This window comes from Chiloscyllium plagiosum, unplaced genomic scaffold (assembly GCF_037043375.1).
Source record: "Chiloscyllium plagiosum isolate Xiang-an unplaced genomic scaffold, Cpla_swu_hap1 HiC_scaffold_7, whole genome shotgun sequence".
NCBI lineage: Eukaryota > Metazoa > Chordata > Chondrichthyes > Orectolobiformes > Hemiscylliidae > Chiloscyllium > Chiloscyllium plagiosum.
The window spans coordinates 26,804,969-26,865,916 of NW_028270145.1; the positions used below are offsets into that span (position 1 = coordinate 26,804,969).

The 60,948-nt window shown below is 43.6% G+C and overlaps 1 protein-coding gene, 1 non-coding gene and 1 pseudogene across 2 annotated transcripts; all 3 read right to left on the reverse strand.

The window, feature by feature from the left end:
• Window positions 1-35,893: 35,893 nt before the first annotated feature.
• On the reverse strand, window positions 35,894-36,863 carry LOC148149581 (uncharacterized; annotated as a pseudogene).
• Window positions 36,864-46,296: 9,433 nt separating this feature from the next.
• On the reverse strand, window positions 46,297-46,370 carry trnas-acu (transfer RNA serine (anticodon ACU)). The gene has a single exon. It is a non-coding gene; the product is annotated as a tRNA-Ser (tRNA).
• An 8,296-nt stretch (window positions 46,371-54,666) lies between these two features.
• On the reverse strand, window positions 54,667-60,146 carry LOC122551411 (uncharacterized). The gene is made up of 4 exons (XM_043693255.2): window positions 60,031-60,146; window positions 59,795-59,925; window positions 58,956-59,054; window positions 54,667-55,089 (listed from the first exon to the last, which is right to left on the reverse strand). The coding sequence occupies exons 1-4, from the start codon at window positions 60,080-60,082 to the stop codon at window positions 54,790-54,792; spliced, it is 582 nt and encodes a 193-aa protein (XP_043549190.1). The 5' UTR covers window positions 60,083-60,146; the 3' UTR covers window positions 54,667-54,789.
• Between the last annotated feature and the right edge of the window lie 802 nt (window positions 60,147-60,948).

Here is a 60,948-nt window from a genome sequence, read left to right on the forward strand (position 1 = left end):
TCTCCCTGAGCCAAGAAATAGCTTTTAGTAAGAAAGGGACTAGCTTTGTGACAATGTCCCGAAATATATATAGTAATCAGTCTTGATCTCCTTGTAACAATAAACCTAATAATTGCTCAAGGATCATACACATTAATCTCAATTCGTGCTGTAAATTCATTTATTTCATTCTAAATAGTACAGATCTGTAAACACAGGGCCATTAGTTTTGCCTTTTACCAATTTTTTCATTTAACCTTCCTCACTACCTTGACCCTGTCAATCTCATGAATTTGCACTGCAACTACCAGCAATTTGCACATTGGTGCCTCAGCTTGTCACAAAGGAAACACTTAAGCCTTCAGGCATAATTTCCAATCTTTTTGGAGGTCCTGGGTCATTCCCAGCTGTCCCCTCTTGTTCCTGATCATTTTGTATTCCTTTCACTCACTACATTTTATCCTTCACAGATTTCTGTGTGTGTGTGGGAGGCGGGGGATGGTGGTGATGGGAAAAGGGCCTGGATTTGTGCAACACCTTACAGTCGTTGCTCATTTCAACCTGCATTGTTTTTGCAAGTTTCTGGTCTTCCACATGAGCTCGTTCCCCGAGGAATGAATTTTTAAAAATTATTTAAGACTATTCTTGAAGAATTATTCTCCTAAGTGCTTCATGGGTATTCTCCACCTCAAATGCTCACATCTAATGGTTAAAATGATTTTTCTTTAACCACTTAAATTCTATGTAAGTTCAACCAGCTTGATTCTAGATACTCCAACGTTTCTGCCTATAAGCCTCAGAGAACAACTTGTATGCAATTTTTGGATACCACAAAATCAGTTGAAACTTCCTCAGAAAACAAGGCTGAAACCTAATGGAGCTGTTCCTGTCAGCCTGCATTGCATGAACAAAGTTACATTTTATTGTCGCCACCTCATCTGCTTCGCTATCTTTTCTAAGGAATAAAAATAGCAGTCCAGTTCATCAAATCTTTGGAGGGTTTGCACCAAATCAGCAGCATCCCATCGGGACAAAATCCTTCCACATCAGAATATTTCTGGAGTTAAAGGTCTCTTTTATTAAGCCTTCTGTTTTCTCTCAATTATATCACTTCCTTATCTCTTTGAAATCTTGTTGCAGTTTATTAAATGCTCTCTTTTTTTTCCTGTTTATTGTCTTTCAAGTTCAAGTTTCCTCATTTCTATTTTCATTTCTAATTCTTATTTCTATTTTCTCATTTCCTCCTCCATTTCAAGCTGCAAATTTGATTTTCCCCATCTACATGAAGATAAATACAAATAAATACAAATCTCACCTGAACTTTATCAATTAAATCCACGGTAATGCATCTGCGATTACATTCTTATGACCCGCAACATGTACGATTTTTAAATTAAAAGTTTGTAACATAAGACGCCAATGAAATAGTCTCATATTCTTGTCTTTAAAGCATTCTAAGTATGTAACAGGATTGTGATCCTTGTACACAACCGTCTCTGACCCATTATTTGTGACATTCACATTAAAATGTTGTCAGGCCAGTGCCAAACTCAATGGTTCTTTTTCGATCATGGAGTATTTCCTCTGGTGGATGTTGGCTTTCTTTGAAAAGTAACCAGTTCAATCCCATCCTCATCTTCATATAGCAATACAGCTCCAACTCCTATGTCACGAGCATCCATGGTGACTTTAAAAGGTTTTGAAACGTTTGGTGTCGCTAAAACTGGTTTGGTGGTTAATATTACTTTCAAATGGTTGGCTGCTTCCTGGCATTGTTCTATCCACCGAAACGTTGTGTTCTTCTTTAGAAAATTGGTTAACGGTGCCACTGCACTGCTGACATTGGGAACTAACTTCCGATGGAATCCGCTGGGTCCTAAGAATCGAAGTACTGGTCATGGAAATTCCTTAATGGCCTTCGTCTTTGCGTTCCATGTGGTTAACCTTCCATAACCAAGGTGAAAGTGAGGCCTGCAGATGCTGTAGATGAAAGTCAAGTGTGGTGCTGGAAAAGCACAGCAGGTCAGGCAGCATCCAAGGAGCAGGAAAATTGGCATTTCGGGTGAAATCCCCTCAACAGGAAAATGTTATGTCCTAAGAACATCGCCTCTGCTTTCATGAATTTAGTTTTGTTTAAGTTTATTACCGGTTTTGCTTCTCGTAGTTGTTCAAAAAGCTTTGCCAACTGTACCTTGTGATCTGTCCAGGACATGCTAAAGATCACTACATCATCCAAATAGACTGTACAGTCTGTTAACCCAGCCACAACTCTGTCCATGAATCTTTATAATGTGGTGGGTGCGTTCTTCATTCCAAAGGACATCACTTTAAATTGATGGAGCCCATTTGGGGTTACAAACACAAAACGTTTTTTTGCTGTCTCTGATAAAGGTATCAGCCAGTAATCATGCATTAAGTCCATCTTGGTGATGTAACTGGCTTGTCTGACTTTCTCGATACAATCTTCCACTCTAGGAATTTGATATGAGTCTGATTTTGTAACAGCATTGTCCTTCCGATAATTCATGCAGAATCGTTGAGTCCCGTCCAGCTTGGGAAATAAGACGATCAGTGAACTCCAGTCGGCCTGGCTTGGTTCGATGATGTTCTTCTTGAGCATGGCCTCCACCTCTTTCTGGACCTGTCTGGCTTTGAAAGGATTAAGCCAATAGGACTGCTGTTTTATCGGAGCAGTATTCCCTATGAATATTTTATGTACAAAAGCCTTAGCTCTCATATGTCTTTATACTGCAGGAACAAATCTTTCAACTGCATTCAATGCCCCTGAAACAGAGAGCTTACTGACTGGTCCCACTCCTCAAGGACTTCTTCACTTTTTAATATATTTTGAGGCACATCAAAATCCATATCATCTGGATTTGAGTTCTCACTCTGTGGAGCAGTAACAGCTGTTTCTCCAGTTCTTTCTCTCTAGTATAATATGGTTTCAACATGTTCACATTACAGACCCGATACATTCTTTCTTTATCTGGCATCTTTACTAGAAGGGTCACCCAACTCAACTTTTTCTCAATTTGATAGGGACCACTAAACCTGGCTTTGAAGGATCTCCCATCACTGGTAACAGTATTAATACGTCATCCCCTCGGGAAAATGTCCGAGTCTTAGAGCTTTTATCTGCCACCTGCTTCATTCTGTACTGTGCCCTCTTTAGGTGCTCTTTAGCTACTCACCTACTTGATTTATTCTCTCCCTCACCTCCGACTTTGGTACTGTCAATTTTTTTTAAATTAATTTCAAACAGCCTCTCACTTCATGACTGAATATTAACTCAAAGGGAGTGACCTGAGTAGATTCATTTGGGGCATCTCTAATGGCAAACAATACAAATGGGATCCCTTTATCCCAATTATTTGGGTAGTCCTGACTGTATGCTCTCAACATGGTCTGTAAGGTCTGCTGTCACCTTTCTAAAGCTCCTTGGGATTCAGGACAATATACACTGGATTTAAAGTGCTGTATACCTAAGCTATCCATAACCTCCTTAAACAGCTTAGCAGTAAAATTTGACCTTTGGGCTGAGTGAATCTCTCTGGGTAGCCCATCCCATGTGAAGGAAGCTACATTTACCAGCCTGTAGGCCTTGATGCTCCATGATGGAATTGCCTCCAGAAATTTGGTTGACACATCCATTATGGTTCACAAGTATTGGTTCCCACTTTTAATTCTCAGGAGGGGACCTACACAATCAGTTATAACCCACATGAGTATTTCTTCAAATGTGGGAATTGGCAACTAAGGTACTGGTTTTATTACTGCCTGTGCCTTACCTATCATTAATCGCCTTTTTAAATTGACCAGAGAATGAAATGGACATGAGCTCAGGTGATTTCTACATATGAATAAGAGGAGGCGACTTGCCTTTTTCTCGACTTCATGTGCTGCAAGACTTTTCTGGGAACTTTTGTGAGGTACTCCGATGGCTCTTTTGACATAGTTTCCCTATCTCTGTCTCTCTCTCTGCTGAGAGACACGTGGAGATCATCAGGTAGGAATGCTGGGAATGGCATGGGCTGGTAGGTAATCACATTGCTGCAAAAATTAAAGAACAAGATGAGGCTTGAATGAACCAAAGACTAATTTTCTGAACCAAGCTTACTCCTTCAGTGGCTAGCGAAGGCATGAGACAGCTATCAGTCTCTCACTCTTTAACACTCTTTTAGGCTTGACTTCCTCAGCCTCTAGTTAAAGGACCACCCTCTTATTCAAGAATTGAATCACTTGAACCTTCACTGTACTGCCTTCAAGGCATTAAATTTCCTTAAAAGCAGAGCTAAACTGCACACAATATTCCAGCTGTGGTCTCAACAACTTACGGGAAATCTGTAGTAGATCTCTTCAACCTTGCACTTCAATACTCCTAAAATTTAGTTTTTGTGGTCAGCAAACTTAAATATGTTATTGTTGATCTAATTAATCTAATCTAATCTAATCTAATTAAATATGTTATTGTTGATCTAATTAATAGCTTTGAATAGTTAAGGCCCCAGCATTGAGACTTGTGACACTCAACCGGTTCCAGTCTACAGACTTGAAAATGTCCTGTTTATCCCTACACCTCACTACCTGCCCAACGAACAATCCTCTATTCATGCCAATACACCCCAAAATCCACAAGTTCTCATCCTAATTTCTTTTGTGTCACTTTTTGAAATGTCTTAATATTCTATATTTACTAGTTCTCCCTTGTCTGCCATATTGGTTACAACTTCAAAACACTTCCAATGAGTATTTCAAATATTATTTCTCTCTTGGGAAACCATGTTGGGGTTTCTCCAATGGAAGAATGATCATTTTTAACTGCATTGTAAAAATATCCTGAATAATATATTCCTGAATTTTCTGACAACAGAAGCCAGGCTAACTGGTCTATATTTCCTATTAGGCTGACATCAGTCAATGAGAAAGGGTTGGTAAATTAATGGATTAAGGTCCTTGCTGTGCAGAAGGCAATGCCTCCATTCAGCTCAGTTCAGTCAATTCCTGTGGCTGTAATCCTCTTACTGGATAGTGATAGAGATCAGAGACAGGAAGGCATTGAATTTCCTGGCTGAGGAGGAACTAATGGGAGAGGAAAGAGGTGCTGCCTACGTTCCTAAGTCTGATTGTGTACAGGACATGCTATTATTAAAGCAAAATCATTCTTGGCATGCGGGATTAATGCAAGGCTAGCATTTATGGCCCATTCAGAATTGCTCCCTGAAAGCCTGGTAGTGGGCCTTCTTTTTGAATCACTGAGGTCAGTGTGGTGAAGACACTCCCATTGTACTGTTGGATAAGGGATCTCCACGACTTTTACCCAGCAGCCATGAAGGAATAGTAACACATCTCCAAGCTGGGATCATGTGTGTGATGTGGGTGGCGATATTGGAGGTTGACGGGGTGTTCCCATTCGGCTGCTTTTTGTTCCTTCAAGGTAGCAGTGGTGCCAATTTGGGGAAATTGGAGGGAGCCTTATGTAGGACCTGTCAATGTTCCACATCCAGAGTGAATGAACGATGTACATAGTGATTTGTGCTAATGGCCCTCACCTTGAGCAGGACCTGAGATAATTATCAAACCTTTCCAGTTTCCATCGCATTGTCCAATGATAACTGTTTCGAACCATTGAAGATTGACATCTTTCTGTGCAATGTAGCCAGAGAACATTCTACTCACTACACCTGGTCCTTCCTGCTCTCCAAGGGGGGTATCCGGAGGAAGAGGGAGGTCTCCTGGATTTTCTGTTTCTCTTTGTCAAATCTCTTCAGCTGGTGTGAGAGGAAGCAAAATTTTTTAAAAATAGAAGAGGAAAATGTCAAGGACAAGGCTGGCAAAAGATAAATTCCAGAGAGTTGAAAAGGCACATTGCTAGATTAAACATAATACCAAATCGCTGAACAGTCCCAGGGACTAACAACAGGAATTATTTAAACAGGAAACAGAAAGCGTAGAAAGCAAGAATAACATGAAAATATCAGCAAAGAACAGCCTTTGCTATCGATTCTGGGTGAAGTGACCATACCTGATTCGAGTATCCATATCCGAAATAGCCATAGGAAAAGTCTATCGACATATCAAGATTGCAAACATGCTGAAAAGTTTAACAACACATAATTATTCAAGAGCTTCACAGAAAATCATTGTTAAAGCAAGAAATAACATTCATAGCTCACCTTTCACACCCTCAGCAGGTCTCAAAGCAATTCACAGACACTCAAAGTACTTTTGACGTGTGGTCACTGTTGTCTTATTGGGAAATACAGCATTTCATTTGTGCACAGCAAGCTCCCACTTAAAGCAATGACTTAAACCATGAGGTAATTGATATTTGGTGATGTTGGTTGAGAGCTAGGTGTCTGCCAAGAACTAGGAGAGATGTCTGTTCCTCTTTACTACAGTGCCGAGGGATTCTTTACATCGTCCAGTGAGGGTAGATGTGGCCCTGGATTGTTGTGACCCCATCTGCACCTCCCCACCCTCCACCCCCCCCCCCCCAAACTCCGTAAAAAGCATCTCCAGCACTTGCTCATGGAATGTCATCCCCGATCACATACTCAGCTCTCAAAATGGGATGGAAGTGGGTACTGCAGATGCTGGAGATCAGAGTCAGGATTAAAGTGGTGCTGGAAAAGCACAGCAGGTCAAGCAGTATCCGAGGAGCAGGAAAATTGATGTTTCGGGCAAAAGCCCTTCATCAGGAATTCCTGTTGATTTTCCTGCTCCTCGGATGCTGCCTGACCGGCTATGCTTTTCCAGCACCACTCTAATCTTGTCTCAAAACTGGAGTTTGAACCCAGGATTGTCTAACTCCAAGACAGAGATCAATCACTGAGCCAGAGTTAGCCCTTGAAGAAATCATCTAGATGTAAGAGATAAATGGGGTCACATCCTGACAATGCTGTGAGAGAATGAAGAGAGATTTCCAGGCACTGAGGGAGATTTTAAATGGCAGGCTGTCTCAGTGCTTTATCAGCTTTTGTGATATGAAAGAGTCTTCTGGTTTCAACCTCAAAGAACTTGAGATCTGGGACTAAATAACTAAGTTTGCAAAACTGAACAAACTCTTCATCAGATAATTATTTTGTTTCCTTACAGGGAGTCAGACTCTCAGACTGAAACATTCCAACAGAACATTTCAATAAACTCCTGTCACCTCTGGGCCCTCATTCTGAGCCACCAGCACATGATTGCTAGGGTCAGCTTCTCTGCCTTTCTGATTTTTGAGGGTCCTCAGTTACCTGAACCCTCTCTCTATTTCTGGATCCAAATCACAGAGTAGCCAAGGGCTGCCAACTCGGAGAGAACACAGTCCTGGAGGCTTCACCATGTGACTTGCCCCAACCTCCTCTCCTGCCCCCATGTACCTCCCACAGCTCCAGCCTGCTGTTTGGACACTGGTTTCCTACACCAGTCATGACATCTGTGTATCGCAAGATTAGGATGACCCCTACTTATTCTTCAAACAAGTCCCTCCCCACTCCCATTGCCAAGATTTTTGTAATGAATATGTGACAGAGAGTGGAGGGAAAATGCACAAGCTTCTTTTAATTTCCTGATGGAAATTCTCCTGGCTTACACACACTACCGTCCTAGAAGGATACACAGACACACACACAATCTCAGTAACACATACACTCTCTCCCACTCTTTCACATACACACATAAACTTTCTCTCTCACACACAACACCTACATATACTCTCTCTCTCACACACACACACAAATACACACTCACCTACATAATCACACACACATGCACACCCCCACATACACTCACACACACAATACACACTCACCTACACTCACACATGCAACACACATTCACCATACATTCAAATGCACACATACACACTCACCTACATACACACACAACACACATTCACCATACACTCACATGCACACATACACATACAATACACACTCACTTACATCCACTCATCCACTCACACCCTCACCACACATACACACACACATAAACACACGCACGCACACACACACATACACACACATTCTCGCTTACATATTTATACATACACATATGCGTTCACTCATATGGTTCTGCTTGCAATCTGAAGTGAAATCAACCTGAATGTGAAGCATAGTTCCTTCATTTAAACTTCTCCAATATTAGAGTGAGGGAGAGAAACACAATCTGCAATCAATAAATGAATTTATGTCTACATTGCACCTTCAGCCTCCTTTATACTGGCCACCTGGTCTTAGTACTCACCAGATTCTTGATCCCGAGTTCATACATGTCCGAGACAGAAACTTGCTGAAAGACAAACAGACCCAACAATGACTGCTCCTCAAAGAGGTAACTTGCAACTGTTTCGAGCATCTTTAACAGAGAAATAACTGCCACAAATCATTTGGCAGAGGCTGGCATGAGCAAAAGCAAATCAGTTGCTCAGTAAAGTAGGATCGGTGAACAAGCTTGGATCATAGGAGGAGGTTTTAAAAGGTATCTTAACTGTGGAAGTAGAGATAGCAAGGCCAAAATGAGAATTTAAGAGGGGCAATGAGGTGGGTTGGGAGAAGGGGCCAGGCAGGTGAAGGCACAACCATCAATGGTGGGTACCTCCACTCTATTAAGTTGACTTTCCTTTCTGATTACCAATTTCTGAAGTTCAATTTCTCGCTCTTTCTCTCTTTCTTCAGCTAGGGCCTTCCTCTCCTGTTCATTTTCCTCTGGTTTTAGTTGTAATTCAAACTATTTCATTTCCTTTTCTCTTTCTTTTTGTTCTGCCAGGGCTGTTCTCTCTTCTTCTTTTGCCTCTAATTCAAGTTAGTTCATTTGCAATTGAATTTTAGTTATTTCCAAAGATGCTGATGACTGATCCAGCAATGTTAAATGTTGAGTTACTGCTGCAAGTATCTCCCCTTTCCTCACAGAGCCAGGCAATCCCGACTCCAGTCTGTCTGCCAGGTCCAACAGCTTTGCTTGCTCATGTTCTGTAAAACTCCCAAAGTCACTTCCTCCATCCCCAGGAAATTCATAGTAACTGAAAGAGCCATTACGACACAAGGCACACCCTGATTAAACCAACTGAATTCAACTCCCAAACCAAAAGACACTAACTTGCCGACTTTGAATCCAACAATCCGAAGCCCATTTTGGAATTATAGATTTCTATCCCGACAATTTGTTATGGACCAGACCAGACCAGACTGCCTCAAAATGTATTAAAAGGTAGCCCACACCCTAACTTTTCCTTATTTGAAAGGTACACGTGAAGTGCATGTTCCAGACGTAATGTAACTGGTCAAACAACTAGACATTAAGCAAAACACAATTTATTTAAATGCTATAGTTAAAATACAAACCAAAGAAGGAGGAATTTACAATACTGGAAATATTGGAAAACAATATTGGAAAACATAACCAAATAATACATACAGTAACTATTACTAATTAACTGTCCCAATACAGTAACAACTCATAACCACACACCTTGATAAAAAAGTAAATTCAGACACAGATTCTTACATTTGGTTCTCCAAACCAGGTGGGAAAAAAGAAATTCAGAGAAATTCCAGAGAAAGTAGCAGTTAGGAATCATTCATTGAAGCTCCCAACTCTTCTGAGACCTCAAACAGCTTCTGACTACTGAAGCTAAAAAAAAACACTAGAAGGCCTGGTCTGTGAGAGCCAGCTATTCAGGCTGCAAAAAACAGAAGGCCTCCAAAGATGTTTACTTAAGCCATCTTTGGTATTTGGTTCATCAACTCAGCCTTACAATCTTTCTTTCAAAAAAACCAGGACAGCATCATCACAGATGGAACAGTGACAAGGAAGGTAAGAACAGAAGCAGGTCATTTGGCCCATTCTGTATCCTAGAGTTTCCACACGCAGAGGGCTTGATCTCCGTGGAGAAGTTATGTGTCTTGACACACAATAAGAACAACAATTAGAGTTCCTGCTCCCCACTCATCCCCTCCCCTATACCCTTCTAACTAGTCACAAATTGCGAGGACTCTGAGGACTGTCAGTGGTCTAATGGAAGAGGCTATTCTTTGTTCCATTCCTCTTGCCCCTCCCCTGACAGCTCAGTCAGACCAGGCCAATTTGGGAGAGCCGATCAAGGGCAAGACAAGAGAACTATGATGTGCAGTTTTCTTCCTAGCCATCTCCCCTCCTTTGAGTGCACTGTCTCCTTGAAACTTGCTCTGTCGGCCATTATCTGTGTTTGAGTGTTGACAGAAATGTTCTTGTCTGCCCTCCACACACACGTACTTTGGGTAGAATAGTGACTCAGAACAGGAGTTTGGTTCTCACAATTCCACCACCTAACAACCTGCAACCTCACCCCCAACACACGTACGCCCAAACCCCTCACCCCCTGCCACCAGCATACCCCCAATCCCAGGCATTAAGAAACTACCTCCATGACCTTAAGGTCAGTTGGCTAACTTGACGTAGGACAACAAATAGAATGGACTTTCGGCTTTGTGTGGATAAGTTACTCAAGCGTGTGACCTGCTACAGAAACATGATGCCTCATACAACAACATCATGCATTTATGGAGCACTGTTAACAACTTAACACACTGTCCAAAAACCTTATTTGGCTCAATGTACCACGGACTGACTTTGAACAGCTGACCAAAAATGTAGCCAATGAGATAGGAATTCAGGAGAAGAGAAATGAAAGATTGAGGACCTGGGGCTGATGACCTCAACAGCTGAACGTGCCCATCGATAGTAGAGTGAATGAAACTTCTAGAAGCTTCTTCACTGGTTGCCTTTCAGTCTCAGATAAGGTCATTGATGGTTGTTACGTGAAGAGACTTACTTGGACAATATCAATAAGCTGGAGATTTGTTCGCCCGAGGAGTTTTTGGCTGTCACTCATTCGCTCAATCCCCAGTAGCTCAACAATGACCTTGTTCCTTACATCATTCTTCCCTCTAGGAATCTAGCAGAGAGTGAGAGTTAGAATGATAAATCAAAATACTTAGTTGGTTTCCCTCCAAAAGTATCTGCTCATCAATTAGATGGTTTTATACAATACCTGGACACAGAAATATTTGACTTCTTCAAAGGGAATGACCATTTTTGACTTTTTCATTTTCAGGAGTTCCCTCAGGTGGTGTGGCATGGTACACTTCATGACTTCACCCACAGTGATCCGGATAACCAGCAGCATTCTCTTCTTTAGAACCACTGAAAGTTGGATCACTTAAAGAGAACAATTCAGTTTCTGAGAGAGGGTGGGCAGAGGTCAGTTAGTTAATACCCCAAACCAACCTCCACTCGGATGATCAGCCTGAGATTTCCCCCAGGGTACACCCGGCATAATTGGTTCACTCCTCACTCATCTCACCAGCAGGTGGCAGCACGTGGCTCAGTTGTTTGTGGTTTCAACAGCTTCAGATTTACCAACATTTTAAATTGTCCAAGATCCCAATTGCTTTGGTAACTACTATCCTGGAATGTCCTTAACATATCTAAGAGCACAAAACAACCTGATCCCCTACAAGTTACAACTTCAGGAGACTGATCTCCATGGAGAAGGCTTATTTCATCCCAGCTTTCTGAAATATCACCTCCACTTCTCCCCATTGGTCCTCTTAGCCCGAATCTGCATGAATCTAATTTTTGACTTCATCGTTCTTGCTAGTGTTGTTTGCCAACTCCTGAACATAGTGGATTGAAACTAAGGTTTCAAAAGGCAAAAGGACAATGGTATAACTCACCAGGATATTGTCAGAGAGAAAAGCTCTATCAAACATCTGAGAACAGTCAAGCCTTCAGCTGATAAAAAGGATACAAGTATTGGAAAAGTCTTTACAATGTCTTATATGAAACACCACACAACCAACCTGCAATGAAAAATGGAAAGTTATTAAGTTGAAACAACGTTAAAGGTTTAGTCTTGTAGCATATGCTGGTCATATCCTTCCCTCTGGACCCAGTGGTATGGGTTCAAGTCCCAATTCAGGACATGACATGTCCAACAAGATGATTACTGACCCATCATTCCTATGGTGGTCAGTGAATCTCGTGGTTAGTCAGAACCTGCAGAAGGGAATGGCAAAAGCATGCATTTAAAGGGTGTAATAGCCTAATGGCATTATCCATTAGTCCAGAATACTCAGGTAATATTCTGGGGACCTGGGTTCAAATCCCACCATGGTAGAATTTGAATTCAAGTTTTTAAAAATTTGGAATTAGGAGTCTATTGACACTTGTTGGGGAAAAGCCTGTTTTGCCTCACTATCGCCCTTTTGGGAAGAAAATCTGCCAACCTTATCTGGTCCTCTCTATGTGTGTCTCCAGACCAATGGGTCAATGAGGCAAGCAAGCCACTCAATGGGAGAACCAATTTGGTATGAGGAATAAGTGCTGACTGAGCCAGTTACGCCTACAATTGGTAAATGAATGAATGAGTGAAAAAAAAAGCTTTCCAAGTATAATCAAATGTCAATACAGGCAAATCCATGGCCACCAATGTCATCTTGGATGCAGTACCTGAAGAGAAAGCGCAAGGATCTTTTTGTTACTGTGTGAACAATTGACCTGAAAATTCTGAAATCATAAACTATTTACCTTTCGTTAGTGTCTCAGCTGAGAAATAAATTCTTCACGTGAATCCTGGAAAACTAGAAAATGGATGTGCCACTGATAAGAATCAGATGCACACAGAGCTGCTCTCGTCCCCTGCTTAATCCACTGCTACCAGGAAAAAGACACAGTGCTGAATGAGGGGCCATGGTTATGGTCTCATTCCACCGGACAGCCAGTGGAAACCCCACTGTGGCCATATCTAAGGGTCCCGATGGTGTTACACAGTCATCAGGCAGTTACCTACCTGCTGTCAGAGAGAGGGCAGGCACTCTTCAGTCCCAACAGCACCACTGGGAGCAGTGGCCATTGCTGGGACTGCAGGGATTTCTGGAGCTGCAGAAGGAGATGGAGGCCCCTAAAGAAGCTGAATGGGGTGAGCTGGCCCGAGCTGGTCAGCAAAATCCTGGCAAATAAGACTGTAGCTGAGAGCCAAGAGTGGCTCTTCCACAGGGAGACCATCAGTTTATACTGGGCCTTTCCACATGGCACAAAAGGTCACTCCATTCCTGCTGCAATTCTCAACGAGCTGAGGGGCTGAATGACAACCTCAGTCTTCTCCAGATTTAATCAGGGTGAGGAGGGGTGCTCTTACCCCATAACTTCCCACATAGCCATATGGATTACCTCATCTCCCAGCCCAGTCTTTGGGTGAGAGCAAAGGTGGGGGGGGGCGATGGAAAGCATGATATCCTATCCACCTTGTGAGTACAACTTTAATAGTGTGTAGTACAATTCAGGTTGTTTCTGCCTATTCTCTGAGGTTTGTTGAAGCTGGGTAAACTCTTTGTTCAATGGCTGCTTGAAGTTATTTCAATAAAGGAGTTAATAACTTACATTTTTGTGATAATTAACACCCTGCAGTTGAATTTTAATGTTCATTGATTGAGCTCAGCTCATTGGGGTGTCATGGTGGCTCAGTGGCTAGCACTGCTGCTTTACAGTGCTAGGGACCCTAGTTCTATTCCTGCCTCGGACAACTGTCTGTGTGGAGTTTGCACATTCTCCCTGTGTCTGTGTGGGTTCCTTCCCACAGTCCAAAGGTGTCCAGGTTAGGTGAATTGGCCTTGCTAAATTGCCTGTAGTGTTAGGTGGATTTGTTAGGGGAATGGGTCTGGGTGGGTTGCTCTTTGGAGGGTCATGTGGACTTGTTGGGCCGAAGGGCCTGTTTCCACACTGTAGGGAATCTAATATATTAAAAAATCATTAAATTCCTCTTTCAGTGATGTAACCTAGGAAATGCAAGATTCTCCAATCTCATGATGCAGTTGTAGGTTTCCCAAAAGGTGGCAACAACGTTTCTGAGCCAGTCAGTTCCTATATCTTTACCCCAATGTGTTTCCTTCTTTTCTATAATATGGCGCCCACAACTGGACACCATACTCCAGCTGAGGTCTAACAAGTGTCTTGTACAATGTGGTGGTGAATTCAATATTAGCAATTGGGGAAGGGAGAGGCAATGAGAGGAGAAAGAGTTGCTTTGAAACAGATAGAGAGGGTCAGGAGCAGATGAGATGAACAAGAATAGAGGATGATCGGGAAAGAAAGTGGATGGTAAAAGAATGAAAACTTAAGCCAAAATGACTTTTGGAATACTGTATTCAATTCTGTTCTCCCTCCTATAGGAAGGATGTTGTGAAACTTGAAAAGGTTCAGAAAAGCTTTACAAGAATATCGCCAGGAGAGCCTGAATAGGCTGGGGTTGTTTTCTCTGGAGTGTCAGAGGTTTATAAAATCATGAGGTGCATGGATTGGATAAATAGACAAAGTCTTTTTCTGGGATGAGAGAGTCCAAAAGTAGAAGGTTTAAGTGAGAAGGGATGATTTAAAAGGGACTTAAGGGGCAACCTTTTCACGCAGAGGGTGGCCTATGTATGGAATCAGCTGTTAGAGCAAGTAGTGGAGACTGGGACAATTATAACATTTTAAAGGCATCTGGATGGGTATATGAATAGGAAGGGTTTAGAGGGATATGGGCCAAATTCTGACAAATGTGACTAGATTAATTTAGGATATCTGGTTGGCATGAATGAGATGAACTGACGAGTCTGTTGCTATGTTGTACAGCTCTATGACTCTATGATTCAATATGTGTCTTCTTTAAATGAGAAAATGGTATTATGCTGTTATCATATCTTTAAGGATATTTTAGTTGTACAACCAGAATTAGTTTGAGTTCTAATCAGTGTGGCATTGTGGGACTGCTAGTGGACTGGTTACATAGAGGCCCAGGCTAATGTTATGGGGACATGGGCTCAAATCCCGACGTAGCAGATAGTGAATTTTGAATTTAGTAAAATCTAGAATGCAATTCTAGCTTAATAGCAAGCATGATGATTCTTACAAAAACCCATCCATTTCACTAATGTCCATCAGGGAAGGACTCTTAACTGCCCTCTGAAATGGGTTGGTAAAGTCAAGGGTAATTAGGGATCAGCAATGACCACATCCCATACAATAATAAAAGAAAAATAATCCTTTAACATGTGCTCTTTCCTCAAAGAAATATTTTGCAGCTATTTCTGATAAAGTTAAATGACAGTCATTCATTAAATATCATGATTTAAGCTTCTCATCCGAAACATTTTGCATAAATGTAGGAATGTTTACTTTTCCTCTAACAGACTTAGCTGACACTGGTGTCCAATGCTAACTGCTATTTCCTGGGTTTCCCATGTGATTATGCCCCTTGCAGTTTTGGTGAGAGTGTGTGTTGTCCTTCCAAGCTTTTTCACAGTTTCTTTCTTTCGAGCTGTATAAACTCATTGAGATAGGATTGCTCATGTTATTTGTGCTGCTGCTCCATTAATCCCTGGCTGCCTTGTGCCAGAAGCTGACTGGCTCAATATATTATTGAGCTGCTGAATACTTAAAGATACCCTCGCAGATTTTTCGATGCAATTTTTCTTTCCCATACGAGAACAAAAGAGAAATATTCCTTCATGTGTGCTCTTCCCTCAAAAAAAATTGCAACTATTCCTAATAAAGTGAAATCATAGTCATTCATTAAGTATCATGACTTCAGCTTCTCATCCTAGATAAGTGGATAATGGTGAGGTCATGCGTTTTGGTAAAAAAAAATGGGAAGTCAACCTTTTATCTAAATGGGGGAGATACTTTGGGGTGCTCCAGTGCAGAAGGATCTAGGTGTCCTTGTTCAAGAGTCACAGAAAACTTGCATGCAGGTACTGCAGATAATAAAGAAAGCGAAAGGAATGTTGGCTTTCATAGCTAAAGGAATTGAATACAAAGGTAAGGAAGCATTGCTGCAACGATACAAGGTATTGGTGAGACTGCACCTGGAGTATTGTGCACAGTTTTGGTCCCTTATTTAAGGAAAGATGTAGTGGCATCGGAGGCAGTTCAGAGGAGGTTCACTCGATTGATCCCAGCGATGAAGGGTTTGGCATGTGAAGAGAGATTGAACAGTTTAGGCCTATACTCTCTGGAATTTAGAAGAATGAAGGGAGATCAAATTGAGGGATTCAAGATGATAAAAGGTGTGGACAAAATAGACATAGAATGGATGTTTCCTCTTGTGGGGAATTCTAGGACGATAAGTCATAGTCTTAGGATAAGGGGTAGCAAACTTAAAACCGAATTCAGGAGAAGCTACTTCTCCCAAAGGGTTGTGCATCTGTGGAATTCACTACCCCAAAATGTATTGGATGCTGGGACAGTGAGTAAATTTAAGGAGGAGTTAAATGGATTTTTAGTTGGTAATGGGTTGAAGGGTCATGGGGAGGAGGCAGGAAAATGGGGCTAAGGAGCATGTCAGCCAGGATTCATGGGTGGAGCAGACTCGATGGGCCGAATAGCCAAATTCTGCTCCTATATCTTACTAACTTATGAGCTTCCCACATGCACTGCTTTTCAGCAACTCACATGGGACAGTGGGGCCCACCTCTGCAACCATGTTTGGTTCCCAGTGTTGGCAGCCTCTTATGCTCTCGCGATTGTGTTGACTTGAACCACCTAGAATGCTTTGGATTCACTGCTGCCAATCTCCCTTATTGCCATAAGTCATAATTGGGTGCCCAATTTGGGTCCCAATGGGCATAGCTTGTCTCCTGTTTCAGTTAAGCCAGTCAAGTTCTAATGTCTGATACACCGTTGCCCTTTACCCTGGTCCCGGGAAAGCAACACAATCACAAAGTCACAGTCAATTTACCTCCTGTCTATCTACTTTCCAACAAACATTTGGTTGTACTTGTGTACTGCCTCCTCAGCCCTCGCATAGTCACCTGCCTCATGATATGAGGAATATGCTCTAGATGCATTCCCCACGATGTTGTCACTCTCACTGGTATTCAATTACTGGGGCTGGTTTAACAGTGCCATACTCCTGGAGGATTCCTGCCTCCTCCAACTTTGTAGGATCGCCACCTTAAACCTTCCCAACACACGCACCCCCTCCTTCCCCTTTGCCAAAGCAACCTCAAGTAGAGCACACGGCCTGGTGTGTGAAAGATCACCGAGACTGGAGCAAATAACTCACCGGGTCATCCACAGCTATTAGATGAGCTTGGGAAAGAGCCGCCGCATCGACTTCACCTTCTTCTTCTTGAGTCGGAATTCCCATGAAACGCTGTAAGAAGATAATGTGCCGTGTAGTTTTGGAAATGTTTAACCAGTAACTAAAACCCCATTGAAAGGAATGGCTCAGAGATTCTCGGAAAAGATCAGGTTTGCCTCTGAGGGTGATGATGAGCAGAGAGGAGATATTCCATTGGCTCCCTCTTCTTGGCAGCAGTCAAGTTAAAGATCATAAACTATTGTCCATTAAAAAACAAACATTCTGGAAAAGCTCTTTGGAGATTGAAAAAAACCGAAGGTTAATGTTTCAGATCAACCCAAGTGATTGATAGCTTTTCGCTCTAATTCAGAGCCAATATCGATCAGGAATATTTCCCTGATAACTTAAGCCTGCTGAGTTCAAGCCCTTCAATCTCACATAGGCTCAGAATTGGGTCCGTAGATTCCCCATAACTATCCTACAGGGGACGAAATTGCCCATTAATGTTAACTTTCTCCAAATAGACTGTTTAAATTTTAATACGCTTTAGCAATGATATAAATGTCCCAGCTATTTTAAGGGTGTGGAATTTCTCCCTTCAGAATATATACTCCTTACTTAAGGATGAAATAAAGAGTCAATGGTAACAGAAAATAACTTAAATAAGATAATTTAAGAGAGAATATTTTAAGGTGATAAGTAAACTACTATGCCAAAAGTCAAGTTTGATAACTATCGAAGAATATCTAACAATATGCAAGAAGAGAAAACTCATCAACAGTTAAAGTAAAGTTTTATCTCAGGGTCCTGAATAATTTATGGTCTCCTAATGGGAAGAAAGTATCTTTCCAGAAATATTATCTGAGAGTTTCTAATACTTCTGAAATTTCACTGGAAGTGACTTATTTTTACATTGTTCATCACCTCCTGCTTTATGTTAACCCTCTATTTATTTCCTCTCACATTCATCTCGTGCTATATCATTTAACATTGCTCAGTCAAGCTTCCCTTATGAAGTTGTAAGTGTTTATCGAGTCAATTTGCTAGTGGTGTTCAATGACACTTAAAGGGAGACTTCTTTCATTTCTTAAGTATTCTTGACGATTTATGGATTTTTAAAAAGTTCTTAATTTAGTTTATTTCCACATTTCTATCTGTTTTTGTTGCTGGCTCTTGGTTTGTAAAGATTTTCATGGGACAAGGAACTTTGCCTTTTGTTTAGCAGTTGGGTGCTTCCGATATTCCTCCTGTAATTAATACTTGGGGTGGCGCGGTGGCTCAGTGCTTAGCACTGTTGCCTCATAGCACCAGGGACCCAGGTTCAATTCCAGCTTTGGGCAAGTGTCTTTGTGGAGTTTGCACATTCTCCCTGTGTCTGTGTGGGCTTCCTCCCACTATCCAAAGATGTGCAGGTCAGGTGAATTGGCCATGCTAAATTGCCCGTAGTGTTAGGTGCATTAGTCAGAGGGAAATGGGTCTGGGTGGGTTACTCATTGGAGGGTCAGTGTGGACTTGTTGGGCCGAAGTGCCTGCTTCCACACTGTAGGGAATCTAATCTAATACTATATGTTCACACCTAGGTGGGATGAAGCCATGTCTCTTTCCTGGCCAGTCTGAAATTCAAAGTGATCCTTTGAGTTTTATTTTTCCTTTATCTGAAATGAAGTCTTTAATGATTAACTTCTTGTTCTACATGAATCGCTATCTTTAAATGTTTGTTACTACCTATGCATGTGATTGATTGCAATGCTATCTAGTTTCTGTAAATAATAGAGACTGAAATATGTTCAAGATTTTGAGAGTTGTGCTCATTTCAAGTTTGAGGAGGACAACGCACTAGAGTCAATGAAAGAAGTGCAAAATAATTGGGGTAAACCACTTAATCAAAACCGATATGCTATCAAGTGAAAAATCCCTTACTGTTGAACAGGCCGTTAATAAAAAAGGCTGAAATTAAACTGGATGTGAAACACATTAAGACTGTAATTATTGAGAAGCAATCTGATTATTAGTGTATTCCTTTAATGAGCACAAACTTCCCTCGTCAAAATATTCAAGCAATGACGCAGAAGATCACTGTTTAAAGAGAAAAGGAGATAGTGAGGACTGCAGATGCTGGGGTGTCAGAGTTGATAAAGTGTGGCATTGGGAAAAGCACAGCAGGTCAGGCAGTATTGAGGAGCAAGACAGTAGGTGTTTCGGGCAGGAACCTTGTTCAGTACTGAGGAGGGAGAAGGGAGCTGAGAGATGAGTAAGGGTGGGGGGGGGGTAGGTGTAGGGGAAAGCAAGGTGAGATAGCAATAGGTGGGCAAAGGTAGGAGGTAATGGTGATAGGTCAGTGGGAAGTGTGGAGCAGATAGGTGGGAAGGAAGATAGACAGGTAGGTCACGTCAAGAGGGCGGATATGAGTCGGAGGGTTGGATCTGGGATTGGGCTGGAGGGAGGGGAGATTTGGAAACTGGTGAATTCAATGTTCATGCCTTGTGGTTGGAAGCTCCTGAGGTGGAAGATGAGGTGTTCCTCCTCCAGTTTGCTGGTGGTCTGGTGTAAATGGTGAAGGAGGCCCAGAATGAGGCCCAGTCCAAAGATGTGCAGGTCAGGTGAATTGGCCACGCTAAAATTGTCTGTAGTGTTAGGTAAGGGGTAAATGTAGGGGCATGGGTGGGTTGCGCTTCGGCGGGTCGGTGTGGACTTGTTGGGAGAAGGGCCTGTTTCCAGACTGTAATGTAATCTAATCTAAATCTCAGAATGGATATGTCCTCAGGGGAGTGGGAATGAGAGTTGAACTGGATGGTCAGAGGAAGGTGGGGTTCGTTGGTACACAATGGACCAGAGATGTTCTCTGAACCATTCCACGGGTTTGCTTTCGGTCTCTAGGAATGATGGTGTGGGAGATCAACCAATGTAACAAGGCTGGAAAGTACATAGCAAATAAAGGTTATGAATCTGTGGAACTCATTTCCTCAAAGAGCAGTTGAGGCTGGCTCATTAAATATATTCAAGGCTGAGATGTACAAAGTTTTAATCAGTAAGGGAATAGAAAAAGGCAGGCAAGTGGAGTTTAAGATTTTCAGATAGCTGTGATCTGATCGAATGGTGGAGTCGACTGGATGGGCTAAATACCTCTGCTCCTATATAACCTTAAATAGTACTGGTGGAGTTGATGACTTCTGTGTAAGAGGATCATTTAACATGCTGAACCTTATCAGCAGGGTCTGACCTGAGAGGCACATTCTCAATATTTCATCTGTATGCCCTTTCTACACTGCTATGAAGCTGACAACTTACCTTAATGAGTCCAGGGTTCTTCATGCTTTGGGACTGGCTCCTCTTAGAGCGTGGACTGCCGTATCTGGAACTGCTGGATTGCTTTCTATCCGTACCAGGTAAGTTTAAGTTCTGAAATAACTTCTTGGGCATACTTGTCTGGGACACACTGACATCAAGGATGTCAGTACTCACATCACTATGGCTGGTCATTTCTGCCAAAGTTGTTGGTAAAATGCTGCCATAAGAATGGCTCCTTGGTTGTGGAATATGCAGCTTATCCATGATTGAGTTCTGACAGCCTTGGATTCGCAGATGTTTGGCTCACAGCCCTTTTGTTGGTATTAACATTGCATCCAGTGCACACTAACTGACCAAACCAACTTGGCATATGTTTCTAACCCTCTGATCTTTGTTTTCCCAGGCACTGGGCGTTGGTTTTGTTTTGAAACAGGTAACCATGGCACCACAGAATGTAGTGTCCTTTACATCATAATATTCACTCCAACTTTGTCAATGATCAAAGCAAGTACTGTCTTTAAGAATAAGTTTGATAAGACTCACATTTCAGTGATCTCAGCTTGCTAGTCACTCCCTGTGTTAATCAGTTTTCAAAATATTTCAGCTCACTAGCTGCTAAAACAGCAAAATAGTCCTAAGTTCCTCAAGTTACCACTGTAATTCTTGTTGCTTGATTTTGTATGCAGGCTTATGTATTTTCTTCTTGCTGAAGATTTGAGTTATGAGGGATTGTGCAAAACGAATTTACCTTAGATCTGTGGATCAACTGCTTTACCCTCATCCAACTGTTTGGTCACCTTCTCAAAGAACTCAATAAGGTTTGTGAGACACGATCTACCTTGCACAAAACCGCGTTGACTATCCCTAATCATGACTTTGTAAACGATTAGGAATATTCCTCTCAGTGATTATAAATCCTATCTCTTATAATCTTTTCCAACACTTTACCCACAACCGAAGTAAGGTTCATTGGTCTATTATTACCAGGACTGTCTCTATTCCCCTTCTTGAACAAGGGGATAACATTTGCTATCCTCCAGTCTTCTGGTACTATTTCTGTAGACAATGACAACATAAAGATCAAAGCCAAAGGCTCTGAATTCTCCTCCCTGGCTTCCCAGAGAATCCTAGGATAAATCCCATCTGGCCTAGTGGACTTACCTATTTTCACACTTTCCAGAATTGCTAACACCTCCTCCTTGTGAACCTCAATCCCATTCAGTCTAGTAGCTTGTAGCTCTGTATTCTCCTCAACAACATTGTGTTTTTCCAGTGTGAATACTGATGAAAAATATTCATTTAGTTCTTCCCCATCTCCTTGGACTCCACACACAACTTCCCACTACTGTCCTTGATTGCCCCTAATCTTTTTCTAGTCATTCTTTCATTCCTGAAAATCCTATAGAAAGCTTTAGGGGTTTCCTTGATCCTATCTGCCAACGACTTCTCATGTCCCCTCCTGGCTCTTCCTAGTTCTCTCTTTAGGTCTTTTCTGGCTAACTTGTAATTCTCAAGTGCCCTAACTGAGAATTAGCTCCCTCGCTCGACAACTTCCTCCCTGCCTGACAGATACATACTTATCAGGGACCCACAGTAGCTGTTCCTTGAATAAGCTCCACATTTCCATTGTGCTCATCCCCTGCAATTTCCTTTCCCATCCTATGTATCCTAAATCTTGCCTAGTCACATCATAATTATCATTCCCCCAGCAATAACTCTTGTCCTACGTTATATCCCTTTCCCTTTTCATTGCTAAAGTAAACATATCCAAATTGTGGTCACTATCACCAAAGTGCTCACCTATACCCAGTACCAAATCCAATGTGGCCTTGCCTCTTGTTGTCCTGTTTACATACTGTGTCAGGAAACTATCCTGCACACATTGGACAAAACCTGACCCATATTAAGTACTCAAGCTATTGTATTTCCAGTCAATATTTGGAAAGGTAAAGACACCCAGAACAATTACTCTGTTACTCTCACTCCTATCCAGAATCAGCTTTGCTATCCTTTCCTCTGCATCTCTGGCACCAAATGGAGACCTATAGAAAACCATTTTTTTTCCTGTTTCTAACCTCAGTAAATGAATCCTCAAATGTCCTTTCTGCCACCGTAATACTGTCCTTGACTAACAATGTCACACCTCCCCCTCTTTTACCATCTTCTCTGTTCTTACTGAAACATCTAAATCCTGGAACTTGCAACAACCATTCCTGTCCCTGCTCTATCCATGTCTCTGAAATAGCCACAACATTGAAATTCCAGGTACCAGCCCATGCTGCAATTTCATCCACCTTATTCCGGATGCTTCTGGCATTGAAGTAGACACATTTCAAACCATTTTATTGCTGGCTGGTGAACTCTTATGACTTTAAAACCTCATTTCTGACCTCACTACTCTCAACCCCTGGACACTTGGACTACAATTTAGGTTCCCATCCTACTGCTGAATTAGTTTAAACCCTCCCACAGAGCATTATCAAATATCCCCCCCCAGGATGTTGGTACCCCTCTGGTTTGGGGGAAGACCATCTTGTTTGGAGAGGTCCCACTTACCCCAGAAAGAGCCCCAATTATCCAGGAATCCAAGACCTTCCCTCCTGCACCATCCTTGTAGCCACATGTTCAACTCTTTTCTCTATCTATTACTCATCTCATGAGTATGTGGCATGGGCAACAAACCAGAGGTAACAACTCTGTTTGTTCTAGCATGAAGCTTCCACCCTAACTCCCTGAATTCCCGCCTTAAATCCCCATCCCTTTTCCTACCTATGTCGTTGGTGCCTTTGTGGACCACAACTTGGGCCTGCTCCCCCTCCCCCTTAAGGATCCTGAAAACACAACAAGAGACATCACAAACCCTGGCACCTGGGAGGCAACATACCAACCGCGTGTCTCTCTCGTTCTTACAGAACCTCCTATCTATCCCCCTAACTATGGAGTCCTCAATGACTAATGCTGTGCTCCTCTTCCTCCTTCCCTTCAGAGCAACAGAGACAGACTCTGTGCCAGAGACCTGTGCCCCATGGCTTACCCTTGGTAAGTCGTCCCCCAAACAGTATCCAAAACGGTATACTTGTTATTGAGGGGAACGGCCAAAGGGGATCCCTGCACTGCCTGCCAGTTCCCTTTCCATCCCCGACTGTAACCTATCTCCCTTCTTCTTGTACCTGAGGAGTCACTACCTCCCTGTAACTCCTCTCAATAACCCCTTCCGCATCCCAAATGATCTGAAGTTCATTCAGTTCCAGCTTCAGTTCCCTAAATTGGTTTTCGAGGAGCTGGAGTTGGGTGCACTTCCCACAGGTGCAGTCACACTAGTGGTGACCCTTATCTCCCACATTCTGCAGGAGGAACATTCAACTGCCCTAACCAACATTCCCACTATTCTAAATTTCCAAAGAGATTGTAGAAAAATAAAGAGTAAAAAATAAACGAGTTACCTTACCAATCTGGCACACAGAACCTTTATTTTTGGTTAGAGGAGGAGAATGGGTGGGAGTCACTACCTAAGTAGTGTTTCGGGTGACAGAACCACCCAAGTATATGACTTCATTTACTCAGCAATCCTGTGACCAGTCTTGCTCAGCGTGTACTTCGTCTATTCATGAGGTAAGTATTCAAATCAGTGATTCATCTTACCGTCAGCCTCCTGGTCGATGCTCCCACTCTGATCACTGCTGCAACCTTTTTTGCAACATGGTATGTTTTCCAACATTGCATCAGGTCGAGGCAAAACATGTTTATCTACAATTTAAGTACGTTGGCTTGTATATTAAACATTTGGCCTCGATCTCCATTGGGATTCCACAATGTGATGTTCAATGATCCATTCAAGCCATCAATGGTGCACAATTTACCCAGAATACCTCACGCTAAAGGAAGTTTCCTATCAGTGTCAATGGAAGGCTTGTGTGCAGGTGCAAGGTCATCCTTCACGGAGTGAAGAACGGCTGGTATCCATGAAACCGTTAGTGAACAGAGTAGGATGCCTGGACACCACTGGTGAGCAGAGGAAGGAGGAGGATCTGAAAACTGCCAGTGATCAGGGGAGGAATAGGGAGATTGGGGTCTGGAAACTGCTGGTGAGGAGAGAGGGGAGGGGTACTGGAAACAGTTGGGGTGAACAGGATTCTGCAAACTTCTGGTGAGTGAACAGTGGTCTGGAAACTGCTGATGAGTGGACGAGGGGTGGGGAGGGGACATTGTGGTTGTCTGGAAACTGCTGGTTAGGGGATGGGGGTTTGGTACTCTTCAGCAGTTTACCCACCACCCCAGAGATCAAATAAAAGGGGCAAGCCTCCTACACCTCTTTCCCAAAACCTTCAATGTGTATCACTAGCTAATGAGGAGAGCTTCTCTTTGTCTATCATACTTATTCTTGTCAGTAGACCTGTCCACTTCTATCAGATAGCCTGAGTTTATTCTCTGTCCAATACCTGAGAGTTCAGCACCTTATTCCCCTTCTCACTTCTTCTCCAATTCTTGATTTAAAATGTTGACTTGTAGCAACCAAAGGGAAAATAAGTAAATTCAGAGCAGGCATAGACTTTGGAAGGGTTGGCCCAGTTTAGCCAACCTGTGTCTATCAGCCCATCTCTCCCTCTCCTCCTCCAGTTCTTTCTCTCTTTTTCTGAGCCAGTGTCTTTCTTTGCTCCCTCAGCTTCTGCAGAATATTTATTCAATCTGCAGCAGAGGGGAAGACGTTGAATTTATTTGGTGTTCACCTTGTCAGGAGGCTGGCTGTGACATTATATTGCTTCCTGTGATAAATATGTGCAGTGTCATTATCATATCATGCATCCAGACTTGACTATTTATAATACAGACACTTCAATTTCTCTGACTAAAAGGATGGCCTCTTTCCTAGTCTTTACAATTAAAGGGGCAGTTTTCTCATGGAGAGAGCTGACATATAAGATGGCTATAATGTATGTCAAGTGTTGTAATGTGTTACCTATCGGATATTATAGTTATAGTTCTGGAGTAATGTTGACTAATTTCTAATGTCCTGTGACCTTGTTATATATTTCCAGTCATAGACAGTCTACAGACCAGTGTGGCCAGTCTCATTTCTCCACTCTATTCCCATAGTCTAATAAGTTTATTGCCTTCAAGTGCCCATCCTTCTGAAATCATTGATCTTTACTTCCCCTGACCTCAGAGGCAGCAAGTTCCAAGTCATGACCACTTAATGCTGAATATTTCTCACCAGCAAGAGACAGAGTGGAGGTGGAGGCCTGTTACCAATGGTGTTCCACAGGATCAGTTCTGGGTTGACTTTTGTTGTTTGTATAAATGATTTGGATGAGAATGTAGAAGGCATGGTTAGTAAGTTTGGGGACGACAGACACCAAAATTGGTTAAAAATTACACAACACCAGGTTATAGACCAACAGGTTTATTTGGAAGCACTAGCTTTCGGAGTATAGCTCCTTCCTCAGGTAGTTGTGGAGAATAAGATTGTAAAACACAGAATTTATCGCAGAAGTTTATAGTGCGATGTATCAGAAATCATATATTATGATAGACCTAGATTGTTTGTTAAGTCTCTCATCTTTTAGAATGAACATGTTGGTTTCAGTTCTTTCATATGTAAATTGCAGAACATTTAAAAGTTGCACTCCCAAGTGAACTTTAACAGTTGGTGTCATGTTGGCCCAGATAATTCAGTGAAGGTGTCAGCTGCCCTGTGTGAGACTGTCTGTGCCACAATGGTCAGACTGATTCTAATCTAAAAGATAGATTTAGCAAATCTTACATGGATTCATGCAGTTTTTGAGCAAAGTAAAATGTAATTCTGCAAGTACAAATTCACCCCACAAACTTATACGTGTATGTGTGTGGGTGGGGGCGGGTATGAGTGTCTGTGAGATAGTGTGTGTTTGTGTGTGAGTGTAAAGGGTTATAAGTCTGTGAAATGGTGCATGTGTGTGTATGGGAATGTATGTGTGAGCATATGAGAGAGGGTCTGCATGAGTGTGTGTGTCTGTAGGAGTGTGTGCGTCTGTGTGTGTGCATCTGTCTGTGTGTCTGTGTCTGTCTGCATGTGTGCATCTGTCTGTGTGTCTGTAGGAGTGTGTATGAACATAGAACAATACAGCACAGAACAGGCCCTTCGGCCCACGATGTTGTGCCGAATATTTGTCCTAGCTTAAGCACCCATCCATGTACCTATCCAATTGCCACTTAAAGTTCGCCAATGATTCTGACTCTGCCACTCCCACAGGCAGCGCATTCCATGCCCCCACCACTCTCTGGGTAAAGAACCTACCCCTGACATCTCCCCTATACCTTCCACCCTTCACCTTAAATTTATGTCCCCTTGTAACACTCTGTTGTACCCGGGGAAAAAGTTTCTGATTGTCTACTCTATCTATTCCCCTGATCATCTTATACACCTCTATCAAGTCACCCCTCATCCTTCTCCATTCCAATGAGAAAAGGCCTAGCACGCTCAACCTATCCTCGTACGACCTATTCTCCATTCCAGGCAACATCCTGGTAAATCTTCTCTGCACCCTCTCCAAAGCTTCCACATCTTTCCTAAAGTGAGGCTACCAGAACTGCACACAGTACTCCAAATGTGGCCTAACCAAAATGCTGTACAGCTGTAACATCACTTCACGACTCTTGAATTCAATCCCTCTTGAATTCAATCCCTATATGCATCTGTCTGTGTGTGTGTGTCTGTCTGGGTGTGTGCGTCTGTCTGTGTGTGTAAATAGTGCAATGAGTCACCTGTAGTGTGACATGGTGGGTGATTTTAACTTCCCCTATATTGATTGGATTAGATATTGACTGGGACTCACTTTGTGCTAGGGGCTTGGATGGGGCAGAATTTGTAAGGACCATTCAGGAGGGTTTCTTAACACAGTATGTAAACAGTTCAACCAGGGAAGGGGTTATACTGGACCTGGTTTTGGAAAATGAGTCCAACCAGGTGAGTGAAGTCTCAACGGGGGAGCATTTTGGGAGTAGTGACCATAATTCCGTGAGTTTTACGATACTCATAGATAGGGATAAGAGCAGTCCTCAGGTGAAGATGTTAAATTGGGGGAAGGCAAACTACAACAATATTAGGCAGGAATTGGAGAATTTTGATTGGAGGTGGCTGTTTTAGGGTAAATCCACATCAGACATGGGTGTATTTCAAATAGCAGTTGATAAAAGTTCAGGCGTGGTGCATTCCTGCATGTAATAAAGGATAGGTATGGCAAGTTATCTTGGATGATCAGGGATGTTATCACCTTGGTCAAAGAGAAAAGTGAAGTCTAGGAGGGTAGGAACTGATGACACCCTTAAGTATATAAGGAAAATTAGAAAGAATTTAAACAAGGAATTAGAAGGGCTAAAAGAAGTCATAAAAAGTCACTAGCAAACAGGATTAAGGGGAATCCCAAGGCTTTTTATACATATATAAAAAGCAAGAGGGTAGCCAGGGAAAGGTAGGTGATGTCCTTAAAGAACACTTTGAGTTGTTATTCACTCAAGAAAAGGAATTGGTGGAGGATGAGCTCGGAAGGGAGTGTTGAAATCCTAAGCCAAATTGCCATTAAAAAGGAAGAGGTAACCAAAAGAGAAAATGCTTTTAAATCTCAGCAGGTCTGGTAGTATCTGTAAGGAGAGAAAAGAGCTGATGTTTCAAGTCTAACTGACCCTTTGTCAAAGCCTGGCCTTCAGTAAAGATTTTGACAAACTCCGTCATGGCAGGCTGGTACAAAAGATGAAGTCACATGGTATTAGGGTTGAGCTGGCAAGATGGAGACCGAACTGGCTTAGTCATAGGAGACAGGATAGGAGTGGAAGGATGCTTTTCAGATTGGAGGGTTTCCAGTAATGGTGTTCCACAGGGATCAGTGCTGGGACCTCTGCTGTTCGTGGTCTACATAGGTGATTTGGAGGAAAACATGGCTGGTCTAATTAATAAGTTTGTGGATGATACCAAGATTGGTGGAGAAGTGGAAAGCGAGGATTGTCAGAGGACACAACAGGATATAGATCAGTTGGAGGCATAGGCAGAAGAATGGCACATGGACTTTAATCTGGACTAATGTGAAGTGATGTATTTTAGAAGATCAATTTCAGGTGGAAATTTTGCAGTGAGGGGCAGAACACTTAGGAGTATTGATATGCAGAGGGATACAGGTGTGCAGGTCCATAGATCACTGAAGGTAGCTGTGCAGGTAGATCAGGTAGTTTTAAAAAAGGTCTATGGCATGCTTGCCTTCATTGGAAGGGGCACTGAGTATAAGGAGAGGCAAGTTTTGCTGCAAGTTTATAGAACTTGGAATCTTGCGTAGAGTACTGGTCACCACTATTAGAAGGATGTGGATGTTTTGGATAGGGTACATAGCAGGATGTTGCTAGCTATGGGGGAATTTTAGCTATGAAGAAAGGTTGGATAGACTGAGTTTGTTTTCACTGGAATGCAGGAGGTTCAGGGGTGACCTGATAGAAGTTTGTAAGATTGTGAATGGCATAGACAGAGTGGAATATAGGAAGCTTTTTCCCAGGATGGAGGGGTCAGTTACCAAGGGACACAGGCGCAAGGTGTGGGGTGGAAAGTTTTTGAGACATATGTGAGGCAAGGTTTTTCACACAAAGGGTGGTGAGTGCATGGAACACGCTGTCAGAGAAGATGGTGGAAGCAGACACAATAGCAGCATTCAAGAAGCACCTGGATGAATACATGAATAGGAAGGGAATAGAGGGATGCTGAACCTGTAAGTGAAGATGGTTTTAGTATGGAAGTGCAAGCTTGGAACACTGAAGAGCCTGTTATTGTGCTGTCCTGTTCTTTGTTCTTTATATTCGGGGTGACCTCCTCTCCCTTGTTCTCCTTCCATTTGTAGCCATTCAATTTTATAGGTCTGTGTAAGATGGCAGATGGGGCTCTTGGGTTAATATCTCACATAAAAGATGGTGCCTTCGACAGGACAGTATTCCTTTGAAGATGATGATTCAGCCTATTGTGTTCTTGATAGTTCACCTGGGTTTTTTCCTGAATCCCTGCCCATTTCTCCTTTTCAGAACTCGATCCAGTTTGAAAGGCATGATGGAATCTACCTCCACCCCATATCCACCAAGATATTTACTCCAGGTGGAATACACTCACGGTATAAACATTTTATTCCTCATGTCGCCATCACTTCAGTTGATTCATGTTCCACCATCCCATTTTCACCACCTACTCTACTCGAATCCTTCATGACATCGTATACTTCTGTCAAACGTCCTCTCGCTTCCAAAGAGAATTGCCTCAGCTTCTCTGTCCCTGCTCTTTGATTAATTCTCATGAAACTTTTCTGCACCTCCAGTAAAGCCTTTGTATCTTTCCTAAGCTGTGTTGCCAAGAATAGATTATGACATTCTAGCTGAGGCTAACTCACCAGTTTATAAAGATGCATCATAACTTCCTTGGTCTTGTATCTTAAACCCCATTATCCCATGTTGTTTGAGCTGTTCTGTCAACCTGCCCTGCTGACTTCATGAATTTATGCACCTACGCCTCAAGGTTTCTCCACTCCTGCATTCCTTTTAGAGTTTCACCCTTTACAAACAGCAGGAATAGACCAACCAGCCCTTCAAGCCTGCTGCACTATTCAATAACATTATCGCTCTCATTCCTGCCTGCTCTGATAACCCGATTGGTTACAGTGCCTCTGTAAATTTTGCATTCATTCAGTTTTGGCTCGTCCAAATCAGAAATGTAGATCACCCGATTTTCGTTCATTGGTCTTGGTTCTGTTGAGACTATTAAGCCACTGAGTAAGACAAGAACTCTTCAGAAAATTAAAGTTGAAGAAATTTATTTAAAATGAAAACTAGTTGTTATCAGTATAAAATAAATAATTGATTTGATTTTGATTTTTGACAGATCAGTTTGAAGAAAGTGTAACCTTCTTATACCCCTCTTCAATAATTCTGATGAGAATCTTCCCTTCAGATCCTGCAGCAAACAGCTAACAGAAGGTGTTTCTTGAGATGGTATTTCTAATGGCGAGGAGCAGACTCCAGTCCTTCTATTGGTGTGTGGTGATGGGGTCTTCTCACCATTTGGCTGACGCATTCTCTAACTTGGCTTAATTGGTCTTTGGCTTTTGAATTCAATTATTCGTTATAATAGAACAACGCACTGTTCAATGTGCTCCTTTTAATTTGATTTTGAATGCATGTGTTTAATGTCCTGTACAATTTTATATGAATTATTTAGTTCAGAGTTTGTTCTAATCAAAGTTCAGGAAATTGGTCGCTGTCCATTTATCTGATCATGGAAGTCTCTGCACAAGCAATTTTCTACTATTTGTTTAACAAATTTAAAATGCAAAATCTTGGTCCACAAAGAGGCTTTTAAGACTTGAAACTAGCTTTAATACAACATTTCTGTAAGCATATCCAATAGAAAATCAAAACAACCTTGAGATTTTCAGGAAAAGGTGGGCACCGCAGGGAGTGGAGGGTATTATTTCCCCCTCCAACTCTATTTTGGTTTGATCCCTGCCCTCCCCTTCACTGTTTGATCACGCAGCATTGCCCGCTGAGAAGGGCACTGCTTGTCACTGGCCACTTGGGTGTTTCCTTTCTTCCTGGTGGTGGAAATTGAATAAAGGTTTGTACACCTGTTGTCTCTCACTGTGTCTCACACCTGCACACACATCAACATGGGTGCTGGAGAAAATGTAAGCACTACCACAGTTGGGCGGTAGTGAGGAGGTTTTAAAACATATATAAACAGGAGATTTAGAGTCTCCTCAGTAAAAAAAGATAGAAAACCAAAACACAAACTGCTGGAAAAAACTCAGCAGGTCTGGCAGTATCTGTGGAAAGAAAGCAGAGTTAACATTTTGAGTCCTGTGACTGTTCTTCAGAACTGGTGGCTAGGAAAAGGCAGAAATTATGCTGATGACAGAGGGTGTAGGGGAATAAAGGAGTGAGCAGATAGGTGGAGGTGGAGCCTGGAGAGAGAGAAAATAAGTTAGACAGACCAAGGGATGGTTGAGAGCAGGGCAAGGAAGAGGAAAAGCTGATAATGGGGACAATGAATAGGTGAAAATGGGTTGGCTGTGCTGAAAGCAGTCGATGTCATGACAGGGCCTGGGGTGTGGGACTGGGTAAAGGACATAGATGAAGATGCTGTTCAGACCCTCAAATTATTGAACTTGATATTAAGTCCTGAAGGCTGCAAGGTTGCCAAGTAGATGATGAGATGCTGTACTTCCAGCTTTGTTGAGCCTTGCTCAAGCACTGCAGTAGACCCAAGACACAAACGTTGGCCAGAGAACAAGGTGGTGTGTTCTATATTGTGAGCAGCAAGTAGACTATACTGAGTATAAGTCACCATTTCAAGTGGAAGGTTTGTCTGGAGCTTTGGATAGTCAGGAGGGAGGAGGTAAATAGGCAAGGATCACATTTTCTGCAACTGCATTGGAAGATAATGGGAATGGACCAACGCATCCCAAAGGGAATAGTCTGTGCAAATGCTAGGAAGGGAGGGAAGGATAATGTGTGTCTGATAGTGACATCCCACTGAAGGTGGCAGAAATAGCAGCTTATAATCTAATACAAAAGAGTGAATTTAAAGTCAGTGCCTGATCCGTGAATGTTCCCGGACCACAGTCAGAGCTTATAGATCTGTTACCTCAATTATCAGCCAGCATTGATGTCTGGGCTCTGCTACTCCACTTCACAACATGCATCTAGATTGAACTCAATTTCTGAACTTGAGAGTGACCTCGTGGAAGCTGTTGGAGGTGCCCCATTTCCAAAGGTTAAAAGCAAGACTCCAGATATGTCTACTCAGGGTGTTTGTTTTTGAGAGCATGCAATTTCTGTCTGTACATGTCTGGCACTAACTGGAGTGACTATGCTTCTTCCATGGCTTTAAGCTTAGTGGCCACACCTCCATGATGTCCTGCAGAGACAACAAGGGACAATGGAGAGTGTGACCAAATAGGTATTTATATATATAGACTGAAGAATTATTACACTTTTACAAAAATGAAAACAAAGTTATAAAAGTACAAAAATCCAAAACAGTAGGAATAATACCACATTATTATATGAAAGTAATGTTAACAATAAACTACTTACTACTCTTTGGGATACAATCATCTCATATTTACTTAACCCAAGTTAAAATAAACTCAAATCAAAAGAAAAAGCATTAAATTAAATTATAATCCAATAAAATTAAATTATATTACATTACACTACATTATCAAATGGGTATTGATTGACTGCTTGTTACGGTAATTGCTAGGCCTGGCCTACCGGTGAAATTGCAGTCTGCTCCTAAATCACGACACAGCTGGGAGGTCTGTGGATACAAATGGGTGTCAGATCAAAATAGCGAGGCCTGTAAGGCCCAAAAATCTGTTTGGGAGTTAACTACACATGTCCCCATAATTGTCAGTTTTGGGTGATGGATACAAGTGTGTAGTATGAAGATGTTGAAAAACTAACATGGCTTTTAACAATCCAGCTGATACCTGCGATATGAACACAACCCCTCTTGTGATATAATACCATTTATTGTGGGGAGAAGCCCTCTGAAGCCTATTAGAGATTGGAACTGTCGCTATGTATGGGATCTATCAGTGAGAAGCATGGAATTTTACAACTCTAAAGTGACACTGATCCTCCAATGTATTAGTAGACAATATTGTTGCAAACCAGGTTATAAACACCAATAAGGACAGATTTGATTGAGTTCAAGTTTTAGATGGTAGATTGGTTTGAATTAGTTATCCTCAGAAAGGTCAACGTCGGAGGCTGAGGGGTGACCTTATAGAGGTTTACAAAATGATGAAGGGCATGGATAGGATAAATAGGCAAAGTCTTTTCCCTGGGGTCAGGGAGTCCAGAACTAGAGGGCACGGGTTTAGGGTGAGAGGGGAAAGATATAAAAGAGACCTAAGGGGCAACATTTTCACGCAGAGAGTGGTATGTGCATGGAAGAGCTGCCAGAGGAAGTGGTGGAGGCTGGTACAATTGCAACATTTAAGAGGCATTTGGATGGGTATATGAATAGGAAGGGTTTGGAGGGGTATGGGCTGGGTGCTGGCAGGTGAGACTAGATTGGGATATCTGGTTGGCATGGACGGGTTGAACCGAAGGGTCTGTTTCCATGCTGTACATCTCTATGACTCTATGACTCTATACTCGAATGAATCCTTTTAAAGACCATGTTAAGAAACAATGTATGAATGTTAAGGCTTTATCAAAGTGCGTGAAGTGTAATAGAGCGGATAGCTTTCATGCCATCATACCAAATGTTTGCCTGAAGAATTATGAATGGCCCCAACAAAATTAAATGGCTCCTGTACATTGAGAATCAGGAAAAATAATTTTAAGATAAGTGGTCTATACCAAGTAGTAAAGCAGACATTGTTCAGTTTGCCAAAGCAAACAAAGTAGTAGCCAATATTGAACTTATGGTAGATATTCAATGGCTATCTTATTCACAACATTAGAGGAGAAAGGGTCAAGGGTTTTATTGAGCAATGCTGGCAGGCCCAGTACCTGCACTAACTTGGTGTTTGCCAATTATATCACTTTTTGAAGCAAGTTATTTACAGGCATGGCACGTCATCTGCTTTCCCTTTCAAAACTTCTTTAAGAACAAAATATCAGGCCTTGTCATTATAGTCAAGAAATGAGCTGGCTCCTTCACATCCAGCAAACATTAAACAGTTCATTATAATGTGGAAGGGCAAAAACTTAACAACAATAAACTGGATTTTATGTCACCAGGAAAATTTGAGATGTACTTGTGGGTCTGAATTGATCAATGGGTTGGTATACAATATGACGATACTATTACTAAACTTAAAATCTGGACAGAATAATATTGGGGCTAGCTAAATTCAAACCAACCCAGAAGGTTTGTGATATCGACATTTTATAGAATCCCAAGACTCTACTATCATCTTGATCGTAATGTAGTATCACAAAATGTAAGATGGTTCAAAAATGCCCTGCTACATAAAAGAATTGTAGCCCCGGTCACCTTTGTAACCACTGACAGCGTTGTCCTCATCTACTCCAAGACTCTAAGTTGTGGCTGCGAAGGTGTCAGGTTTTAATGAGGATACCCAAAGTGAGGTGGAACTATCTGACATGCTGATCCTCACTGAAGTTGAGGTAGGGGAATTGCTCACTAAACATGCTGTGCAGATATGTCCATCTGTTGAGAGCCGTCTCCTCCACCTTCCTCTCCCTGGGTAAAACAATTGCATAACATGCTTGTCTGAGAGCAATTTCAGAATCCTCAATGTCACCACATATCCACAGCATTCCCTAGAGATTTTAGTAACATTGGAAAACTCTGAAAAATCGCTAAACACTTCTGCAATTGCAGCAAAGGCCAAGAGAAATAATTAGGCAACCAACTGGAAAGTATTGATAAATAATTCAAATGACAATAGTAGATGGTTGAGCTTGATGGGGAATTACCTGTTCTGCTGCTGGTTATGTGCTCAGTCTGTGTGAGGTCAATCAGAGCTGTAGCTTTGAGTTCTAAAATGGCAGCACAGGCATTAAATCAGTGCAAACCTACTGACTAACATCAAAATCTACCTAGACTACGAGAGAGAGAGAGAAAGAGAAAATAAACAAATACAATATTCCTCTCTCCTTTGTCCACAACAATTGCATAAACACATAAGATATAAGGGAGAAAGGAACAGGGGATATGCTGACTGAGGGGCTGGGGAGGGTGGAATGTGGAGAAGAGTAGGTCGAGCCTTGAATGGAACATCAATACTGATATTGACTAATTGGGCTGGCTGTCCTGATTCTTTGCTGTAGAATCAATGGAATGGAGAAGATATTTATTTTCAAACACGTAGTGATTGGAAACACAATATTTAACAAGTTACAACTGAATTAGAAAGGCTGAATTGATTTCTTTCCTTGTTCCATGCTTACACTGTTCTACAGCCAAAGTCTAATTTGCACACAAGCTGTTTGTATGGTATTTCTTCCTGGATCAGGTATAGTTGGTGGAATTCTTTTTATCTGGAGACAGTAGAGATGGCTTAGCATCCTCCCTTAAGAACACTCCACTTGCAATGACAAGGACATCAAGGTTTCAGAGAGGGGCAAGTTAGAGGATATGCTATTGCCCTTGAAGGAAAATCTTTGACAGTTGTGTCCAAATCAAATAGCTTTATAATACCCACAAACTGGTTCATGAGACTGCTTCCTGAACATTGCATAGACTTAGTGACACCAATTGAGCAGATTCTATTCTTGGTGAATACAATGTTTTTCCTCACTGCAGTCAATTACTTTTGCTTTACAGTGTGTTCCAGTCAATGATATTGTAAACAAATACTTCAGACAACACATTCATGACTATTTACTGTTCAAGTCAGCTTTTCCAGATATTTTCCAAGGAAATGTGCCCTTCCAGGCTCACAGAGTATCAACCCACTAGAAGCAAAGCCATGAAACCAGCAAGGCCAACAGAAAGAAACAGTCCAACGCCATCCAACACTCCCTCAACCTTTTGCCAGCTTCTAGAATAACGATTGTTCAGTCCTGTATGTGGCTAATAGCAGCAGAATCCAACCCCTGTAAACACTTGTGAACTTGCTGGTGTCTGAGCAAGACTGATAACTGAGTAAATTCTTTCGCACACATGGAACAGGTGAACGATCTTTCCCTGGTGTGAACCCGCTGCTGTGTCTGCAGATTATAAAGCTGAGTGAACCCCTTCCCACACTCAGCACAGACAAAAGGTCTGTCCCCAGTGTGAACTTGCCTGTGTCTCTGTAGGTGGGATGACACACTGAAACCCATCCCACATTTAGTGCAAATGAATGGCCTCTCCCCATCGTGAACCTGCTGGTGTGTTACCAGGTTGGATGACTGAGTGAATCCTTTGCCACACAGAGAACAAGTGCACGGCCTCTCCCCAGTGTGGACTCGCTGGTGTGCCATGAAAGTGGATGAATGACTGAATCTTTCCCGCACACGGAGCAGTTAAGAGGCCTCTCCCCAATATGAACCTGCTGGTGTGTCAACAAGTTCGAAGAGTGAGTGGATCCTTTCCTACATGTGGAACAGATGAATGGCCTCTCCCCAGTGTGAACTCGCTGGTGTAGCAGCGGGTAGGATGATCATATGAATTCTTTCCCACACACAGAGTAGGTGAAAGACCTCTCCCCAGTGTGAACCCATTGGTGCATCAACAGGTTGGATGATTGGGTGAATTCCTTCCCACACACGGAACAGGTGAATGGCCTCTCTCCGGTATGAACTCGCTGGTGTGTCAGCAGATGGAAAGAAACATTGAATCCCTTCCCGCATTCAAGGCAGGTGAACAGGCTGTTCACAGCATGAACTTGCGGTGTGTCTGCAGGGTGGATAACATGGTAAATCCTTTCCCACATACGGGACAGGTGAATGGCCTCTCCACGGTGTGAATGTGTCGATGAGTTTCCAGCTCAGAACGGAACCGGAACTTCTTCCCACAGTCCACACAATGTCATGGTTTTTCCATGATGTGAGTGTTCTTGATTCTCTCCAAGTTTGACAATCTTGGAGCCTCATCCGCGCACACAACACTTGCATGGCCTCTGCTGTGAATTCTGCAATGATAAAGCATCTTCCACAGTTACTCTTGGAGATGGTCATCTGTGTGTCACTCAGTGCTTTTTCAGTCACGTTGATGTTTAAAATCATATGAAACAAAAGGAATCATTTTTCCTGTTGGATTTAAAGGCCAATGGTATTTACCCCATGCATACCTTGAGTGACTTTCACACTTGGATGTGACAATCTGTTTCAAAATTTCCATCTGGAAGTTTTCCATTCTCAATCTGTAAAAGGGAGTTACAAATGTCATTATTTTCAGTATACGATAGAGAATCAGAACTGATAAGTCTAACTTCTACGGGATATTCTTCACTGTCTTGAATCCAAAAGCAGTAATCCTCCATAAAACACACTCTCCTTCCATTCTCATCCTGCTCTACCTAGAATACATCCTCCTAAAGGTACCAATTCATGCTGATCAACAGATTCAAACTCACCACTTCACATCCACAGTACTGAGACCTGGAAACCACCATACAGGCATACACCCATGTATTGTATATATTGCCAGGATTAATGTAAAATACAGCACTATATCAATTGATTGGAGACACAGGAAAGCATGAAGAAATAGTGTTTTAGCCATTCAGTAGCAATTACCTTAAATTTGGTATCTGTGAGGTTGGTGAAAGCAAAGATGAACAATAACTTTTAAAGGATATTGGACGGGTACATGAAGGGAATGAGCATGCAGGTCTACATGGGTATAAAGGGAGAATAGGTCTACCTAGTTTGCTTTACAGAGATTCAGGGCATACTTCATTGCGCAATGAGATAATAAATATGACTAGAGACATCTCCAATATTATATTAGAAAATTGTAATAATTAAGAACTATTAAAGAACAATAGAGCTAAACTGTGCCACTGTACAACATTAGATGTATCAATGCCATATACAATACTGTATACTGTATACTCAACTGATCTCCAGTATCTGTAGTCCTCACTTTCTCCTGTCCCCTTTAGATGCCTGGAGAGCCATCCCTGGAGATATCACCCAGCTGAGAACATTCAGGAAGAAGTCATCCTTCCAACTAAACAAGTAAACGTGGCAAACTGCTGGAAAAATGGATGATAAAGTCTTTATGAGGAGAGAGATGGCGAATTGTCCAACTTTTCCCGAGTCTGCACGTGCCCTGGACTCCTTCTCTTTGGGTTCTGCAAATCAACAATTTTGACTGAAAATCATAAAAATAAGTTAAAAGAGAGAGACAATTATTTCACTCACAGATGTTTGACGGAGGAAGAAACTTTAATAAGAACTTATGTGAAGCTCAGCCTTCAGTCAGATAGAAAGGGGTGATTTTACTGATTGTTCAACTTCCGCAGCCAGGCAATACGGAAGTTCTAGGAGAAAGTGAGGACTGCAGATGCTGGAGATCAGAGCTGAAAACTGTGTTGCTGCAAAAGCGCAGCAGGTCAGGCAGCATCCAAGGAGCAGGAGAATCGACGTTTTGGGCATAAGCCCTTCTTCAGGAATGAGGAGGGTGTGCCAAGCAGGCTAAGATAAAAGGTAGGGAGGAGGGACTTGGGGGAGGAGCGTTGGGAACGCGATAGGTGGAAGGAGGTTAAGGAGAGGGTGATAGGCCGGAGAGGAGATGTGGGCAGAGAGGTCGGGAAGAAGATTGCAGGTCAAGAAGGTGGTGCTGAGTCCGAGGGTTGGGACTGAGATAAGGTGGGGGGTGGGAAAATGAGGAAGCTGGAGAAATCTGCATTCATCCCTTGTGGTTGGAGGGTTCCTAGGCGGAAGATGAGGCGCTATTCCTCCAGGCGTCGTGTTGCCATGGTCTGGCAATAGATGAGGCCAAGGACGTGCATGTCCTTGGCGGAGTGGGAGGGGGAGTTAAAGTGTTCAGCCACGGGGCGGTTGGGTTGGTTGGTGCGGGTGTCCCAGAGGTGTTCTCTGAAACGTTCCGCAATGTAGAGGGGGCCACATTGGGTGCAGCGGATGCAGTAAATGATGTGTATGGAGGTGCAGGTGAATTTGTGACGGATATGGAAGGATCCCTTGGGGCCTTGGAGGGAAGTGAAGGGGTAGGTGTGGGCACAAGTTTTGCATTTCTTGCAGTTGCAGGGGAGGGTGCCGGGAGAGGAGGTTGGGTTGGTGGGGGGTGTGGACCTGACGAAGGAGTCGCGGAGGGAATGGTCTTTCCGGAACGCTGATAGGGGAGGGGAGAGAAATATATGTTTGGGGGTGGGGTCTGTTTGGGGGTGGCGGAAATAACAAAGGATGATACGATGTATCTAGAGGTTGGTGGGGTGGTAGGTGAGGACCAGTGGGGTTCTGTCCTGGTGGCGATTGGAGATGCGGGGTTTAAGGGCGGAGGAGCAGGAAGTGGAGGAGATGCGGTAGAGATCATCATCAACCATATCTGAGGGGAAATTGCGATATTCGAAGAAGGAGGCCATTTGGTTGTTTGGTATTGGAATTGGTCCTCCTGGGAGCAGACGCGGCGGAGGCGAAGGAATTGGGAATATGGGATGGCGATTTTACAGGGGGCAGGGTAGGAGGAGGTGTAATCTAGGTAGCTGTGGAAGTCGGTCGGTTTATAGTAAATGTCCGAGTTGAGTCGGTCGCCCGAAATAGAACTGGAGAGGTCTAGGAAGGGGACGGAGGAGTCTGAGACGGTCCAGGTAAATTTGAGGTCGGGCTGGAATGTGTTAGTAAAGTGGATGAACTGTTCAATCTCCTCGTGGTAGCACAAGGTAGCGCCGATACAGTCATTGATGTAGCGGAGGAAAAGGTGGGGTGTTAGGCGTGGGGGTGGAGATCGGCGTAGAGGCGGAGATCGGCATGGGGGCAGAGATCGGCGTGGGGGTGGAGATCGGCATGGAGGCGAAGATCGGCGTGGGGGCGGGGATCGGCGTGGAGGCGGGGATCGGCTCAGGGGCGGGGTTCAACTCAGGGGCTGGGGCGGGGGCGGGGATTGGCTCAGGGGCGGGGGCGGAGATCGGCGTGGTGGCGGAGATCGGAGTTGGGGCGGGAATCGGCGTGGGGACGGGGATCGGTGTTGGGGCATGGATTGGCGTGGGGGCGGGGGCAGGGATCGGCATGGGGACGTGGATTGGCGCGGGGCCGGGGATCGGCGCGGAGGCGGGGGTTGAGGCGGGGCCGGGGATCAGCACGGGGGCGGGGATCGGCGCGGGGGCGGGGGTCGGCGCTGGGGTGGGGCTCGGTGCTGGGGCGGGGGTGGGGATCGGAGTGGGGGCGGGGATCGGCACGAGGGTGGAGATGCATGCGGCGTGGTCGTTGTGCAGGTGAGTGACGTCACTGGGGGCGGACGTAGATGTGGTGACGGCAGAAACAGTGTTGTTCCCGGTGTTTGTGGGCTCCATTGAGGCTGCGAATCTGTCGGCAACAGTCTTCCTGGCGATCGTGGAGGCTGCATGGTCAGTGGGGGCGGGGGTTGGGGCGGGGCCGGGGATCGACGCGGGGGCGGGGATCGGCGCGCGGCCGGGGATCAGTGCGGGGCCGGGGATCGGCGTGGGGGCGGGGGTCGGCGCTCGGGTGGGGATCGGCGCTGGGGCAGGGGCGAGGATCGGTGCTGGGGCAGGGGTGGGGATCGGAGTGGGGGCGGGGATCGGCACAAGGGTGGAGACGCATGCGGCGTGGTCGTTGTGCAGGTGAGTGACATCACTGGGGGCGGACGTAGATGTGGTGACGGCAGCAATGGTGTTGTTCCCGGTGTTTGTAGGCCCCATGGAGGCCGCGAATCTGTTGGCGACGGTCTTCCTGGCGATCGTGGAGGCTGCATGGTCAGTGGGAGGGCGGAAGTGACGTCATGGTTTGCGGCGGCGGTTGCTGCAGCAGCCGCATGGTTAATGGCACCCGAGCGGTTCCAGAGGCCGATGGAAGAGACTGGAACGGTTGAGGAATCCGGAGTGTGGGGGTAAATACATGAACGTTTTTGGTACTTACTGTCTTTAATTTCCGATATGGCTCGGAAGAAATGTTTGTTTAGTGTAGTTTAGATCCCCGCCCCCGCCTACACGCCGATCCCCACCCCCGCCCACATGCCGATCCCCGCCCCGCCCCCACGCCGATGCCCGCCCCGCCCCCACGCTGATCCCCGCCCCCACGCTGATCCCCGCCCCGCCCCCTCCCTGTCCCCGCCCCCACGCTGATCCCCACCCCACCCCCTCCCTGTCCCTGCCCCCACGCTGATCCTCGCCCCGCCCCCACGCTGATCCCTGCCCCGCCCCCACGCTGATCCCCACCCTGCCCCCACTCTGATCCCCGCCCCGCCCCCACGCTGATCCCCGCCCCGCCCCGCCCCCGCCCCTGCCCCTGCTCCGCTCCCCGCCCCCACTCCCAGCTCCAGCCCCACACCAGGTCCTAGCTACCAGCACTGCCGTATTTTCACCATCCCTCCAGACCTCCCCCTCTCTGAAGATGAAAGATCAATCCTCAGCAGAGGCCTCACCTTCATTCCCCTACGCTCTCGGATTATCAAATTCAACACGCGGCGAGACATCGAACAATTTTTCCGCTGCCTTCGCCTCCGCATCTACTTCTTCAACCAGGACTCTCGCCCACCCTCCGCCTCCAACACACCCCATCCACCTGGATACCCAGTGCTGGCCTCTTACCCGCCCTCGATCTCTTCATAGCCAACTGCTGCCGCGACATTAACCACCTCAACCTCTCCACCCCTCTCACCCACTCCAACCTCTCACCCTCCACTCCCTCCGCTCCAACCCCAACCTCACTATCAAACCGGCAGGCAAGGGAGGCGCAGTGGTAGTTTGGCGCACTGATCTTTACACTGCTGAGGCTAAACGCCAGCTCGCGGACACCTCCTCCTACTGCCCCCTTGACCATGACCCCACCTCCCACCACCAAACCATCATCTCCCAGACCATCCATAGCCTCATCACCTCAGGGGATCTCCCATCCACCGCCTCTAACCTCATAGTCCCACAACCCCATACCACCCGTTTCTACCTCCTGCCCAAAATCCACAAAGCTGACTGCCCCGGCCGACCCATTGTCTCAGCCTGCTCCTGCCCCACTGAACTCATCTCTGCATACCTCGACATGGTCCTGTCTCCCTTAGTCCAAGTACTCCCCACCTACGTTCGGAACACCACCCACGCCCACTACCTCCTCCATGATTTTCGCTTCCCCGGCCCCCAATGCCTTATTTACACCATGGACATCCAGTCCCTATACACCTCCATCCCCCATCACAAAGGCCTCAAAGCCCTCCGCTTCTTCCTTTCCCTCCGAACCAACCAGTACCCTTCCACTGACACCCTCCTTCGACTGACCGAACTGATCCTCACTCTGAACAACTTCTCTTTCCAATCCTCCCACTTCCTCCAAACCAAAGGAGTAGCCATGGGCACCCACATGGGCCTCAGCTATGCCTGCCTCTTCATCGGATATGTGGAACAATCCATCTTCCGCAGCTACACTGGCACCACATCCCACCTATTCCTCCGCCGCATCTGCTCCCAGGAGGACCAATTCCAATACCGAACAACCCAGATGACCTCCTTCTTCAAAGACTGCAATTTCCCCTCAGACATGGTTGACGATGCTCTCCACCACATCTCCTCCACTTCCCGCTCCTCCGCTCTTGAACCCCGCCCCTCCAATCGCCACCAGGACAGAACCCCACTGGTCCTCATCTACACCCCACCAACCTCTACATACATTGTTTCATCCTTTGTCATTTCCGCCACCTCCAAACAGACCCCACCCCCAAGGATACATTTCCCTCCCCTCCCCTATCAGCATTCCGGAAAGACCACTCCCTCCGCGACTCCCTCGTCAGATCCACACCCCCCACCAACCCAACCTCCACTTCCAGCACCTTCAACTGCAACCATAAGAAATACAAAACTTGCGCCCACACCTCCCCCCTCACCTCCCTCCAAGGCCCCAAGGGATCCTACCATATCCGTCACAAATTCACCTGCACCTCCATACACATCATTCACTGCATCCGCTGCACCCGATGTGGTCTCCTCTACATTGCGGAACGTTTCAGAGAACACCTCTGGGACACCCGCACCAACCAACCCAACCGCCCCATGGCTGAACACTTTAACTCCCCCTCCCACTCCGCCAAGGACATGCAAGCCCTTGGCTTCCTCCATTGCCAGACCATGGCAACACGACGCCTGGAGGAATAGCGCTTCATCTTCCGCCTAGGAACCCTCCAACCACAAGGGATGAATGCAGATTTCTCCAGCTTCCTCATTTCCCCTCCCCGCACCTTATCTCAGTCCCAACCCTCAGACTTAGCACCGCCTTCTTGACCTGCAATCTTCTTCCCGACCTCTCCGCCCCCACCCCTACCCCCTCTCCTGCCTATCAACCTCACCTTAACCTCCTTCCACCTATCGCATTCCCAACGCCCCTCCCCCAAGTCCCTCCTCCTTACCTTTTATCTTAGCCTGCTTGGCACACCTTCCTCATTCCTGAAGAAGGGCTTATGCCCGAAACGTCGATTCTCCTGCTCCTTGGATCCTGCCTGACCTGCTGCGCTTTTCCAGCAACACAGTTTTCAGCTCAATACGGATGTTCTGTCTGGCCGCGCTGATTGGCTGTGGGACTTGAGCGCCTCTGTGAGTCCTGTTCTTCCAATTGGTCGTCGTTTCGTATGACGTGGGGTCATGGCGAATGGAAAAACCGACTCCACACAGGTCAGCCAATCAGAACGCAACCTTTCCAGTCACAAACACTGCCCTCCCGCAAATCCGGACTGGCACATGCGCAGCCATCCGCCAGATGGCACTCGCCCCTACACTCTCACGCATGCCCTCTCCTGCGCCACTTTCCCTCTTGTTAGATAGAGCGCTTTCCTGCTCCTGATGGCTTGTGGGAATTGCAGATTTAATGATGTAGCCAGAACACAGTCTCCAACTCCTCTGGCTTGGGGAAAGGGTGGGGTTGTGCAGTAACCCCATCCTAACAGAAAGCACAAATGGTGGTCATTCGATGTAATTGTGATTCCCCTTAGATAAACAGCTGAAAAAGTATTAAACATTTAGTTACCTGGGTATAGTGTGTTCAATAACTCATGATTTGGAGATGCCGGTGTTGGACCAGCAGGTGCTTGATGAAGGAGCAGCGCTCCGAAAGCAAGTGCTTCCTATTAAACCTGTTAGACTATAACCTGGTGTTGTGTGATTTTTAACTTTCAATAGTTTAAGAGTTGTTGTTGACACTCACTCAGAAACAAGCATGATTGTCTACCTGGGAAATTGTCCAACTAAATCATGAGTTCTGTGGCCCTTGCATGGCCGATGCGCCTAATCCTAGAGCCCCATGTCCGACCACACATTTGACAGTTGTCTCTGGGAGGTGGAATTGCTCTTTGGCTTTAAAATCACTGGCATTCCTTTCACCTGTGTATTTCATGTACGTTTTGTTGCTAATGGGTGCTTTCAAAAGATCATGTCTCCTCATGCAGGAGTTTCTTCTGAACGAGAGTCTCCCATGTGTTCACATCTATGTTGCAGTTTTTAAGATATGCCTTGAGAGAGCTTTTGAAATGCTTCCTTTGTCCCCTTCTCTTTCAGGTGCCTCTTTGAGCTGAATGAAGATGACTCGCATTGGCATTGGAACTCAGGCATGCCAAGCATGTGGCTGGCCTGACAGAGTTTGCTAATGACTGCTCAAGGATCCTGATGTTAGTATGCCTGTCTTCCCAGCTGGCATGGAAAATCTGTCTCAAAGAGAGTTGATAGTACCTTTCACAAGCTTTGGGATGTGCCTATATGTTTTCTAGATTTCAGAACCTTATAGAAGAATCATAAGGATGATTGCCTCATACACAAGGATCTTGGTGTGAGTACTAAATGTCACAGTCATTGAAGAAACTCATCCTTATGTGGGTACAATTACAATGTTTAAAAGACATGTGGGTAAGTACATTATCAGGAAAGGTTTGGAGGAATATGAGCAAGGAGCAGGCAGGTGGGACTAGTTTAGGTTGGCATAAGGTTCAACATGGACTGGTTGGACTGAACAGCCTATTTCCCTGCTGAATGACTGTATGATTTTGCGACTCCTTGTCTCGGACACGCCTGTTTATTTCTGTCAGCCAGGGCTCCCTAATGCGACCAGATTAACAGCCCCAATAAGGGAGCTCATATTTTATGAGGTCCACCTGGCTGACCTTGTTACAATCACTGCATTCCTCTCCCTCTCTGTCCAGAGACGTAGACCCATGCTTTTTGCCTTGTAGCCTTTTCTGGGGAGTTTTAGCACAAGGTCCAGTTACTCCGTCAGCCTCGGATACAAGTGGCACGTAATGGACCATTAGGAGGCCTGCCTCTTGCACCTGGAATGTCTCAGAAGAAAGTCACTGTCTTCCGTCAGTATAGGTATTGAGATTGCGACATCCACTGCGTCCATCTCAGATTCCCAGGTTTCTTCAATGAGAACTGAAGGGGGAGGACCCAGGGGTTCCAACAACCTTTGCAGCGATTCTGAGGGCCACGGTATGTTTTGCTCCTTCCCCCTTTGAGAGTTTTCAGCTTTCATGTGATCCATGTTATACTTGTTCAGGACTGCCTCACTGACCCAAACTTTATACATCATGGGTCCTGACCACGAATCGACTACGCCTCTTTCCCACACAGGTCCATTTCCACAGTTTCAGCACCAAACGTCATACCCTGAATTAAACTGTCTCTTGTTTGGAGCAGTCTTGTGTCTTGTGTTTCACCCTCCCTCCCAAGGTCCAGGAATATCATACTTAACCTGCTGCAGAGTCTTCTCCCCATCGCAAACCAGTGGAGCTATCCCTGTAGGTGCATGAGAGGTGGTCCAATATTCGAATAGGAACCAGGACAGTTTGGGAACAAGTGAAGCTGTAGGCTGTTTCTTTAAACTTGCCTTCAAAGTTTGGATTGTTCTTTCTACTGTGCCATTTGATGATGAATGGTATATCGCTGTTCTTATCCTCCAAATGTCATTCAAGTTTAGGAATTATTCAAATCCTCTGATGGTAAATAATGACCCAAAGAACGTGACTAAAACATCAAGGAGCCCATGTACTGCAAGAGATTAGATTAGATTCCCTACAGTGAAACAGGCCCTTCAGCCCAACAAGCCCACACCGACCCTCCAAAGAGTAACCCACCCAGATCCATTTCCCTCTGACTAATGCACCTGACCTGCACATCTTTGGACTGTGGGAAGAAACACAGATAGACATGGGGAGAATATGCAAACTCCACACAGACAGTCACCCAAGGTTGGAATCAAACCTGGGTCCCTGGTACTGTGAGGCAGCAGTGCTAACCACTGAGCCACCCCAACAATGACCAAATTTGACACTGCAAGCATCACTCACTTGCCCACCTCAGTGCTATGCTTGGTCAGTGTGGGGATTGAACCCACAACCATGGCATTAGTAACACCATGATCTAACCACCTGAGCTAACTGACCTATGCCTGAACCTTTTCTATCATCATCCCTGTGTTTGACGAATGGACTCTGTGCCCAGCAAACCATTTTGAGTGGGCATCTACAATGACTAAAAATGTTGAGCCCATGTAAAAGCTGGCACAGTCTACGTGTAAGTGAGTCCAGGGTTTACCTGGCCATTACCTTAAATGTGGGGAGCTGCTGGCTGTTATGTTTGCCCTTGTTGGCACTCAGCACTGCTCCACCATTGCAGATATGTCGGCATCCAATCCTGGGCACCATACGTAACTTCTTGGCAACGTCTTCATTTTGGAAATCCCTGCATGATCCTGGTGGAGTTCAGCCAGTGTCTGGTGATGACATTTTCTTGGGATAATCACTCTTGCTCCCCATAATAAAATGCCATCCTCTATGGTGATCTGGTCTCACCAGGTCCAGAAAGGTTTCAATTCTGGCACTTTTTGTTTTCCCCAACACCACCAGCTGTTCTAGTTTTGCCAGGACTGGATGTTCTTGCATCTTCAGGCTGATATTGTCAGCAGTGATTGGAAGGGTGTCCCAGAAGTTTGAAACCAGAATGGACTTATTCAGTGGAAGCACCATCGGTGGTGTATTTACCATTGGGAGGTGGCTCAAGGCATCCACATTTGCTTCTTGGCCTCCTGGAAGATGTTCCATCTTGTAATTGTATGCACTGAGAATGAGAGCCCACCACTGAATTTCACCTGAAGTTATTGGTGACACGGCTTTGTTCTCTTAGAGTAGTTCTAGCAGGAGTTTATTGTCTGTTACGATTTCCATAAAGATCTTGGTGGAATGATTTCACAACAAAGATGACGGTTAAACCTTCCTTCTCTATCTGGGTGTATTTGCTCTTTGCATCAGCCAGTCTGGGAAGCATACACTATTGAGCGTTCCTCTCTATTGGGTCATCTGTGATCCAACGCTACCCCAATACCATGTGGAGAGGCATTTCATTTCAACACCAAGTCTTGCTTGGGATCATAGTGTGCCAAATAGACAATGATAGCTGCTTCTTCACTTCCCTAAAAGCTACGTCTAGGGTATGAAATCATTTTCAAGGCTGACCCTTTTTCAATAGCAGGTGTAAGAGTGCCAGGATGGAGGACAGGTTACATATGAAAGTTTCCAGAATAATTCATCAATCCAAGGACAGACCTAAGCTCCAGTACAGACTTGGGAGCCAGGGCACCTTTAACCGTTCTCACTATGTCTTTCAATGGGTGTAACCCAGTCTTGCCAACTCTGCAGTCCAATTTGAGGCACCTGAAAAACACATATTTCCCTTCTAAGGTGCTAGCCTGTCCTGGAGAAATGTCTGTGGACTATGTCCAAGTTCTCTAAGTGCTCCTTTTGACCTTCCCTGTTATTAGCACATCATCCAGATAAATGGCAATCTGGAGTACACCTTGTAAAACATTCTCCATCGATCACTGAAAAATTGTACAGGCTGACGATACCCCAAATGGCAGTCTCGTATATTGGCACAAACCCTTATGGGTATTAATTGTACCACACCTCTGGGAATCCTTATCCAATCATAACTGCAGCTTCATGAAGGACAGCAATTCCCAACAGTTGTATGCAGAGGTCTTCAATGTGAGGGTTTGAGTATTTATCCAGCTGCAAGAAACAGTTTATCATTTGTTTAAAGTCCCTACAAAGGTGAACCGACCCATTGGGCATCACCATCGGTATAAACGCTGCTGCCCATTCCTTAAACTGGTCTGATTTGATCATTCCTTCACTTTCTAGCCTCCTTATTTCTCTCTCTACAGTTGCATGTCAGGAAAATGGCACTGTACCAACTGTGCAAAATTGTGGAATTGCTTCTCGATCAAATTACAAGGTAGCCTTAACTTCTTTGACAGTCCCTGAAAATCTTCCAGCTATTTAATTAGGACTTTACTCAGGCAGCCATTTTCTACTGGAAAAGTGTTGAGTCAATCTCGGTGAACTTTTCTCAAGCAATTTCACTCCAGCAGCTTTAGGCCCAAGCCTGTTACTGCCAGCAGTGGTAATAGCTTCTCATAAAAGACCAGAACCAAAGTTATACACTTCACCTGTAAAGCTTCCATGGTTGACCGTTTGACTGAGACTTGGCTTTGTTTTGGGTTTTGCTGTGGGCTGACCTAGAGTCGGTCTATTCAGGATATGTCCTGAGTGAGGCAATGCGATTGCCTTCACTCAAGTGGCATCCCTGAAACTCAGTCAGCCTGGCAAGGGTGTCTACTTCCATCAAAATACCCTGTAAGTCATATGCTCCACTTGCCACATTTTCTAATGTCAAAGCCAGTCATAGTACCAGTTGGGCTTCAGCAAGTAGATACTTAAGCATAATCACATCTTTAATCCCACAGACCAAGCAGTGTCTCGGCATCTCATTTAGGGTTAAGCCAAAGTCACATGCCTCTGCCAGCCATCTTAGCCTTGTTAACAATCCTGACATGGATTCCCCTGCTGAACTGTTGAGTACAACCAATAGTGTCTCAGAATTAGAGGAGGTTTGGGGTCATAATATTTCTTAACTAAATCTGTCAGCTCTTGAAAGGTTTTCGTTATCTGGTTGTCAGTAAATGTTACTTTCCTAATAACCAAAAAAGCTGTGGGTCCACAAGCTGTCAGGAGAATTAATCGTTGCTTTTGATCCGCCTCAATGTCATTTGTCCAGAATGATTTAATGCATTCTTTCCATTTACTGGGCTCAGTCTTCGATTCAAGTTTCCCAAATAACGGCACAATGCTAGAAATGCTTACCTAACCTCAAAGACGACAGTTGCGAACAAATTTCGTCAGGAGAGTATTTTTTTCTCTGGTCACCACTGAAATAACTCCATAGAGGCCGGTATCCCATCACCAAGTCTCCCTTTGTTTACATGTGGAAAGCCCTTGACACTGAGCAGACATTTCATGATTCCTTGTAGTCCTCCTAACTCCTTTTTATGTTCTTTCCTGCTTTAAGAAGGTGTTTAGCATGCTTGCCTTTATTGCTCAGACCCCGGATTATAGATGTTGGGATGTTGTGTTGAGGTTTTACAGGATGTTGGTGAGTGTGCCGTTCTGGTTGTCCTGTTACAGGAAGGATTTTATTAAATTGAAGAGGGTTCAGAAAAGATTTACCAGGATCCTGCTGGGAATGGAGAGTTAGAGTTACAAAGATAGACTGAAAGGTTGGGTTTTTTTAATTGGAGCATAGGAGGTTGAGAAGTGAGTTTATGGACATTTATAGAATCAGTATGAGCATAGATAAGGTGAATAGTAAGGGTCTTCTCCCTGGAGTGGGTGAATTCAAAACAGTGAGTGGTTCATTGGGAATGAACTGCCAGAGGAAGCAATGGATGCAGGTACAGTTCCAACAATTAAAAGACATTGGGATCAGAGTATGAATAGGAAAGGTTTGGAGGGATATGTGTCAAATGCAGGCAGGTGGGACTAGTTTGGTTTGGGAAAATGGTCAGTGTGGACTACTTGGACTGAAGGGTCTATTTCTGTACTGTATGACTTTATGACTATTCTTTGAGGGATCTGACTGTCTTCAAATAGTCTTTGAGGAATTTGTCAATCATGTTTAGGTTGTAGAACCACAGGGATCAGTGCCCAAACTATTGACAATCCATATCAATTGCTTTCTGTTAGATTAATTGACTGATGACAGAAAGATATCTTGAAAAATAATTGCCAATGGACATAAAGGCTCTACAGTGGAATTTGAGATAGGTTAAGTGAGCAGATGAACATTTGAGAGATGAAGTATAGTGTGAGAAAATGTGAACTTATCTACTTTAGCAGGAAGAATAAAAACAGTATATAATTGGAATGGCAAGAGTTTGCAGAACTTGAAGATATAGAGAGATTTGGGTGAACTGGTAAATAAATTACGAAAGAAGTGCCATTCAAATATACATCAAGTGATTAAGAAGGCAACTATTGGCAAATAGACTATAAAAGGAAAGAAGTGTTGCAGAAGCTGTACATGGCCTTGTTAGATCATATTTGAGTACTTTATGCAGTTTTAGTCTCCTAGGAAAATATGTAATTGCATTAGAAGCAGTTTTGAGAATGTTCATTTGCAAGGATCATCTTATGACTAGAGGTTGAACAGGCTGACCTAATACCCATTGGAACGTAGAAGAAATACACAGCATTCTGATCATTCTGAACTTAATAAATAGCAAAGCACATCAGGAGACTGAATGACCTCCTTCTGTTTCTAATTCTTGTGTTATTGTGTGACTGTGAATCTGAACCCAAGGGTTAACCCCTTCAGAGCAGGAAAGTTGGTGAAAAATTAGGAGATTGATGCTGGATGAATTAGGATTACAATCAGTAAGGAGTAGAATACATGAAGGAACAGAAATTATAGACTGAGAGAAAGACTTTGTAGGACAAGTGGAATTGTCTGTTTTGAATTTCTGTCCTGTACTTAGATCAATGGTGTTGTGAAGTTGAAGGTGTGTACTGTACCTTTAAGAGAGAGTGAATGCTGTTCTGACTAAGAGCTTACAAGCACCCGAGATATATTAGAAAGCCTTCTCAGGGTGTACTGGAAAATTGAAAATGTGTAACCTTTGGCTGTGAAATACATATCTGAGTTGGTTGCTATTTTGACAAGGAGTCGAATTTAACCAATCAGTTCAAAATTTTACTAAAACCCAATCGAGCTTGAACTTATTGTTTTGTCAACATTGAACCAATGAGACAATCCAACGTTGAGGATATAAAAATGGCAGCATTTTGAAAATTGGAGACAGAGTATTTGCCATCAACACAAATCCAAGAAATTAGGGAACACTCTCTATCAAAGGTACCTTTTCATGTGAAATATATTCGCAGTGAAAAGACAGAAGATGACCCAGGGAGTCGGACATGAAAGACAACAGCCGCTGTATGGTTTTGAAATTAAGATTAGATTCCCTCCAGTGTGGAAACAGGCCCTTCGGCCCAACAGGTCCACACCAACCCTCTGAAAAGTAACCCACCCGAATGCGTTCCCCCCTATCATTATGCTCAATTAGCATGCCCAATTCACCTGACTGGTACATCTTTGGATTGTAGGAGGAAACCCATGCAGACACAGGGAGAATGTGCAAACTCCACACAGACAGTCTCTTGAGGCTGGAATCAAACCTCGGTCCATGGCGCTGTGAGGCAGCATTGCTAACCACTGAGCCACCGTGCCACCCCATTAAGTTAATGTAATTTTAATAAGTGTCTTATTGGAACAGCATATTGTTATAGAGTTGGAGACGGGTAATAAGCAATTAAGAGAAACGGGGACTTAGAGTTGTGAATAGTTGCTCAATGTTCAATTTCAGAGTTAAAAAATAATTTATGTTGTTTTCTCTAAATAGTGGAATTTGGGAGTTCTCTGTCACTCATATTTTAACAGATTACGAGGTGAGGTGAGCTTTTCTGGCTGTTTGGTTTAATCAGCAGAAAGAGTCACTGCCATGTCCTAACCGTTTAGGTGCTCGGGTCCATGATTTGGATAGATTTGGACAGGTTTAGACAGATCCAGTCTTAGGCTTGGACAGATTTGAACAGAATTGGGATATGAAAGATCCCAGTAGATTTTCATATTTGCTAATTAGTGTCCTAGATCTTTAAATAAAATGTAGGTGAGACACTTTGTTTAATTTTGGTTACTTGTGGTTGGTTAAATTAAAACTGAGGGATGTGGCACTGAAGATTGCTAATGAGGTTCTGGGATTTGAAGATGATGCCCAAATTTGCCAAGAAAGTTTAGAAAGACAGAGGAAGGACATACTTACAGAATTAGCAAATAGGTTAGAATTGGGTTTAACCGTGCATAAAAGGGAAGCTGAAACTGTAATGGAGTTGGTCAAGCACTTAGGTGTGTCAGAGAAACAGACAAGTGCAGAAGAGTTAGAGAACCTAAGCAGGAATAAAATGTGGAGGACAAATGCTATGGTACATGAGGTGGAATTAGGGAATGCTTTGTTACTTGGTACTTTTGAATGGTTCTTTCCATCAATTGCTCATTTGAATGATCATTGAATTTTTATTTGATGAAGTTTGTGTCTATTGTTGCGGGTCCCAAACAAAGGTAACAGAACTTGAGCCCCTTCCTGCCACCTTCTGCCAACAACCAGAAACATGTTTTGCTTGCATGCCCCTTGGCTTTCAGAGATGACCTGGGCTGGCTGTACCTTGGTCAGCCAGGAGGAGGTGTTCAAGTGGGCCTGACCCAGCCCGTACTCCTACTCAGCCCTGAATGCCACCATGAATGCCCCGACAAGAAGCCGGCCCTCAGCCAGATCTGGTGGCACGCGGCCTTGTAAAAGAGGAGCAAGGCAGCACTCCACCTGTCCCTAGATGACCGATTCAAGTGGGTGACAGGGACAGGATGATCTGGCTGAGAAGGGCCGTCTGCAGCCCCAGATCCCGCTCCTTTCCTCATGTATGTTTGGACATCTGAAAAGGAAGCAGAAAGTTTCTGAGGCCCCAAACCAAACTGCAGGCTCACTGCTGCTGCTCCAGGTCTGAGGTTACTCACAACTCCTCCAAGCACAGACTGGTTCTTTTTGGAATTTGTTACTGATAGGCAGCAGTAATCATGGGACAGAAAGGGCCCCAGATTGTAGGAGTCACCTTTTTGCAAGATCTGTGAATGAGCTGTGAATTAAAGCAGATGTCAGCCTTCACGTGCCTGCAAGCTATAGACCGGGCACCCCTAGTTTTAACCTCTTCTCATTTCTAATGACTTGAAAGCTTCTATCTGAATTCCCAGAGCTTGGAGACTCTTCAGTTGAGAGAAACTATTGTCCTATGCTGAAACCTTCATTCTTCTAAACCGGAGTCCAAACTAAACTCTGTTGTCTCAGTGCATCATAAAACTCAGTAGTGTAGCTATTCCATCAATTAAAAGCACAGGAATTCTGCTCGGCACTTAGCTGAATCACATGATTTCTTGGAAGCAATACACTTAGGTCACTATTCCAAATGCTTTTCTGACCACTGTAAAAAAATCCGGGTGGCTCAGAGCTTAGCAATGCTGCCTCACCGAACCAGGGACCCAGGATTGATTCCAGCCTCGGGCACTGTCTGTGTGTAGTTTGCACATTTTCCCTTTGCCTGTGTGGTTTCCTCAGGGTGCTCAGGTTTCCTCCATCAGTGTAAAGATGTGCAATTAAGGTTGACTAACCATGCTAAATTGCCCATAGTGTCCAGGGATGTGCAGGCTAGGTGGGTTAGCCATGGGAAATGTAAGGTTACAGGAATAGGGGTCTGGATCAGCGTGGGATGCTTTTGGATGGGTCAGTCTGGACTCAATGGGCCAAATGATGTGCTTCCACACTGTGGGGATTCTATGAAAAAAAGTTACCTTCACGGAACTAAAACCAAAATCCATCTGCCTCTGTATTTACATATAAATTCCAAAATAATAATATATTAGAATGATTATCGTAGCTTAAAGTATTAGGCTTAAATTTGCAGTCTAACCAGAATCATTGTAAATTTAGAAAATTTGTATGAGTTTTGCTTTTATTTTGGAACACAGAAATATTGAAGAGAAGTGTGAAATGGTTCACATTGGTCAGAAACATGGAGAATATTCTTTTAAATGATAAGAAACTATTAAACATTGAGATTCAAAGTGTACAGGGGAAGTTTAGTGCGCAGGGGAAGGAAAACTTGTAAATGTATAGGCCTTTGGAGTCCTGTACTGTGTGCTGCTTTAATCTCCTTACTTGGGGACGAATAATTTATATCTTTAGAAAGGCGCAATGCAGGTTAAATTTATTAATTTTTAAGATGGCTGTTCTATGTCTAGGAAGAGAGTGGAATGGACATCTGGAGTTCAAAAAAATGGGTTTCAATGTCGTTGGGACACAGAATTCTCCCACAGTTTAACAGAGTAGCTTCCCCTGGTTAAAGAGTCTAGATCTCAGGATCATATTATGATAGTGAGACAGCCATTTAAGACTGAGAAGAAGAGAAGTTTATTCATTCATGATGACTGTGAATCTTTGGAGTTCTCCATGTCTGCGAGCTGGGAATGCTCAGACAGAGAGTACATTGAAGGCAGAGTTTGTTACATGTTCACAGACTAAAGGAATCAAAGGATGTGGGAAGCAGGCAGGAAAATGAAGTTGAACAAAATATCAGTTATTGAATGGAAGAGTAGGAGTGAGGTGCTGCAAGGCTTAACCCTCTCTAATGTTTCTTTTCTACGGGTAGCAAAGGTTTTGCAACATCAGCACAAAAGGTAATGGCAATGTGATCATAGCAGAAAGAAAGGATAAGCAATCTCCATAACTTTTTGCACTGAGAATCAGCTGATCTTTACTTTTATTTGTCAAGAAATTGCAACTCATTGCAGGCCTTTGCATTTTTTTTATCAGTTAAAACAAAAATACCGAGGCTTTTTACTTTCTTCTCAATCACTGTTTTGTGATTATGATTCATTGCTATCCGATGATTCATTGCTTTCTGATGATTCATTGCTGTCTATTGATTCATTGCTTTCTGATGATGATGGTGGCTTTCTTTTCGTTGAAGTCATTGGTTCTGGCGTTGGTGTTGTCATTGGCTCCGGTGTTGACGTTGGTGTTGTTTCTGGTGTTGACGTTGGCCCTGGTGTTGGCGTTGCAGATGGTTCAGGTGTCGAGTTTGTGGAAGTTGAGTTACAAACTAGAGAAACTATGTCAATGGTGGTATTCTCAATAATGACTTGGCTTGTGCAAGTCAAGTTTATCTGTAGATCAAAAGACTGAGATTGTAATTCAGTGACAGTTCTCCAAACAGAGTGGGTATTGTAGTGACAGGGCGCCATCAGTAAAATTTTGAATGAGTGGTCACATAGAACCATTACATTGCAGATGAAAGCCATATAACCCATTGTACTGTGCTAACACTCTCCAAAAGACCATTTCACATACTGACATTCCCCTTCCTTCGCTCCATATCCCTGACATTCCTCCTCTACCCAGAATGGAAGCGTCAGAGGGTTTGATTTATACGGGACTTTTTTATTGTCATGTTGAATTTTATACTACAGATTACTGGGATACAATGATAGTTCTACAGCCATAGAGAGATTCCTAAGCACCCACTGAGGGACGTTGAATTCACCTTGTTCCTTTTCAGATCTCTGCACATCTCTGCTGCATCCTAGATTTTTCATTAGGAATGACAATGGGACTGCCCAAAGGCAGACTGCAGATTGCAGAAATGGGATTACCACCTACCCATTATTAACAGTTTAACAACGCAAGGCATTGGGAGTATTGTTGCATTCTGAGGTCCAGTATTGAGCAAGCAGTGGAAGAAGCTTTTTAAAAAAAATGCAAGAAGTGCCTTCCATAACACAGCTAATCATGGAAGCAAACTAACTGAACCTGAAGGGAGAAAGTGAGCACTACAGCTGCTGGAGCTCAGAGTTGAAGAGTGTAGTGCTGGAAAAGCATAGCCGGTCAGGCAGCATCAGGCAAATTTAACTGAACCTGAAGTCTGACGATGCTAAGGGGTTAGGTTGAACGCTGAGAAGCAGTATTGGAGACAAGTCCTGAACCTTTTAAATAAATAACTTTTAATATTTAGACAGATGTATTGCATTGTAGCCTCCCCTTGACTATCAAACCACAGCCTGTGATTCCTATCCTAACCAACATACTATATTGTCTGCATCCCTCTGTTTGCCATTTTTGGATACTTGGTCAGTGAGTGCTTTTGTATTAAACTGGTGCTATGGAATTGGTGGAACAGTTATTATTTCTAGCAACCATTCTGCTTGCAAATGTCAGTCACTCAGAATCGTTTAATAAAAACCGAAAGAACTGCAGATACTGTAAATCAGAAACAGGAACAGAATTTACTCAGAAAACTCAGCAGGTCTGGCAGCATCTGTGGACAGAAGTCAGAGTTAACGTTTCAGATCAATTACCTTTCCTCAGAGCTGATGGTAGCTAGGGAATGTCACTTTATATGCATAAGTGTGGGGTGGAGAGGCGTATGGAGTAAACAATAGGTGTGGATAGAGCCCAAAAAGAGAGAAGAACAATTGAGCAGGCAAAGGACTGGATAATGATCTCCTATGAGGCTAAATAGCTATTAATGGGGACTGTTAGTCATTAACAATGGGTTGTGTAATACCAGACTATGCAGAATAGCAGTCTTTACCCCAACCCCAGTCACCAGGCTTTGTTATCCAAGTTAGGAAAAGCATATAACCATGTAAAATCTGCTGCCATAACTAGCAGGGTATAAGTGTAGAATTTGTGCTGCATGAAGGATTGCAACATCTATCATTGTCACAGTGGGGTGGCTGTCACAGTATAATTCACAGCTCCAAGTGTTATAAAGTCTATAAAGTGGGGTGATAAATACAAATTTTTATTGTTACAAGTGATTAATAGCTGTAAGTAATTTTTAATTTAGTGAATTGATTTTTAAAAATCAATTAGAGTATTTTCTAATATAGTAATATTTTAAAAGAGTATGAGAATGTTCATTTCAGCATGGATTCTGAGATATGTCAATGGATAATACTGAATGAATTAGCCAGGAAAGACAAAGGACGGGTTGGGGTTTGGGTCAGTATGAGTTAGTACAAAACTAGCATAGGAGCTATGAAGGGCTGTGGATGTAGATAAAAGGGCATAGGTTGGTATTGAGGCTATAATCGGGCATGAAAGCATGTGGCCACATTTTCTTTCTGACTTACATATTGGACTGAAGAAGAAATTTGGATTGTCATGTTCTCCATTTCTCAGATTTCCTTTTTCAAGCCAATTACCATCACAACAATGACTCAGTCCCACTCTCGTCTATATTAGGTACATGATAGCATCTAGATCCTTTGCAAAAACTCCAATTATATACTTCCCCTGGAGTAGACTGTGGAGCTATTGTACAAGGGTGCGGTAAATTGCCTAGCCTGTGACGAAGTGAAATATAGAAATTATTACCTCTGTTGATAACTAACAACCACTTCTGTGAAGATGCCTTTGCTATTTGTATAGTTCTTCCCACAGCATTGCGTTTTGCTGGGTGATTATGATACAAATAGATTCCATTCTCATTTAATAAAAGCTGAAAGAATTGCAGAAATAAAAACAGAATTTGCTGGAAAAACTCAGCAGGTCTGGCAGCATCTGTGAACAGAAATCAGAATTAATATTTCAGGCCAAGTGACCTTTCCTGAAAAAACTGCGGATGCTGTAAATCAGAAACAAAAACAGAATTTGCTGGAAAAACTTAGCAGGTCTGGCAATCTGTGGAGAGAAATCAAAGTAATTGTTTCAGGTCAAGTGACCTTTCATATTTCTGAATGGGAATTTCTTCTTTTTTTAACTGTGAACCATTATCTAATGCGAACATCTCTGGGAACCTATAATTGTAAAACAGCTTCTCAAAATCTCAATAGCTTTAGTGCTTGCAGCATTTGGCATAGCTTCAACAGCAGACACAGGGTTTGTCCCATGAAGAGAGGCTAACAGTTTAACCTTTTATTCACTGGAGTTTAGAAGAATGAGAGGAGATCTAATGAGGTATATAAGATTCGAAAGAGGATGACCAAAGTAGGTGTCGAAAGGATGTTTCCTCATGTGGAGAAATCCAGAAGGAGAGGGCATAGTTTTAGGAGAAGTGATGTCGCAGATTTAAAAGGAGAAAATGAGGACTGAAGATGCTGGGGGTTGGCAATACTGGTTCCGATGAAGGGCTCTTGCCTGCTCGTCGATTCTCCTGCTCCTCGGATGCTGTCTGACCTGCTGTGTTTTTCCAGCACCCACGAAGAGATTTAAAATACAGATGAGCAGAATTACTTCTCCCAAAGGGTCATAAATCTGTGGAAGTTGCCATCCCAGTTGTGGTGGATACTGGGACATTGAGTAAATTTAAGGAGGATATAGACAGGTTTTTAATTAGTAATGGTTGAAAGGTTCAAGAGAGCAGGAAGGAAAGTGGAGTTGAGGCTGAGATGAGATCAGCCATGATTGTATCAAATGACAGATCATGCTCAAGGGCTAAGTTGCCTACTCCTGCTCCTAATTCTTATGTTCTGTCAATCTATTTACGAGAATGATCTCCTTTCCTCTTGAAAAAAATTTGATGTACTTATCCCCACTCTTTTCTTCTGCTTAACCATGGACAACCACAGTTAGGTCAATTTTTTGTAAGCCCTGAGACAATGGAAGATTGCGTGAGCTTGCAGAGAGATAGAGCTGGGTGTTATCTGTAGATATATAACACCATGTTTTTGGGCAACATTGCCAAGGGGCAACTTGTAAATGAGCAAGATTTGGGCACATTCCACAGGTAAAAGTGTAGTGATGGGCTGAGGGGTCATGACTGGCAATATCCCGATGAAGAATGAGGTAAACAGGGAGGGAAACAATCCAGGTCAGTGCCATTTAGCTGGAAAACACAAAAGATTCATTTGAGGGGGCTTTTTTAATTTAAAATCAACGTCAGTGTTACAGTTATTAACACTGAACCAACAGAGGACTGTATTTCAAATGCTCCACGACGGATCATTGTGCCATTTACTGTTGCACTAAAAGTGACAGGATGAGGATTAACTACAAAAGAGAAGCAAATGATCAACATTCTAATACTCACAGCACTTGAGAGATTCATTCCAGGGGCAATGCTGGATGCAGCTTCCTGCACATCAAAGGCTAAATCCAGCTTAAGTATAAAGCTTCCACTTTCATTAATCTAACCAAAAGAAGAGTTATACATAGTGAGGGGTGTTTCAGATAATGGTTAGAAATAATGACTCGATACGCTGGACAAGAAATAATTGCACTTTCCTCTGAAGAGTATCCCACCCAGATTCACCCCATCCCTGTAACCCTACAATCCCCACAGCCAATCCACCTAACCTGCACAGCCTTGGACACTATAGGCAAAATAGCATGGCCAAACCACCTGCACAACTTTGGACTGTGGGAGGAAATTGGAGCAACTGAAGGAAACCTACACAGACATGGGGAGGAATTGCAAACTCCATGCAGACAGCTACCCAAGGCTGCAATAGAACCCGGGTCCCTGATTCTGTGAAACAGCAGTGCTGATCACTGAGCTATCGTACTGCCCTAATGTCTTGACACATTTTAGTTTGTTAAAGATGGTATGCATATTAAAATACCTGCATTGTGGTCAGTTCATAGAATCATGTATAAAGTTATTATGATGATCATTTGATTCTCATAAGTTCTTTGCTGAGCCAAATGATTGACAAGTGATTCATTAATGACTGATTCCAAAACTAAATGTTAACATCAACAGGTTCAGTATTAAATGCTGATATGAAAAAAAACTTACATCAATCCCTCTTTTCAGCAACATAAATTCTCAGTAACATCATGCATGGTCAAAAGAAGGAATTAATTATGGTAACACTCATTACAAAGGATGAGGACAAACAAAAGTCAATTGGATTTGGTGTTACTTACATTTGTTACTCTACAGTTCACAATAGTCAAGGGGTTACCCATTGCGAAAAGTGTATTCACCCTTGCAGTTGTAGCATTCAAGACTGAATCAATCACGGGAATGGTAGTTGGTTCGCATGGACCTACCGAATCTAAAAGCAAAAGGTTTTTAAGAATAATTACATTTATGAATATTGGCAATTTGGGTTAATACCCAATGATACTCTAATTGTTCCTCAGCACAACGAAATACTTGCCAGATTGATAAAGAATCTGGGCTGCAGCAAACAAAAACAGAATAATTTTCATTTTGCCAGCAGAGAGGTGATCGACTCTCCAACTCTTTCTCCAACTCTTTCTCCACTCTCCCTGCTGTCTGATTTCATTCAATATTTATTGTGGGGCAATGACGAAACATGACCACAATCCCTCTGCTTCCTCCATTTCCTCCACACCCTTTCCAGCTGTTAGCAACATGTCCAAACACTTGTTTGAGTGTGGCAATCTATTTTGTAAGGAGTGTCGTGCATCAATTTCCTGTTTCATAATCAATTCAATTTGGGTAACTTTACAAATTATTTATGATGAACTGCAATAGAATAAAGAAGAGATCAGTTTTCAAATTAAAGAATTGAACTCCACTCCCCCAAAATCCAAAGCACAGAGCTATCTATCACCAGTGCCTGTCCACTGTCTTCAAGTCAGAATTGTGATGGAATGCTCCCCACTTGCCCAATGAGTGTGGCTGTAACAACATTTGCCACCATCCAGGAAGAATCAGCCTGCTTCATTGGCAGTGCATCCAGCAACTTCAGCGTCAATTCCCTTCATCAATGATGCACAGCAACGGAATTGTGTATCACTTACAAGATGCACTGTAGTAGCTCACCAAGAATCCTCTGACATCACCTTCCAAAACTGTGATTTCTATACCCTAGAAGGACAACAGCAGCAGAGGCATGAGAACACCACCACCTCCGAGACCTCCTCTAAACTACATACCATCCCAACTTGGAACGATATTGCCATGCCTTCACTGTCATTAGGCCAAACCCCATCCTAACAGTATCCCTACACCCAAGGACAGCAGCAGTCAACTAATCCCCACATCCTCCAAGGCAACTAGGAATGGGCAATAGATTCTGGCCTTGTCAGCTGTGCCCATATCCAAAAGA

What these genes read in the sequence shown, in the direction of transcription:
- LOC122551411 (XM_043693255.2), bottom strand. Translation starts at nt 60,082, where the DNA reads ATGAAAATTATTCTGTTTTTGTTTGCTGCAGCCCAGATTCTTTATCAA. An exon ending in TGAACTGTAGAGTAACAAAT is followed by an intron (nt 59,055 to 59,794) that starts GTAAGTAACACC and finishes TCTTTTGGTTAG; the next exon opens with ATTAATGAAAGTGGAAGCTT. An exon ending in GAATGAATCTCTCAAGTGCT is followed by an intron (nt 55,090 to 58,955) that starts GTGAGTATTAGA and finishes TTTGATCTACAG; the next exon opens with ATAAACTTGACTTGCACAAG.